This window comes from Lynx rufus, unplaced genomic scaffold (assembly GCF_022079265.1).
Source record: "Lynx rufus isolate CCGP_SWC_20201006 ecotype Redwood Valley unplaced genomic scaffold, mLynRuf1.p SCAF_9, whole genome shotgun sequence".
In the NCBI taxonomy this organism is placed as follows: Eukaryota; Metazoa; Chordata; class Mammalia; order Carnivora; family Felidae; genus Lynx; species Lynx rufus.
The window spans coordinates 25,545,049-25,612,878 of NW_025814897.1; the positions used below are offsets into that span (position 1 = coordinate 25,545,049).

A 67,830-nucleotide genomic window follows, 5' to 3' on the forward strand; every position below is an offset into this window, starting at 1 on the left:
TACCACCAAGCTATTGCTGCTCTTACTGTGGAGAAATATTTCTCCTTCTTCCAGCCTAACAAACTACATTGCAAGTTAGTATTTCCTAAGAGGAAAAATGGAGAAGACGCATTCCCAGAATCCTAGCCTTGCAAGGGTGCTCAACCCTTCCACCACCAACCTCCCTTCCTCCCACCCAACCTCCAATAACGCAGGAATCCCCTTGAGGGCAATCCATATTCTAAACCACCCTTCTTAGACAAGACTTGTTGGACCTCCACAGTGGCATTGAATTAATGACAAACCAAGTACAATCGTCCTTTATCGCATTGCAAGTGCTATCTCCTTTTTCCTTCCATCTCACTTAAAAACAAACAACAACAATTGCTGATGCGTCGGAAGACTCGGCGTAGGCAGGAAAGTGGCATCTAAACCAATTATCAAGACCGAGTGGAGGTAAAACCCAGATCCCGTGGTCACCAAATATCGAAGAGGCCCCAAAAGACGAGATGAAAGGGAAGCAAGGAACAGAGAACCTTTGTCTATTCGCCCTCCAGCTCTGGAACTTCTTTCCCTGTATTCTGTGATGAATCTATCTCCTTTCCATGATCAAAAGCTGAGAGCCTGTGTCTCGGGCCGCAGATGAATCAGCAGTGGCACACGTATGTATGCATGGACATCTGGCACCCAGATGCTCGTCCTCCTCTGTGCCAGCGAGCCTCTGGAGAAGCTAGAGTTCTTGGCATGGTGCTCCCAGGACCCCACAGTTGCCGGAACCAGCTTTCTGTTGCTTCCTCCCTGTCTACAATGTGAAATGGCCTGGGGAGAGCGCCCCGGAGGGGCACCCTGCAAAGAAGCATTGATTGAGCTGGTCCACCCGGGCTCTCTTGAGTTCACTGACCATCCTCAGAATTCCGTAAAGTTCAAAAAGTTCCAACAGAGCAAAGCCCACGGTTGTGAGGTGTATGATGGCCCACTGAAACCCGTCTCTAACCACCTCCTTTTTGACCCTCTTCCTTTTTTTCTGTACTTGTGTCCCTGAGTTCCCTGTCCCCTCCTCCCCTGAAATCTCTTGACTTTTTCTGTCAATCTACGCCTACACGGTTTTAAACCTCTATTTTTTATTACTAAATTAATATGTGGTGGTAGTATATTCAAACAATACCGCAGAGTATGGATAAAAACTAGAAGCACTACCCCTGCTCCCTTTTACCCAATGTCACACCAAAAAGGTTTGATATGCAGTCCCCCGACCTGTTCCTACACCTTTCTCGTGGGATTACGTTATACGCACCGTTCTGCGATTTGCGGCACGTTTACTGGTGTCTTTCCATGTCTCTCCAGCTAAACTACCTCACTGACTTCAGCAAGCAAGCCTAATTCTGTCACAGGGCACATGAATATGGGCCACGTGAGTCTAACAGGCTATGGTGTGACAGGTCAAAATATAACACGGACAGCATGGCACCACTTGAAATCTGAAAGCACATATCGCCCAAGTCCTCTCTGGTGGTATGGGGCATTTTTGTGTGTTTGTTTTATTCTTGTTATATGTGCTTTCTGCTTTGCTCCATTTTGTTTACTCCATTTTGTGCGGGAGAATTTTCTTTTCTTTCTTTCTTCCTTTTTTTTTTTAAGTTTATTTGTTTACTATGAGAGAGTGTGCAGGAGGGGCAGAGACGGGGGGGGGAGGAGAGAGAGAGAATTTGTTTACTATGAGAGAGTGTGCAGGAGGGGCAGAGACGGGGGGGGGGGGGGAGGAGAGAGAGAGAATCCCAAGCAGGCTCTGCATTTTCAGGGCTCGAATTCATGATCCGTGATATCATGACCTGAGCTGAAATGAAGAGTCAGACGCTTAACGCACTGAGCCACCCTGGCGCCCCAGCAAAATTTTATTTTCGAGTGTGTGATCAAGATTACCGTAGAGCACAGTGTTCTAGCACAGTGTTATAGACTCAAGGTTAAACTGCCCCAGCTCAAACCCCAGCCCCGCTTCTTGCTGTGTTACCTTGGGTATTGTAAGTTTCCTTACCTTTAGTTTCCTTGTATGTCAAATGAAGATAAAGATACACACAACTCAGGGATTACTGTGAGACTCAAAGAGGCATTGAGGGCTGAGTATTTCATTCATTGAGTTCGCACTTGAGGAATATTAACCATCGTTACCAATGGCAGGGCAGGGCTAGACCCAAGGCTTCCCATTTTCTGACCACCACGCTCCATGAATCTTGAGAAGGCAGGGGCGACTCCTCCCTCCTGGCTGCAGTGCTGGTCTGCTGATCAGGACAGAAAAGGCCGATACAACATTCAATGATGTAATTGGGACATGCTTGCTGATAGAGGGGGACCTGCTGAGTTTAGAGATGGACAGCCACAGGTGTGGCTTGGGGGTGGCTCCCACCAAGTGATATTGCCTGTGTGAATTTTCCCTGTTGAAACAGTCTACTGATTACAGATTGGGCCCAGTCTTGGGGTCAGGCCCTCCTCCCAAGATGACAACAGGGCTGACCCTTTGAATTTCCCCCAAGCAGGTTTTCTAGTCCCAGTTTAGAAGACAAACTGTTTTTTTGTTTTCAATTTGTTTTTAATGTTTATTTATTTATGAGAGAGAGAGAGACATAGCACAGGTGGGGAGGGGCAGAGAGAGGAGGAGACACAGAATCCGAAGCAGGCTCCAGGCCCTGAGCCATCAGCAGAGAGCCGATGCGGGGCTCGAACTCACAGACCGCGAGATCATGACCTGAGCCGAAGAGGGACGCTCAATCGACTGAGCCACCCAGGTGCCCCGAAGACAAACCGCTTTCAATGGAGGGACATCGAGACCATTAATATATTTTTTGATTTATACTAGATTTATACTCCTTTATGGGAAGTTGCTGGGGCTTCTGGGAGGCCGTCTCAGCTCTACTTTCTCAAGGTGCCGAGGAAGTAGCTCCCTCTGCTCCAATTGCGACCTCTCTCTGTGCCTTGGCCATCTTCCCATCTGTGCCCCATGCCTGGGCCAAATCAGGAGCATCTGCTCAGACAAGATATGCTCCCAGAACAGGACCATCATGACAACAATCCCATAAGCCATGAGTTTGTGAGCTGGGAGGAAACTCTGGGGATTCTGCAACCTCATCACCTCTCAGATAAGTAAACGCAATCGGAGAGATCAATCTCTTGGTTAAGAAAATCAGTAAATACATTTGTGACACCTCTTCAAATCTAAGTGGTTAACGATTTTGCAAAAAACTATTGTCAGCTGCATATTGAGCACCTTGGGTGAGTCCACGGGTCTAGTTTCGAAGCTAGGGTAACTGGTACTATAGGAGCAAAATTCAGATTAATTGAACTGTTGAAGGAGCGATTCTCCCATTTTTACATCAGATGCCTGGGGTCTCAGTAGATAGTTCAGTCCCCAGTGAACCAGGGAGAGGAAAGAGCAACCCAATGTACCACCAAAACATGCTTAGGCCCGGGAGTCCAGTAACCGCAGTCAGCTGCGGCCATAAATGTGTTAAGGGATTTATAGAAAGCCACATTCATCAGTTATTAATGTCCTCTTTTATTTTGGTCTGGTGCTGATGAATGATTAGAAGTAGATTGGTTTGTTTTTGAGCTTTTTCAATCAACTGCCAGGTTTGCTGTTGACATCTTTATCCTCAATACTTCCCTTTCTTCCTCTCCATCACCAAGATGATTCCTGAACTCAGGGACTAGGGAGACATGCTAAGGTGATCCCTATGTCTCAACCATTCACATACACCTGGTTTCAACCTGAATTCTACCTCTTCCAGGAGACTTTCTCTGACCACCCGCATCTGCCTTCTCTCACTAGATCGTTACATGTTTGAGTAGCATAACACTCTCTCTTTTGGAGCATCGATGATGTTGTAATTGTTTGTGTGATGTCCGTCTCCTTTCTTCATTGTAAAAGCACGGGAAGATCAGTCTTGTTTACCGTTGTTCCCACAACTCTTATCATTATACCTAAGACCTAAAGTAAAGGCTGTAGAAATATTTGATATTGAAGGTCGCATGGATGGATATTTGAATGTTGGCTATCCACTGTCTAATTTACTTCTAATTGCTTAACTTTGGTTCTTTGATCTTTAATTCTCCTTCCACTGCTCCTTATATTGTCACACGTTTTCCCAAATTCTGGCACCCAAACCTGCCCCTAGAAAACGCATCACACAACCGTTTCAGCATGAACTTTTCCCCAATCAACATAAAAATAAACCTGTCAGGAGCATAATTTATCTTTTGCATAGCACGAAGTGAAGAACTGACAATTAACCAGAAAATTCAGGCTGTGTAAACAGGCAGAGTGAGTCACGACTTCACACCAGATTTCTTTTTGTCTGTTATCTGGGTAATTCAGTTCACATCTGGAGTGTTTTTCCTTTACTATTTGATTAGTTGCCTCAGTACAATCCCTCATCTTATTTTTCCTTAAGGGTAAGAAAAATAGAAGCAATTGACCAGCGATTGCCGGACTGAATCTAGACTTTTGAGTTTTATTTCCCTCCTAGTTTGTTTTCCAAGAGTTTTAGGTCTGAAAAAACAAACAAAGAAACAAACAAACAAACCTTGAAATATGTTACTCATTCTTATCAATGGCTACGGGCCACAGAAAACTCTTCATAGTGTATAAATGTATAGAAATGGGATCCCAGGACTGGTTCAGAATGGGACGAGCAGAGAGCCTGGAAAGAAACACTGTGGTTGTACAATCCAGTCTTTAACTTCCCAAGAAGCATACAGATCTGTTACCTACAACACTGATTTCTTCCTTCCTTCTTTCCTTCCTTCCTTCCTTCCTTCCTTCCTTCCTTCCTTCCCTTTCTCCCTTCCTTTCCTTCCTTTCCTTCCTTCCTTCCTTCCTTCCTTCCTTCCTTCCTTCCTTTTCTCCCTTCCTTTCCTTCCTCCCTCCCTTCCTCCCTCCCTTCCTTCCTTCCTTCCTTCTTCCTTCCTTCCTTCCCTTCTTCCTTCCTTTCTTCCTTCCTTTCTTTCAAGAGGCAGCTGAAGAAGTCACATAAGCTTGAACTCAAACTTTGCACCAACCAGAAAACATCTGGAATAGCCAAAGATGCTGACCTAGCTCCCAGGGAGAAGCTTGTGACCCGAGAGAATCTGGCTCATTATTCAATAAATTGAACTCCTAATTAGGGTTGCCTCTTGCATCATAGCCCATCCCTGGCCAAAGCACAACATGATAAAGTCCAGCACTTTTTATCTTCTCCTGGTGGCACTTTGAACATGGGTTTTTAGAAATTGTGGGTGTTTGGGTAATAGATACCTCTAAAGAAGGCTGAAAAGCCCCCAAAAGAGTAAAAGTGAAAAGAACATTATTGTTCCTTGCTTAGAGTAAGGCAAAATCCTCTGATGGGTCAGAGAGGGAGGGCTGGAACTTGTCTAGAATGTAGAGGTCAGCTCTAAAGGTGACCCAAATTCAAGGAAGCCTGGAGTGAAGAATGTATATTGAAATTATGTTCTTCCTCTTAAATCACTGCCCAAGATAGAAATTCAAGGACTTTAATCTTAAATCCAAGAACGGTTCTGCCTTCTATCTCTTTTTCCAAGCCATTATCGTTTGAAATCCAAAACTAATACGTCTCTACTATTTAGAATTCGGGAAGTATGGAAAAAAATAAAAACAGAAGACTGAATTCCTTTATAATTCTCCCCCCCGGAGATAGCCAATGATAACATTTCGTAAGGACAATTTCTTTCTAGGTTTTCTACGTGGGCAAGTATTTTTAATTTATACAAAATAAAATAGGTCATGTTACACACGATATTTTCACCTATTTTTTCTTAGTTATTAATCTTAACCTCTTTCGAATGCCATTAAATCATTGCCTTCTACAGCATTTGTAGTGCTTCCTGATGTGCTCATATGTGTTCCTGCAAAGTCTAGACATTTAGCATAAGACTGAGCCTTCATTTTAAACTCTGCCAGTAATGAAAGAATCCTGAGACCTGGAGTCAATGCCTAGTTTCTACTAACCGGCTGCATGTTTGGGGGCACTGGTTTCCTCATTGATGAAGTAAAAACTTACATAGTTAACTTCTAGAAAGTCCAGGAGGTGGACTTCTGGTACCTGAATCACGTAACGCACAATTTCTTAACTGTTCCGCTTTGCCTGCTATGTCTCCTCCATATGAGAGGGATTTCCCCTTTTCCTTCATCCTTTGGTTTTCCTTTTATTTTTCCATTTCCTTTCTCCCGAAACAATGAAATGTGATGCCTTTGATCTGCTCAGCAGAAGATGGGCGCCTGGATTCTTCTTCCATGCTTCCGTAAACTTGGCACCACTCTCCTGGTGTGAAGTGCAAAGTCCGTTTGAAGCCCCAGGCATCCGAAAGGTACTTGTCCAGAGTGCTCTTGCACCAGGCTCGCTTCCCTGGTGTAGAAAGAGAAGTCCGAGAGCTTCAAGTAAGTCTCTGCCTTCTCGCGGTCTCCAGCCAGAGAGAGACCATAAGGAAATATAAAAGGCGCAGTCATTTTCTTTGGACCGGGAGCAGAAATTGTAATCTCTTCTGCTTTTAGAAGGGCCAGTAAGGATTTCGTGTTCCACATCAAAGAGAAGGTAGGAAGAGACAATGTTTTTCCACCGTAACTTATGAAAATGGATGGGGAAAGCAATCTGCCCGGGATGGGGAATCTAAAGGAATTCCTGAGGTCTGATACAGTAGTTCAGAGAAGGAGTTGTCACGTTTCCTGAAACTTCTGCATGCAAGCCTGCACAACTGAGTCCTCGAGGTATTTTTCATGCCGATTGCCTGAAAGGAAGAACTGTCTTCCTCCCCCATCCAGCCCCTTCAGGTCTCACCAAACTGTTCACGTTACTGGCCTCCGACGAACAAAGGTCAAGAGTACCGATTTGAATTTTATCTCTGCCTATTTCTGGAGTCTGTCAATTCGGGTATCTCAAGAAGAGCCAGCATCTCGTCGGAGAGTTTTCTGTAGCAGATCCATAGAGAAGATGTGAAGAAGCCTCTGATGTTTTGCTTTTATCATGAATTCCGTTGACCCCAGAGACTTGTGATTCTGGTGTGAAATAGGAGGGAAGTGAGGAATAGTCCTGGCACATTTCGTTATCTCAGGAGGTGCTGCTATTGCCACATATCAGGAGGCTGGGTTCCAAAGAATGATGGCATCAGACCATTGAACAACTCTGGAGACATTTCCTTCTTGATGATTTCTCTCCTGTCCTTGCCAGTGTAACTAAACCCAGCAATAATATTCATTGAACTAGGCACCACTCCCTACCCCTGCCTATCCTCCTAGCAGGTCTTTTCCCATTGAGATGTTGAAAAATAAAATGAGATAATAGAGGCAGAAAACGCTTTGAAAGTCAAATGCTTTGCATATGAAAGGGGTTGGAGATTTTGTTTATGATAGCTCAGATGAATCCTGCCTTGTCTCATTGCAGCAGTCAGTTATAATATTTCATTGTTAGAACTGAAATTGCCTCATAATAGACAAGTGTCATAGAACTGGAATCAGTAGATAAACATTAAGGGAAGCATATTTCAGATCAAAATGATGAAGTGCTTTTGAACCTTTAGAGAGCTTTTGAACATTTGGAGCCATTCAAAAAAGAAACGAGCGCCTGGAAAAGCAGGGGATAAGTTGAAATAGAGCTGTAGAACCAACCAGCAGGGATGCTGCAGGGAAGTTTCTCACACTGCACCAGACAGCTAAGGTTCCATCCAGTTCAAAGAATCTGTGAATCCACTGTTATGATGATCTCTACTGCTATTTTCATTTATTTTTATTTTTTTAATGTTTATTTATTTTTGAGAGAGAGAGACCGAGGGTGAGTGGGGGCGGGGCAGAGAGGGAGGGAGACACAGAATCCGAAGCAGGCTCCAGGCTCCGAGCTGTCAGCACAGAACCCGAGGCGGGGCTCAGACTCGTGAACTGTGAGCTCATGACCTGAGCCCGAGTCGGAGGCTTAACCGACTGAGCCACCCAGGTGCCCCTCTACTGCTACTTTTAAATAGGTACAGGGCTGTAATGGAAAAGATGAAGGGCTTTATTTCAAAATCGTCAAGCTAGGCCTAGTTAATAGAAGTTGTAAGATGAGCTTTGGCACAACGGAGAAACTATATTCAAACATTTGTAGGTAATTAATTGATTAAAACTGGAGTAGATGTAACTATGGATAAGTAATTGGACCAAAGCTAACCCACCAGTTTTAGACTACAAACTCCTGGTGTTTAGTTTAGTTCCAGGTCCCTGTCTCATGCCTCCTCCAGTCCAAGGCCACACATACTTGGAAAAACCTGTATTTTAAAAATCAGAGGAAAGCCGGGTGTTGGTGACTGTTCACTAAGGGTCCTATGATGGTCCTACCGCCTTATAACCCCCTCCTTTCTTAGACTCTCTCTCTCTCTCTCTCTCTCTCTCTCTCGGGAAAAATTAAGTTAATATGCTTGTGCTACTCTCAGACCTCCAGAAACTAGATTTCATTGAATAAAAACTCCTGATGGGAACTTTCTATTTGTTGTTGGGTGTTCACGTGGTCACTACCATTTGGAATGCCCCATAACAAAAATCCTGCTCAATTACCATCTCCTCTCTGAATCTTCCCTGGCTGACTTTACCTTCTCACCAGCAACAGCACTGTGGGATCAGGTATTCACATTCCCAAGTCCCATTTTCGATTACTTTGTACATACATCCAATGTGTTTGCTGCCTTACACATTACTCATTTGCTTACATTCAGGGTAAGGACTGTGGAACGATTCATCTTTGTATCTCCAGCCTCTCACGTGGTACTTGGTCCTTAGGAGCCTCTCCGTGTAAGTTTATTTGATGGAAAATATACATAAGTGTTCATTTATCTTGGAGCCCAGAAGGTTAGTTGCCAATGGATTCCGTGGCAGCATCCAATGCAACAAAATATGAGTATCTTAAAATTTTGGATATCATTAGGAATCTCCCAAAAGACTTTTTTGATCTACCATGGACAAAGGTCAAAGAGCAAGAAAGACCCTACCTCAGGACCTTTGCCCGTCCTCTTCCTGCCATAGTTCCACATAGCTCTCCCTGTCACTTCATACGTGTCACATGGCAATATTAACCTATCAGTGAAGTCTTGCCTGACTGTCCTGTATAAAATAACACCAACCACCCCCATCCTCGGTGTCCCCTCTCCACTTTACTCTGCTTTCTTTTTCTTCCTAGCACTTACTTATTCTTTTTTCAATTTTTTTAAGGTTTATTTATCTTTGAGACAGAGAGAGACAGAGCATGAATGGGGGAGGGTCAGAGAGAGAAGGAGACACAGAATCTGAAACAGGCTCCAGGCTCTGAGCTGTCAGCACAGAGCCCGATGCGGGGCTGGAACTCACGGACCGTGAGATCATGACCTGAGCCGAAGTCGGACGCCCAACCGACTGAGACACCCAGGCGCCCCAACACTTAATTATTCTATATCTACTTGTTCACTGATTGTTCACCAAAACAAACAATCATCAAAAGGAAAGATACTTTGTAACTTTTGTTCACTGCGCTGTCCCAAAAGAGAATGCTTGGCACATAACAAGGGCTCAATAAGCTTTAGCTAAACAAGTGAATGATGAACAAATTAATTGTTGAAGTTAAACATATGAGTTCCCCATAGAAATTTAACAACATACCTGGGATAAAAGCTTAAAAGTTCTCTTAGAACAAAGAGCAAAATGTAAAGAGATGCAAAATATTGGATAATATACTTTTACAGACATAAAAGATCAGTGTAGGATGTACAACACTCACCTCATGAGGCTTCTCGAAAGAGAAAATAAAAGGTAGAAACATGAGAAGAAAATTTATGAGAGATTGTGGCTTTAAAGAAAGCCACCAATGTTTTAATTTTAATTTTTAATTAAGTAATGGATTGATTGATTAGCTTATTTACGTCTTTATTTTGAGAGAGAGAGAGAGAGTGCACGTGCACATACAGGGAGGGGCAGAGAGAAACGAGAGAATCCGAAGCAAACTCTGCTGTCAGCACTGAGCCCAATGTAGAGCTCGATCTCACAAACCATGAGATCATGACCCGAGCTCAAATCAAGAATCAGAAGCTTAATCGACTGAGCCACCCAGGCATCTCTTATTTGTATTTATTTACTTATTTATTTTAAAAAATTTTTGATGTTTATTTTTTGAGACAGGGAGACAGAATACGAATAGGGGAGGCACAGAGAGAGAGGGAGGGAGACACAGAATCCAAAGCAGGCCCCAGATTCTGAGCTATCAGCACAGAGCCCCGCGTGGGGCTAGAACTCATGAATTGTGAGATAATGACCTGCGCCCAAGTCAGACACTTAACTGACTGAGCCACGCAGGCGCCCCCATTTTTATTTTTAAGTAATCTCTACACCTAACACGGGGCTTAAACTCGACCCCAAGATCAAGAGTCGCATGCTCAACCAACTGGTCCCGCCAGGCACCTGAAAGTCACCAAGCTTACAACTGAAGTTTCATTCAAGGATAAGATTAGATTCAAAAAGCTTTTAGAAAGAAGGTACCCAGTCATTTACAAAAGAATGAAAGTAAGATTGGCAAGAGTCTGCAAATTAGCAGCACTGGATTCTAAAGGATAATAAAGTCATCTCTTAAAGATTTTGAAGAAAAAATATTTTGAAACTAAAGTCTATACCTAAACTCTCAAGCAAGTCTTATAACAGAATAAAAACAGTTTCAAGCATACAAAGAATGTGGAAAGTTACCTTCCACGAAGTCTTTCTGAAATGAAAAGTAACATTCACTTTAGGAAAATAGAAATAGAAACAAAGAAAAAGGTGAAAATAAGATCTAGGAAACAACGGACCTCACCCAAGAGACAGGTTTACAGTAGGTTTTAAAAGCAATCATAGAACAGGAAAATGTCTTTAAAAGAAGATAGATCCCCTTGTAACATATAATTAATAACAAGTTGGATGAAAGGTGAAAACATAAACTGCTTTGATTGATAAGGAAAAAAAGCAATCAGAAACACCAGGAGAAACAAAAAGTTATTTGAGAAAGCCATATGATGAAAAAGAGAATGTAATCTGATTTTAACCAATTTATGAAATATAAGAAAAAGAATTCATTTGCTCTTAAAATTTGGCATGTTTTTCATTGTCACACGTGTAGCGACATAAAATTGTATCTCATTATATAAAGTCTAATTACACAATTGGGTTCCGTGGTGAACCATCTCTCTTTTTTTTGAAGTTTATTTTATTTTGAGACAGAGAGAGAGCAAGCTAGCGAGCATGAGTGGGAGAGGGGCAGAGAGAGAGAATCCCAAGCAGGCTCTGCACTGTCAGCATGGGAGTCCCATGCGGGGCTCAAACTCTCAGACTCCGGAACTATGAATGAGATCGTGACCTGAGCTGAAATCAAGAGTCAGCTGCCTTACCTACTTAGCCACCCGGCTGCCCCTATGGTTGAACCATCTTTCATATGAATATATAATCTTAATACAAATGGGATTTCAATTTTTAGAATCAATTTACCGACAAAGCATGAATGACTTACTTATGGTTACAAAATTGAATGCAAATATAACTTTGATAATATGAGGAGGGAGAGAGTATGTAGAAAGGTAGAGAGAAACATAGGAGTGCTAATTTCCTCATTTCACATGACATGAGATCAGAGATATTGCCTAAAGGTAATGAATCAAGATATGAAAATTTGAAGTGTATTATTCAAAGGTATAATGATAAGAAAAAAAAACCTTAAAAATCGAAAAATCACTTAAAGATTAGGAAGCTGATGGGGTTGGGTGTATTGTGAGGTACATTATCTTATGTTTGGTATCGATGCTTAATGGGCATGGCCTAAAGTGATGAAGTCAAGAAATCACAGAAGTCCATTGCATTAATTATGGAATTTGCTACCCAAATACCACAAATAGAAATAGTTTAAGTGGTTACCTTTTGGGAGTGTGACTCACTGCAAAATGGGAATGTCAACTTTCTCTGCTCATTTCATAACATCTGTTCTGTTTGGCTTTTCATTATCGCACAAATAAATTATATGTATACAATCTCTCGGCTTTTTAAAGGAAGAGACCGTTTGGGTTGGGAGATACTGGGCTGTAATCATTTCCCTCGTGACATGTGATATGTCAGCAGGAGGTAAATCTGAGCAAGAAAATCCTAAAAATGAATAATATGCTCTTATTTCTCTGATTTGGTCTACAAATGCTTTGAGGACCTTTGGAAAGACTACAAAATTTGGTCTGAAAAAACCCCCAGGAATCTTAGACACATCTCTTGATAAATTTCTGTCTCCACCTTCTCCTCCTCCGATGGGTTCCTTGCCCATGTCTTACTCCTTTAATCAGTGTCCCAAGGAGATGAGAAGTTCAAATCCTAAACTCTAGGAAACACTGCCGGTGGCTGTTTTCGGACTGTGTGAACCAGAAATTGTGGAAAACAGCAGGGCAGTCTTTGTGAATTTTCGGCATGCAAATGAATGTGCCAAATGTTGTTAAAATTGCTTGGTATGATTTCTAAGTCAACAGCTTCAATGATGGCAATGGCATAATCAGATTTCTGCATGAAGAGCTGACTTACTGAACACCCTGCACCCAGCCACCCACACAGCTCACAGCACACCTCAAAAACACTCGGGGGTGGGGGTGGGGGTGGGGGGCGGTGAATGGAGAACTTTCTTCACAGAGACCTGTAGCCAGCCTCATCCTCCTGGAGTTTCTCAAAGACCTGGAGTTTTTACATTTTCCAACAGTCTCTGGATTACCATCCATTCTACTGTGTCGGGCTCTGAGAAGACACTGGAAGGTGCCCTGAAAATTCCTCTCGCCCCTGCTCACACGCATGGCTTTCCTCTCTTCGAAACAAAGGGCTTTCCAGTTACTTTCCAGAGTGGTGGTGTTTCCAAGGGGTACATTGGGCTGGGGTGGGGGTGGGACAGGAAATAGACAGAAAATAGAAAACAAAAATGATTTGTGCAAATTCTCATCTGGGAAGCCTGCATTCCTGGTTGCCTGCATTTATAATATTAAGGGGGGAAATTACAAATAAGGCAGTCAATGAGTTAGCATGAATCAGATCTTTGTTCTTTGGCAAACCCTGCCTGGAAAGCTGAGTTCAGACTTCTCATTGACTTGCAGCATCAATATTATAAAAATGGCTTTAAAATGTGCCCAACGCCCATTCTCCTCCCACCGGGCCAGAAAGAGTAGGAAGGGGTGGCCACACAGCTGGATCCCCTGTGGTCTGGCTTATGAAAGGGCCAAACTCTACGCAGTGCCTCTGTGCTCCCCCCAAATCTGGAAGGGAGATGAGAAAATGGTCCCATGGAGGGACCTGAGAACAGAGAGAAGGAGCCAGTAAGAGTAATAATTCTCCTGGCTCTGTTATATGCCACCCACATCCATGGGCTAGATGCTTTTTCTGAATGCCAAAACTGCCCTTCCCGGTCACCCTGCAGCCAAAGTGTAGCTTGAGAAGGCAGCCAGAAAATGCTACAGGCCAGGCAAGCAAAAAGAGTTTGTATACAAGACCATGGAGTCGAAAGTGAGAAAGGTAAATCATCTCATACATGTGTAGATTCCTTCGTAAGGTCCAAATGCTTGCACTTTTGACTCATTTGCCCTTCGGATAAATGTGTGGGGCAAGTTGATTTTCTCCATTTCAGAATTATTGGGCTTGACGCTCAGATTTGATTCAGATCATAGCCATTTTGCACAGATAGAACTACTCTATTCAGTGGCCTTCTTGTTTAATGGTCTTTTCCTTGGAGCATATTACCAGTAGATGTCATTATCTGCCCAGCTGATAAATGCTTGACAATAGAGAAATTCTAGTCATTTGGCGGGACGTTAAGGTTCAGGGGGATCTTCACTAGAACTGGAGAGGCTTGAGACGGGTCTTCCCTACCCAGAGCTGGAGGACTAGACCTCATATGATCTCCCAACACCTTCTTATTTCTTCTTTTACAGACACTCAGTGACACTTCATTGCCACTCAGATTTTTTTTTTTTTAATTTGAGAGAGAGAGAGAGCAGGGGAAAGGGGCAGAAGAAGAAAAGAGGGAGAATCTTAAGCAGGCTCCATGCTCAGAGCAGAGCACAGCACCAGGCTCAATCCCACAACTCTGGGATCATGACCTGAGCTTTAATCAAGAGTCGGACGCTCAACCAATTGCTGGGGTGCCTGGGTGGCTCAGTCGGTTAAGCGTCCGACTTCAGCTCAGGTCATGATCTCACAACTTGTGAGTTCGAGCCCCGCGTTGGGCTCTGTGCTGACGGCTCAGAGCCTGGAGACTGTTTCCGATTCTGTGTCTCCCTCTCTCTCTGCCCCCTGCCCTGCTCACACTCTGTCTCTGTCTCTCAAAAAGTGAATAAACATTAACGGCAACAAAAAAAATTTTTAAAAATGGAGGTGTTGGACCACGTGATTTCCCTCCAGATATAAAATAAAAACCTTCCAAGAGGTTTATTTTTATAGTGTCATTATGTTTTATTTTTTGCTGTTGTTACTTCTCCTCTCTGATCATGAGTCTGTTATACATCCTAGAACAGGTGGGTTCGACTATCTCCCGTTCTAATTTTAATTTCTACATAAACGGAACAAACATGGCTGCCTTGATATCTCAGTTTCCTGTGCTGATGGAAATTAAAATTCAACCTTTCTCTCACTGGACAGCTTGCTGTTTTGATGCTCCCGCCATTATTAGCATGGCAGCTGTCGTAACAGTTAACCATGGAAAGACCCGTTAGCTCATCTGATCCCGTCTCCCTGCCAGGACAGGATATAGGCCCTAAAAATGCTTCCTGGTCTAATGACTGCTTCAGGGTTTATTTATCCTAGGTTACAGCAAACACGGCCTCAGAAAACAGGAAATAAAGTCTCATCTTAGTTAATTATGATACCAGTTATAACAACATAGTGGAGTTTCTGGAAGAAAACTTGTACTTCCATACAAGGCTGTGTTGGAATCGCATCCACTCTCAGGGAGCTGGAGTGTGCAGTTATCGTAAGTCTAATAGGACCTGGGGAGTATTGCATATTCCTATTGTCACGTTTCATAGTCCCATCAGAAATAAAGAACATTACATCGGTTTGTGAAGTTCTTAAACTCGTCCTAATTTACTGAGCTCCCTATGGGCAAATGAGTTGTCTCATTTGCCTTTGATTGTGGCCAACCCTTAAGAAATGCTCCAAAAATTTTTAGTTAATTAAAACTGATCGAAAAGGAGCCCAGGTTTATCAGAGAAAAGGGGAAGGAGAAAGTGCACAAGGATTCTGGTTTCCTTTGTATGGAAGGAGCCGAGTGAATAAGATCTCAGCTCAGATTCAAGAATCATCTCCCCTACCAATTACCACATTGCTAACAACAGTAAGCGCTAACTACATACTTACCACTTGTCCGGCACTGAACTAAACACTTCACACGCGTTATCTCAGCTAACAACCCCTAAGGGAGGTGGTATTATTATTCTCATTTTGCTGGAAGGAAAAAATGAGGCCAGGAGAAGTTAAATAATTCGCCTAAGGTCACATACAAGTGAGTCTGAATTCAAATTCAAGTCAGTCTGACTGCCAAAGCCCATATTAGTGACCACAGCGTTAGGCCACCTTTCTGCCCTTGGTTTATTTTTGGAGAACGCTTGCTTTTGGAGAAGAGAAGCGAGGACAGTCCCATCGCTGTTATTCATGAGATGATGTTACCTCTTCCCCCACTTCGGAGAGCTGGTTGTTTTCCTTTTCCACCTTCCTTGGTCCTCAGCTGGCCCTCACCATGTCTCCCATTGCTCTACTCTTCCCCTTTCTCTTCTTAGCCTCTTTCCTAGTCCATCTCCACATGATGGGTGAACTAGGAAGCACAGTCCTGGTCAATAACCTGGGACAACTCCACTTTCTTTCCATTCCTGCCTCAAGCTTAGGAGAGGAAATAATCTCCTACCTTCCATGAATCAGGGTCTAGCAACAGCTACTATTCACATACAGCTCATTGAGCACCTTCACTCTCGTTGTCTTATTTGATATACAGGACAACATTAGGCCAGGCAAGATTCTGAACCTATTTTACAGACGACACAAATGAAGCTCAGACATCAAATCGTGTCAAATCTGATTTCCAATCTCATCTGCTTCCCTCCCCGCACCCCCCCACCGCCCCCACCCCAACTATGACAACCTCTAATGAGAATCAGGGTCTGCCCGTTGACGCCATCCTGAAGAGGCGATCTGCTTTTTCTGGGATTTCCAGGTCCACCCCAGGCAGCAACGATGACGTTCATGTAGGTGAAGTTTTCTTGGTAAGCAGAGGTTTTCTATGAGATCTCATGTTTATGTTGGGCATGGGATTGCTCTTCTCCTTGTACGTAAACCACATTATTTTGATTTCCTTTAGTTGTTTCTGCATTACTTTCAACATTATTTGATATGAAGGGAGAAATATAAGGTGTTAGGTATCAGTACAAAGTTTATCAACAAGTCTAAACAGAAATGTGTTCATAATTACAGAATATAAAAATGTGGTGAAATGTTAGTTCAAAGGCCTGGATTCTAGCTCACATGTCTCGGTGAATTCTAGGACCCCTCGGGAGGGTCTCCCAAGCTCTTCAAGACTCCATTTCTGCAAAGGAAAAAAACAATGGTAGGATAGATGATTCGTATAGAGCCTCAGCATTAAAAATTCCGTGTTTTTAAGATTCTTAGCCATGCTGACCCTGACCTAACCAGGGGAAGTATATTAGTTCTAAACAATTGTTATTGTAGAAGACTCCGGTGTTTTCTTCATGGAGTGGCCAGGCAGAAAGGTAGAGGTGAGAAGGTGTCCAAGAAACAAGGACACGTGCTGAGCCAGAGTGGGCTGGTCTGTGGAGAAAGAGCAGAAGTACTGGGAACCTTCGCTGAGGAGAGTGCTTTGAGCCCAGTTGACCATGCCGGTAACTCTCTGTGGGTGGTCTCCAAACTCTTCTTTCTTCTAAGAAACCTGTTACAAAATGGGCTTCGCGGGATTAACTCGTCCAAACAACATGTAATAATAAGCCCTTCTGTGTTCCCGATATTTGATAAGAACCGAAAATAACAGATAAAGCAGGGTCTGTTCTCAGAGCTTATGGTTGCTCAGGGAACAAGTAACCAGATGATCCAAATTTTCAGTGGAGGCTTCTAAAGTAGCAGAGGAGGGGAAGTTAGGGAAATGAAATCTGATGATCTCTGAGGATCCTTTCATCTCCAAAATTTGTGTAATTACTCTTTCTATTTGAACACCATACTATCTAGGGCATTTTTTTTTTTTTTCAGATCAGATTCTCCTCATTTGCCTCCTCACAGCTTGAAACACTGTATTTGAAATCCTACTATCCCTTCCTTCGTGGTTCAACGGGATACGTTATTCTACGCCAACTCATCGTGTTCATCAACCAACCGATGTAGGGCAAGCCCTGGCCCCCCAACCAGACAAACAGCTCCTTGAGGGCAGGAATCAGGAGCCCTGTTTGCTCTGTTTGTCCAATGATACCTGACCCAACAGTAAACCCATCAAATCTGTTCACCGAGTATTTCAGCCCTTCCCCAATCTGGGCACGTGGTGAAATTTCACTTCCCCGTGCCCTTGAAATTGGGAGCAGCCTTAGGACTTACTCTCACTGATGAAATCAGAGCGTTTCTGGCAGAAGCTTGGAGAGCCCATGCACAGTTTCAACCATTCTGTTTTTCTCTCTGGCACGTGTCAGGTGACAGCTGCTTATCATCCCGGGGCCCAGAGTGACTCAGATGTTGTTGAACACAGCCCCCCTGCCGCCACAGCCCCCACCAACCTGTGATGTTCATGTAAGCGATGTTGATGAGTAAGAAGTGTTGCTGCAGGCCCCTGAGGTTTGGCGTTTTGTCTCCACAGCATAACCGAGTCCGACTGACTGGTACAGAAGTGCTCAGAAAATATTTGCTGAGCTCTGTACCAGTGGCTCAATCGTAGCAGATAAGTAGGGGGCAAATAAATTAGGTTGCCAATGCCCTGGGAAAAAGCCATCTCCACTGGAAACTACTTTGCTAGCTCTCTCTAATAATCTGTTGTTCCCGTTTCTAGAAAAGCATTGACATTTCATATCTGTAGCCATTTCTTCCATGTTGAGACTACTTTCTCTTAGCAGGAAATGTCTGTCTTTGCTTACAGAATGTATTAATCAGACCAAGAAATGCCAGGAGTCGTCCTAGAAAAATGGAGAGAACTTTGGAAATAGTTACAAACACAGAGATTGTCTGAACGAGTGTGTAAAGTTTGGAAAGGAAAAAGGCTCCGCTAAGAGAGAGCTTCACGTGGAACTCAGTCCAAAGGGAAATTGAAATCAATGGTGAAGACTTTTGGAGCTTGGCGTCTGGTGTTGGCCAAGCCTGAGTTTGAATTCCAGCATTTCGCTCACCGGTCGGCTGACTCTGAGAGGTTCAGGTAACCTATCAGACCGCTATGGTGTCCTCACCTGGAAACAAAGGGTAAGACGAGAACTCAGTTCTTCGGGTTACTGCGGACATAAAAAGACAGTGTTCCCGAATAAGAAGGAAGCATCTTTATATTGTGTGCTTTATACTACGTGAGAGCGTCTTCTAGTGCGCTTAGCACGGTAACTGCAACGTAATAGTCTTCAAAAAGAAAGATAACTCTAAGAAAATGCAAGGATATGGAAGCATTCACTAAGGGCCATGGAATATATGAGGGAGCACTGCCCGGGTTCAGCTCCAGGAAACTCTAGAGTGCTTGCCCAGAGCACAGTAAGGCGGCCACTGGCCCTCACCCACCCCATGATGATTTATTTTCCAGATACCAGAGCTTGCCTAAACCTCTGCCAGTTCAAAGTGTTTTCTGGGGGCGCCTGGGTGATTCAGTTGGATAAGCGTCTGACTCCGGCTCAGGTCATGATCTCACGGCTCATGAGTTCAAGCCCCGCGTCGGGCTCCGTGCAGACAGCTTAGAGCCTGGAGCCTGCTTCGGATTCTGTGTCTCCCTCTCTCTCTCTGTCCCTCCCCTGCTCATGCTCTCTTTCCTTCAAGAGTAAACAAACATTAAAAACAATTTCAACAGTGCTTTCTGAAAACGGCTCAATTAGGTTCTTGAGAAACCTAGGGGACCATGAAGAGTGAGGGGTCGAATGAAATGGGAACTTCTTTCTTCCCGGGCTGAGTTGCAGGGATATCCAGAAAGACAGAGGTGACTGACTTTTGTGCTACTCCTCTCACTTTTAGACACTGGCCTTAGGACGAGAGAGAACATGGAAGGTCATCTGTCCATCTTCATCCGGGGGTAGCCACCCTTGTCCCCTTGTTCCAGGTGGAAATGGCCCCAGAAAAAGTGGTGAAGGAGGAAAGACTTGCTTTGAGTTTTCCCCACTCCCCTCCTTCTGTGCCCTCTTCCTTCCCAGGGATTTTACCTGGGCCCCTGCACCCGATGCCTCCTTAACCCTCTGCCCCTGCGAAAACTGTTCTCCCCGGTAGACTGGAGGAAACGAAAGTTTTGGAATAAAATATCTGAGGCCGGATACTCTCACATCAGCTTTTAAGGCATGATCCCAAATAATAATTATTTTATTATCTTACAGCAGTAACAGATTTGGGCTTGATTTGGATTAGCAAAGACAAATTCGGATGGATTTCTGCTCTTGTGGGCGAAGACAAAATTCCCTAACCTGGCTGACCCATTTATTTTGCATCAGTCTTTTCACTTAATACACATTTATTCTGTGGCTATGATTGCACTAAACAGTGCTAGTGGGGAGCGTGAAAGGGTAATGAAGGCAGAATCCCCGACCTCATCACGCTTACAACCTAAGGAAGGAGCCCGATGCAGAAATGGATCGTAAGGCAAAGCAGCAAATACAGTGTTTGACATATGGCCAGCTAATTACGAAGGAGGAATCACCAATTCACTCTAAAGCGGTTAGGGAAGGCTTCGCGGGGGAGGTTGTGGCGACCTGAGTGTGAACAGTGAGAGCGCCACAGGGAAAAGAGGCAGAAGGGAAGGAAAGCAGGGATGCGGTGAGAGGGGCCAAGGTTAATTCAGGCAAAGGGAGGCAAGAAAGTGAAGTGGGCAAGAGAAAAAAAAGCATTTCCGTGTGGCTGCAACATTTAGTAGGAGGTGGAGAATCATGGAAACTGTAGATTTCCCTTGCACCCAGCAAACTTTCATTTTAGAAAGGAAACTCTAAAGTGCACCGTTCCTCCCTAGAATCACCTCTACATCCTGTCGTCCGCAGATTCCCAGGTACATTTAATCTATGCTGAAAATGGAAGGAAGAATAAAATGCGATCATCAAAATGTTCAAAGCTTCCTCCAAGTCTGCCTCTCACTCTCTCTCTCTCTCTCTCTCTCTTTCCCTCTCCTGTTTTCTGTCCCTTTTGTGAGCACCAAACCTCCAATGGTAGGAAGCATTCGTCTAAAAATAGCCCTTCTAAAAGACCCAATCTTTTCTGAGTTTCATAAAACATCTGCTGAACAGTTTCCTATAACTGTTTTTGGCCATTAAATCAAAGCCGGGAGAAACAATGTTCTGTTTCTGCCTTTAAAGCAAAGAAATGCCATCAGACCTTCCTCTCAGACCCCGACGACAATGGGGCCAGAAATAGCCACGGGAGGCTTTGAAACACCTTAAGGCCCGGGTCCAAGAAGAGAGTTACTAGTGTCTTGTTTTTCTTCCTTTTTAAAGAGGCTGCTCATCTCCCAAGAGCAGAAAAGAAACTTGGAGAGGCAAAACCTCATGGGAGAGGCCAGGCCCACCCCATGCAAATCAGCACCTGCAGCAGCGGGCTGGGGCCGTGGGTTGTTGGCCACAGCCGCGCATGGAGGGGAGCGTGGGGTTCCTGCTCTCTGGCCGTGTGTTTGTACTGCATTGGCTGACCCGCTTCTGTGTTCTGTCTGAGTATCCGCGGGGCTCCCACTCGTTCATGTGGCTTGGAGTGTGGGCGTTTGCACCACCCAGAAAGCATCTGGAAGAGCCAACGATGCTGACCTTGTTCCCGGGGAGAGCTTGGGGCCAGAGAGAATGCGACTCATTATCTAATGAAATTGAACTCCTAATTAGAGCTGCCTCTCGCAACGTGCTCCCCAGTCCAGCCTCGGCCAAAGCACCGCGTGATCCGGTTGTGTTTGCTGCTCCAAGGGGAGAATTCACAGACACTAGTCTCAAGGCCTAGCAGGTGCTGTCCAGACCCTGCTTCCCACTAGCTGAGGGTCCTCGGCAAGGCATTTCACCTCTACGACCCCTCTGACCCCTGTGAGCAGCAGGCTGCCCTCATGTGAACGAGCGTTGGGAGACAAACTGTCCGGCCTTGCAGCTAAGGCAGATGGGAGGAGGCGGGGGAAGCCGGGTGTGATGCAGTCTGGGAAACAGCCAGCAGCAGAGAGGTCAGCTCAGTGCAAAGGGTTGGCCGGGGGGCCGATCTGGGAAGAGCCAGCGTCACCAGCAGTGCTGGGAGCTGAGACGTCATGCACAAGACCCGGTCAGCGGCTGGGCGCACATAAGGCTGGATCCAGTCCCCCAGGGGGACGTGCCTTCAGTCTGCGCAGCCGACTAGAGGATTAGGGGGGAGAAAACAAGGCGCCCTTTCGGCGCCAAAGAGCAGCAGGTACGACAGGTGAGGGACACGTGACGCTACGTTTATAGAGCACCCAGGATTCATCTGCGGTGTGTGTCCAAGGCCCTCCATGGTGCAGGAGACCATACCGTCTTTGAAGACAATGCTGTCTTAAAACGGGTGACGAGGCCACACTCTTGGCCTACTCTGGGCCATCGTCAGGACCAGCTCAGAACAGAGATGGGCCCCGGGACCCACCCGTCAGCACAGGTGTGAGCAGGTAGGGGTGCGGGGAGCCAATAGTCCAAGGCTGACGAAGGGCTCCACCCTCCTGCCACATTCGGCTCTCTCTGACGCCGTGAGGTTTGCTGTCTCTCCATTTACACAGGACGCCCCTGGCAGGTGTTGCTGGAGACTGGCTTCCTCGATTTGTGATTGGATCAGAGGGCAATGGAGGCTAGCCTGTTTCATCTGTGGGCACAGTTAGGTGGATGCCATGTCTTGATTGTGAGGTCAGAACCAGGAGCGGGAACTTGTGTGTCCTTCTCTTGGTTTATAGGCTTGCCCTGAAATAGCCACAGGATGGTCATGCCAGGAGAGAGGTGGGCTCATTTTCTTTCTCCTTCCTTCCTTCCTTCCTTCCTTCCTCCCTTCCTTCTTCTTTCCTTCCTTCCTCCCTCCCTCCCTCCTTCCTTCCTTCCTCCCTCCCTCCTTCCTTCCTTCCTTCCTTCCTTCCCTCCTTCCTTCTTCCTTCCTTCCTTCCTTCCTCCCTCCCTCCCTTCTTTCCTTCCTTCCATTTCTCCCTTCCTTTTCTCCCTTCCTTTCCTCTCTTCCTTCCTTCCTCCCTTCCTCCCTTCCTTCTTTCCTTCCTCCCTTCCTTCCTTCCTTCTTTCCTTCCTTTTCTCCCTTCCTTTCCTCTCTCTCTTCCTTCTTTCCTTCCTTCCTCCCTTCCTTCTTTCTTTCCTTCCTCCCTTCTTCCTTCCTCTCTTCCTTCCTTCTTTCCTTCTTTCTTCCCTTCCTTCCTTCCTTCCTTCCTTCCTTCCTTCCTTCCTTCCCCCTTCCTTCTTCTTTCCTTCCTTCCTCCCTCCCTCCTTCCTTCCTTCTTTCTTTCCTTCCTATCTCCTTCTTCCTTCCGTCCTTCCCTCCTTCCTGCCTTCCTTCCTTCTTCCTTCCTTCCTTTATATCTCCTTCCTCCCTCCTTCCCTGTTTCCCTCCCTCCCTCTTTTCCTTCCCCTCTCTTGTCTAGATGTCAGGTGGTATTAGCAGTGCTCTAAGAATAGTTTAGTAAAAAAGATATAGATTCAGATTTTCTCCAAAACAATGAAGCCAAAAGCCATTTAAGGTGAAGAAACCATCCTAACACAGTTGTAAAACTCTCTCCAAATCTGCCTGAAAGCCCGCAATCCAGGAGATACCTATAACATCCGAGCAAACAATGCAAAGCGAGTCAACATTTCGGCTTGTTTATAAAACCATTTCTGCACACCTGTCACTTTTTGAAGCGGAATGCAAAGTTTATTTACAGATCTATATTTCTTTGATAGAATAGCGACAGCATTGAATGCGCAGCTTTAGGGATTGCCTGTTGCAAATTAAGTGTGTGTATGTTTGCATATGTGTATGTGGAGTGTGTGTGTGTGTGTGTGTGCGCCAAGCTGGGAAGCAATAATGAATAACTCAGGCTCTACTCACAGCTCCTGAGTCCCCAACCTAACCTCGCTGTTTCCCAGCTGCCGCACACAGAAGCCCAGACCTGGACCCGGCCCTCTGTAATGTTGTTGATGAACCAAGTGTGACTCCTGCTAGTGAAACACAGCCATACACAACTGGGAAGGGGAAAGTAGCCGAACCGCCAATGGGGTCACAATGGTCGTGTCCAATGCTATAACTGTGGGGGAAAAAAGCTTCATAGATACTTTAAAAAAAAAATGATTCCATTTCATTTGCCATTTTATTCTCAACCTTCCTGCCCAGGGAGGCGAAAGATAAGCCCTCAGATTCTGTGCATCAGGTCAGGCATTACCAAGTTTGCACAAGGGCCAACCGATCCCTGCACTCGCCACGACTTCTAAATCCAGGTGTCTATCCCAGTCCTGCCCCACTGGGCACCCCCGGGGAGGCCTATGCTGCCCCACCACAGGCGGCCAGGCTCATGAGGCGTGCTTGGAGCCAGCACTGAACTCCTGTCGGGCGGGCCTGAGCCTCTCTGGAAAAGCGTGGGCTCCTAGAGGCTACAAAGTTAGAACGGGGTCTGACTGTGGGCACGGGGCGAGGTGCTCAGCTGCTCCTGTCCGTCCCCATCAGTGAGTTCAAGGCCCTTTCCAGCTGGCTTGGAAGCGCGGCCCCTAGTTTGTCCCCCCCTGTTTTTAAAGAGTCCCTTGTTTTGCTTCCTCTTTGCCCTTTCCCTTCCTGTAGAAAAGACCAGCATGTTCCTCGTGGGATGCAGATGTGAGTGCGCCACCTGCCCTGGGGGGAGAGGAGAAACAATGGGCGGGACGGTTGGGCCCCCTCAGCTGTGCCCAGGGTGGGCTGGCGTTACAGGGCCAGGCCAGTGCGGCCGGCTCCTGCTGGGGGGCAGCATCCGGACAGGCGTGATCCTGCCCTTGGACGTAGCTCACGTGGCTGCCACGCAATGTTCAGAATCTCCCAAGGCCGTGTACTCTGTGTGCGCAGGGACAGGACCTTGGGCCTTTTGTTCGCTGGGAAGCCATGGATTTGGTTGGGCTCAGAGGGCATGAGGGAGTCGTGGGACCTCACAGTGCTGGGCAGCGGGGTGTCAGATGAGTTTCTTGAGAATAAAGCAGCCGAAAGAGCAGAGGCGTCTCTTGTGGCAGCAGGTAACGGGGACTAGGTAACCAGAGATGGCAGCTGTGGACAGCCCTCCGTGCAGGGGGCAGGGGCTGGCGGCACAGTGCAAGAGTGGAGAGAGAACACAGATCCTGGCACGCTCCCGCACACACACAGGCGCACGCCCAGCCAGACAAGGTCTAGGTTCAAGGTGGGCTCCCCCTCCTAGCCCCGTGTCTGTGGGCTGATCACTCAACCTCCCTGAGCCTCAAATCCTTCATCGTAAATAAATAAATGAGTAAATACATAAATATTGCAATCACCAAGCATGCACTCCCTGTAGGCCTATCTGCCACGTACTAGGGACACCATAGAAAATAAAGCAAACACACGATGAGGTGGTGACGGTCAAGGGAGAGACAGCTAACGAACAAGCGAGGACCCGAGTACATATGCATTCACAAATTGTGACAACAATCTCTGGAAGAGGGTCCTGACAGAGCACCAGGGGAGGGGTGGGGGCCCCTATCCTGTCTGGGATGATCCCTAAGGACCTTCGGGCCGCAGCCAGAGTGCGAAGAAACCGACCTTCAAAAACACAGCAACGCTCTGCCCGTGACGGAGGACCTGTGATGTGTCACCAGGTCCTTGGGACACAGAGACAAAGGTTCCCGCCCTGGCGGGGCTTACAACCTAGGGAGGGAAGAAAGACAGGAAATGGAGGGCATAAGAAGTAATAATGTGAGCCCTGTGGTGCAAAACAAAGCAGGGCAAGAGGGATGGGGGTGCTGGGAAGGGGGCATAGCAGAAGGGGCTACCGTTCTTTCATACAGAGTGCTCAGAGCGGGACATATTGCGGAAGTGACGGCTGGCAAGACTTAAGGAAGATGAGGGAAGAAGAGAACCGCGGTCTGTTCACGGAGGCAAGCTTCCAATAGGACAGCACGGACAGGGTGGAGAACACAGGAGAGGAAGCCATTTGCAGAGCTCCAGCGAGACATGACGTGGCTTAGACTGGGCCGGTGGCAATACAGGGACAGGAAGCAGCTGGATGCTGGATATAGTTTAAAAGTGGAGCCAACAGGATTTGTTGACGGGCTGGATGGGGTTGCAAGAAACAGAGGCGTCAAGCACAGCTCCAAGGAGCACGGCCTCAAAAACTGGAAGCCGGGAAGCGATGCGGCAGAGAGAAGGAAGACTGAGGCGGGCATGACCAGGAGACCAGGCGTCTGGTTGTGGCCACGTGAATTCAAGGCGTCTACTTTGTGGGTGTCCCGTGTGCGTCTGGAGTCCAGGAGGGAGTTTGGGCTGGAGACACAGACACGGAGTGGCCCTCCTAGACCACCGCCTCCTAAAGCCATGAGACCGGCCAAGTTCGCCAGGGAGGAAAGAAGAGCGTGGAACCGAGAGCCAAGGGCCCTCCAATGCTGAGGCGGCAAGAGGGCGAGGAACCCACAGAAGGGGCCAAGTGGAGACCGCAAAGCAGGAGCAGAACCAGAAAGAGGGCCCTCCTGAAGGCCAGCGAGGAAAGCATCGCCAAGAGACGGGGGTGACTGTGTCTCCTGCTGCTTGAGAGAAAGTAAACCGAGGACAGACCATTAACAATCTTACCTCACAGTCCAATAGCCTCATCCCCTGCCCCAGATGGTTTCCCTTCCTGCCCCCAGCCTGGAATCCCGGCCTGGAATGTGTCCCCTGGGGGGGGGGGGGACACAGCAACAAAGGCCAAGGCATGCTCTAAGTCCCGGGGTGGGGGGGGGACACCACAGTGGCACGGTCTATTCCCCAAGCTGCAACCAGCCTTCCCCACGGCTTCCTAAGTACCCTAGTGTGAGAAATAGGTCCTTCTAGGTGCAGACAGTCAACCGACAGGGGACTATTTTGGAGGGAACGGTGTGGTGAATGGAGACTTACCGACAGCTCTCAACATTCGCACGTTCCGCACAATTCTGAAATTTCCACCCGGTCCCTAAACCCCTCTCAGCTGCAAGTGTGGGGGACTAAGGGCCACCGGACAGGAGAGGAGGCCTTGCTGTAGCATCTGTGGTGGTGGGGGCAGGAGGGGGGTGGGTGGCCAGGAGGGACAGCGCACAGGGCAGCCTCCTCTGCGGGCCCTGGGGCCACCTTCCTGTCCCCTGCTCCACCGTGTTTATGGATAGGAAGACAGCGGGGCTGGGCCACAGAGAGGAAAGCCAAAGCCCTGGTCTGCTTGCTGCTGATAAGTGATTCTACAAGACAAGCAGAAGGAATCCAGACAGAGATCTAAGAACATCCAGATGCTCGGCACAGCGGCCGGTTCCTGAGGTATGACAGGCTTTCATGTGCGCCCCAGCTCCTGGGGAGAAGGGCCTGGCTGCCGGCCTTCCAATCTCCAGCTCAGACCCAGGCCCCCCAGGCAGGGGAGGGGACCAGGTCTGTAACCAGATCCCCCCAGTCCTGGCTGCTGCTTCTCCGTGGCCCCTGAATGCACGGTCCGGGCTCTGCCCAAATGAGGTGTTCAGCCTGTGTTTAATAATTAAAGAGGATGCGTTCGGCACAATGCCAGGTTACTTTAGATCCTTTAATAGATTCAGTCCTCACACACACAGTCTAGGAAGTAATTATTATTCTGTCTCCATTTGACAAATGAGAACATGAAACTCAGAAAGATGAAGTAACTTCCCCAAGGTCCCACAGCTGATAAATGGCCACACTGTGGTTCAAATCCACCCCGTGCAATTTCCAGAGTATCCCAGCGCTTGCTGACTTAGCCGGCCACGGAGCCTAGCTTCCTTGATAATCAGGGAAGAGCGAGCACCCATAGTTGACTTGCAATGTTTCCGTGCCGAAAGTATTTTACAACAAGAAAGAAACGGGAGGAGGGGGGATTTAGTGAAAGCTAGGTACCACGTACCAAAAAGCACAGTCCAGACGTTTCTGGGTCCCCCCATCCCTGCATTCCCTATTCTCCAGAAGAGGAAAAGTAAATTGCCTAGTTCCTTCTCCCCTGAGTTTGACAGAACAAAGAGGCATAGGACAAAAGCAGGGAAGGATGAGATGACAGGCATGCAACTGTGGCCAATCAAGTTGGCCCATATCAAAGACGGTAATTAAAACAAGATCTTCCCTCGTTCCTGGGGGGAAAGATGAGCTAGCCTCAGAGAGTGAGAGAGGATTTCCTTCCTACCTTGTGACCACTGTCCATCCTGCGGGACCGGTGGTATAAAAACACCAACAAGTGAGGAAAGAAGTGGAGAAAAGAATGGGGCAATGGTGAAAAAAGAGAGACACAGACAAAATCAGAGACAGAGACAGATCTAGAGAGAGCCAGAAGACCAAAGGACTGGGCACACTTACTTTCAAAGTCTTTTCCACCCCCTCCGAGTCTGTGAGATCTGGTGATTTGGAGGGATGACCCAGAACCTGGGATTCCAGAGTTTTCACTGGGAAAAGATAAGTGCAAAAGAAAAGGAAAGCTGCCAGGCTATCAAACCTCTTGGTAAATAGAAACCAAAGATTGACAAGGACCAGCAGGGAGAGAACATGGAAAGCAGAAAACGGGGGTGTGAACAAATGAGAGTAAACCCAAACTGAATAAAGAAAGAAAAGTCATGGACAGAATAATCAGTGGGACGGAGGAGGAGGAAAATCAAGGCGACTCGCATCACCTAACGTTATTCCTGTCCTTGACCTTCAGGTCCGAAGCAGCAGTCACTACCACCCCAGGGCCCTGTTGGCTCCTTCCTGGTCCTGAGATCCATCTGGTTTGTTGACCTCACTGGGGGTCTGAGGCCTCAGGGAGACATGAGCTCTGTGAGGCCCGGAAGGCCGGGGGGTAGTCAGTGAACACTGGGTTGGATGGGTGAATGGCACCCACTCTGTTCCCCCTGGGCTCCAGCTGCCTTTCCCAGAGCCTTGTCCCGCTGAGGGGGCTGCTGCTCTCCCCGCACTGATTGTCAGCTCTGTCTCCACATCTGTCCCTGCCTCTCCCCACACTGACTGTGAGAAGCCTCCTGTGGAGCCAGAAGACAGAGGACAAACTGGCCCAGGGGTGCCTGGTGGCTCAGTCGGTTAAGTGTCCGACTTGGGCTCAGGTCACAATCTCGCGTGCGGTTCGTGAGTTGGAGCCCCGCGTCGGGCTCTGTGCTGACAGCTCAGGGCCTGGAGCCTGCTTTGGATTCTGCGTCTCCCTCTCTCTCTGCCCGTCCCCTGCTTGCACTCTGACTGTCTTTCTCTTTCAAAAAACAAATAAGCATTAAAAAAATTGTTTTAAATTGGCGCAGCACTGAGACAGGCGGGATCGGCAGAGCCTTGTCCTTTGTGTTTGCTTGTCTGCCGGCCTCCCATCTGGGCCAGGGCTGGGGGAGGTGGGGCGAGGGCAGGAGGGTCCGGCTGGGGCTGGATACAGAGCTCTGCTGTCGATACTCCTCCCATGGGGGCCTGGAGAATTTCAGCCAGAGACTAGTTTTCTGTTGCAAGGAACGGAAGAAAACGCGGTAGGGCAGGGATGTCCTCTCTAGGCTGACCCTGGGCTCGACGCAAAATGAAAAGACGGACAACTTCTGCCGTGTGTTTGGGAGGTAGACTCCTTGGGTCCTGTACCCTGGTTTCTACCTCCAAGTCGATTTGGGAGTCTTAGAGAACAAGGTGGAGAAGGTTGCCTTGAGGAAAGTCAAAAGGGAGGCAACACTGGGAGAGTCGACAAAGAGTGGGGAGGGTTCCAGGGGTGGGAGGGGGGGAGAGCAGAGATGAAGGAGGTGGGCACCTCGCATCAGAAAGGAGAGTCTGAGCGATGACTCCAACTGGCCAAGCTCCAGGCCAAGAGATCCTGCTGAATTCCGGGTGGAGGATTTTTTCATGAGAGGCCCTGGGAGCACTGAGGGGTTCTGAAGAGCGAGCAGCAAACGAACGAAGATGGAAAGAGAAGTTTCGTCAGAAAGGGGTGGGCAGCACAGAAGGGGAGGGGAGAATAGCGGGTTCGGTGCCACAGCGATCTGGGCCCTTGGGTGCTGGGACCAAGGGTTCCACAGCAGACGGGACGAGAAAGTGCCAGATCTCAGAGGCATTTCCAAGGCAGCAGACGGGATCTTGCGTGGCGGTGGGAATTACGCTCCTCAGCGTACCCCAAGATCTGGAGTCTGACTACCTGGGATGACGGTTGTCGTAGGCAAAGGTGAGGAGAGAAGGGGAAGACACAGAACAGATGGTGGGGGGACGGGCGCGTTTCATCAGGGACATTTCGAATTGTAGCAAAGGTGGTTTCAACCTAAAAGTCAGTGGTTGCCAAATTTATTTTAAGCAGCCGGCCAAACCTTAGGAGGAACCTAATACAGTAGATTGAAAGGGAGATGAGATGGGCTAGTTTCAAACGAGGCGTGCATGCTGGGCAAGGCCTGGCTGGCTCCGTTGGTTACGTGTCTGCCTCTCGGTGTCAGCTCAGGTCACGATCTCATGGTTCTGAGTTCAAGCCCCACGGTTCTGAGTTCTGGCTCTGCACTGACAGCGTGCAGCCTGCTTGGGATTTCTTTCTCCCTCTCCCTCTCTGCCCCTCCCTGGCTTGCTCTCTCTCTCTCTCTCTTTCTCGCTCACTCTCTCAAAAAACAAATAAATAAACAAAATTTTTTAAAGTAGGCATTCTGGGGGCTCTGGCTCCTCCACGCCCCACCTCCCGCCCCTCAGATTGTCAGGGCTCCTCAGAATTACATTGGAAACCCAGTGCCATGGGCAGTTGAAGATACTGACCCACCTCGGGTGAGAGATTAGAGTCAGAGATGAAGATTCGGGGTCCCAGCATAGAACTGATAACTGAAGACGTTTATGACATTTCTCAGAAAGAGAGAGCCTGGGGACGCTCTCAGTTAGGGACAAGGAGAGCAGCTGGTGACCTTGAGCCCAGCCTCCAGATTGTTTTGCCATGCCAAATGTTAAGTTCATGTTTGCAGCCCGTGTATGCAATGACACGTCTTCTCTCTGGGACCCTCCTTCCTCTGTCTCCTCCGTCCTGCACCAAGGCTCGTCTCTCGTCCAACAGACATTCCCCTCCCCTCTTTCTGCTCTTCCCCCCCTTGCTCTCCGTCCTCCCGTTCCACTGGCACCTTTCTCCTATCTCCTGTCTCCCTGCCCTCGGCTCTCTCAAGTTCTCACCACCCCCCTCCCCACCGCTTCTCACTGGGGTCTTTTCCATCATGGCTTATTTTTAGCCCCGTGCCATCCTGAGGATGTGAGCAATATTCCTGAGTCATGGTTTTGCAAGGAAGCATCTCTGAAGATCACTTATCAGCTTCCAGCCAGGCCTGTCGTGGAGAGAGCATAACCTGCCAGTTCCTCTTCTGGACAGAACTCCCAGCTCAGCCTCTTAGTCTCTGGTCCCAGAGAAGCAGCTTGAGCTAGACTCACCGCGCCCACATCGCGTCCTCAGCAGAACCCATTCCGTTAAGAAGGACCATGCGGAAGCCTCTGCTGTCTGTGTGGTTGAAAGCAGAGAAGAAGCCCATTCAAAAAAAGGAATGGGGTGAAATCGATTCTAAAGAGCCCTGAATCTGAATCCACAGACTTGGGTTTTAAGGCCCCGTGTAGCCTGTCGATTCTACTCAGCAAGTATTTACAGAATCCCTCCCCTGTGCCAAGTGCCAGTCCGGGTCCTAGTCTCACCGGACAAAACTAGACAATTTCACCAGATGACAAAAAGGGCGGCTCTCTGTTGAACAATAACCGTATGAGCTCCTCGGAGGCACTCTGACATTGCCCGCAGGGAGAGGCTGAATCTCAGAGGGCTTTAATAGAGCCATACGGCCAACAAGTCAGGATTTCAAATCATTTAAGTGTTATCCAAATCTCAGGAATCTCCATATCCCCAACTCTGCCTCCTTGGACCTCTTCCAGCTCCAAGCTTTAGCTGTCATTTCCACAAAAGAAGAACGATGAAATCTTGTAAATGTAACCACTTGCCAGGGACTCGGGCTGGTGGTGTGAAATTAAGTGGGGTTTCAGCAGCTCACGGTGATTAAGGATTTGGGGATCCTTCTCCCCCTGGATAACATGACCAAACAGATGCCATGTTTGGCTATATAATGAGGAACGAGGCCCGGGTCAGGGACACATTACACGTCTGAACATACGACATCCCCTGCTGGACGATGTCCCCCAAATGAGGGAGAAAGAAATTTTTGTTCCTTTGACACTGTTTCACCCAGCTCTATAATCCAGACATCCCTAATGTTGTCATATCGTGTCAAATATGACAGAACTATTAATTATAATGGCACAGTATTAGGCCTTGGAGACACTGCTTCTTCCTGGCCATTTCCCTTCTACATTCTTCTGTGTGTGTGTGTGTGTGTGTGTGTGTTTCTTTCATTCTCTCTCTCTCCTTTTCTTGCAGCCCTCCCGTCCCCCCAACCCAACACACATATACCTTTGGCCACAGCTCGAGTATCACTGCTTGCCTTTTAGATGCTTTGGGATTTCCCAACAGAAAATGTGAGAGGAGGTGTCAATCACGTGGCCGGGTGAGAGGTGGGAAAGAACCAAGTCCTCAATCGGACTCAGAGATGAGCTTCTTCCAGATGGACATGAATGGTCCCAGGGGTGTTGCTCAAAGGGGGGCTGGGCTGCTGACCCCGATACAAGTCCTGGGACCCAAACGATCCCTGTAGGATATTAGTCACTCGATAAAACCTCCAGGCCATTTTCCCAGGCTGTGGGGCCCTATAGGGCAATTTCCCATAGGGTCGCAGAGCCTGAGAACCTATGCATCTCACTGCTCGGCGGTGGGTTCCTGTTGCATCGGACGTGATTTCTCTTACAACATGGCTTAGCAAATGTCCCGAGACAAAGCTGTAAACTTTCTCAACTTCTCTCACAAAGAGACCTGGGACGCACCGGGTCATTCTCCTCCCGGCCACCAAGCATTTCCGAGCCTGGAGGGGTCCAGAGACCTTGCCACCTGTGTTTCCAAGAAGGCACACACCTGGAGTCCCAGAGACGGTCTTGGGGCAGACGAGGTGGCAGCAAAGAGCTGGGAGAAGAGAGTCTGCTCGCCGGGACACTTTGCAGAGGAGCCTGAGGCACAGGAAGCAAGACGCTGGTGGCATCCATCGAAGATGACCCAGCACGAATCCCTCCCACAACATCCTGTTCTTGGATTTGTTGGGTCTTGGCTGAAATTCCTCTCTACCCAGCCCCCCTCCAACAACCCACTTCGTCGTTGGATTCTTTTCAGTGTTATTACATTTTTCTGTCGCTGATAATCAAATAAAGCAGTGGCAGGGATATGTCACTGGTGACAGAGCAAGGGAACACATTCATTCATTACTCACCCCATCTCTCAGGACTATGGGCCTCTTATTTTCACAGAAAGGAATTCAGATATAGAAAGGGGAGCAAGGGGGCGCCTGGGTGACTGTCGGTTAAGCATCTAACTTCCGCGAAGGTCACAATCTCACAGTTCGTGAGTTCGAGCCCCGCATGGGACCCTGTGCTGACAGCTCAGAGCCTGGAGCCTGCTTCGGATTCTGTGTGTGTCTCTCTCTCTGCCTCTCTCCCTCCCACTTGTGCATGCGCACGCGCACACGCCCTGCACCCACCACTGTCCTTCCTCCAGGGAAGAAACAAGGGTCTGAATCCCCAGGTGAAGCTGAGGGCAGTGAGAGAAATCTAGAAGACAGCAGGAGGACGGAGGGGAAAATGGCTGGGCCCTGGAGAGGCACAACTTGCCAAGTCTTAAACCGACTTTCTGAGCACGAATGAAATCCAAACCCCTGGGTGTGGGGGCTGCTTTACACTGGCCTGAGGTGATTTCCTGTTTTTGAAGAAAAGAGGTGGGTAGGAAGCTCAGAGACATGTTCTGGGCACCAGGCAGCTTTGACAAAACAGCCCTCTCCTGACTTCAGCATAACTGGGGCAGATATGGCAAGATAGAATTACTCCGTGGGCAAGAAGTTTTCAAAACCAGGCAGGCTCTGTGCTTAGTAGAGGGGACGATGCCAGCTCCGGGGGGTTGGGCTCTGGGGGCCTGAACAGGGCGGGCACGGGCACTTAGCGAGCTCACAGGCCGGCCAGCGTCGGCCGCCTTTGCTCAGTGCGGAACAAAGCAAGCGGCACAGAGAGAAACTGAGAGCGAGAGACCAGTGTCAGTCAGCCGCCGCTGCTGGGGGCTGGCTTTCTTGCTGTGTATTCCTTGCTTACTCCCCGGAAAAAGCCTCACGGTGCACAGGCTGTTGAGCAGGTGCCGTGGGACCGAAGTGCACACTACCGGTTCCGTAGGGCAGCAGCCCACTCTGGATTTTCCCGGCAGGACCCGGTTTCAGGTTGCTCCTCCAAAGCCGCCCGTAAGTAGAACCTAGCTGGGAGAGCGCGTGCCCTGTGGCAGCAATGGCGTGAAGTCACCATGACCATGGACAGCCCTGGGTGGGTGGGCCTGGATCTCTCCGTGGATCAGGTAAGCGCCCTGACCAGTGAGACTTTCTCTGTCCGCTCCTTCCGAGTCAGCACACGGGCCCCGTCACACCTGCCTCCACCCTGAGTAACAGCAACTATCCCCACCGGACACGTTGTTTGTTCGCTTGTCTTCCGTCCATCTCACCCTTGAAACATAGTAAAGCGTTTGATAAATGGTGTTTAAACGAGTGAGTACTGGAAGGAATCTATGGGCTGTGCCGAGGAGCACCGAGAATGCACACATCATCAGAGCCTGCACCTTGGGTATTCACTCAGCAGCCCCCTGCCTGGGTCTCTTCCTGCTCCAGCCCAAAGCACGCCCCATGCCCCCCGCCTCCCCACTCCCCTGCAGCCTCCCATTTTTGCCCTACACTCAACATTACCTGGTCATTCAGAGTCTCTAAGCATTTTTATGCCGAAATCAACCAGACCCACCTCTGACCTCAGTTTAAAGATACAACACCCCTGGTTTTCTCCAGCAGCCCAGAATCATGGCAGCTGACTCTTCCCAGGGAAAAATTTCTCCGGCCAGGAAAACACAGTAAATTCAGGAAGGGATAGGAAATAAGAGTGGAGAAGTGTGTCAAAGTCCTCATTTACCTTTTTGGAATGCCTGCTAAGTGTGGACGATTTATTATGAACCTGTTGCCCTTAGCAACTTTCCGGAGGATTGCATTCAGCATATCTGTTTCCACCTCACACACGGACGAGGGGGTGCAGAAAAGCCAGGAGCTCACAGGAAGCATCCGGGAGAACTAAACTCGGGGCCCCGGCCCTCTGGTCCCGCGTGCACATACCCAGTCACTGTGCAGTTGCTAAGGGGCAGTACAGAAAGGGCCAGCTTCCGGGTCAGAGAGGCCTGAGTATGAATAATACCATTTGCTGGCAGTGTGACCTTGAAAAAGCAATTTAAACTCCCTGAGCCTCAGTCTATCTTGTGTGAAAATGAGCAGATCACGTTGAACTGCCAGGGTAGTGTGCTATCTAAGTGAGACGGCAAACATAAGGTGCCTGGTCAGAATCCACGCAGTGTGAATATTTGATAAGACAAAAATTAGCATGGGAACCTTTTGTTTTTGGTGGAATGCCAGCTATCATACAAGTAGAGATTTCAAAAATAATATTATTAGCTATTTAAAAAATAAAAGAAGAGAGGGTGCCTAGGTGACTCAGTCGGTAGAGCGTCCGACTTCAGCTCAGGTCATGATCTCATGGTTTGTGAGTTCGAGCCCCATGTCGGGCTCACTGTGGTCAGCACTGAGCCCGCTTCAGATCCTCTGTCCCCCTCTCTCTCTGCCCCTCCCCAGGCACCCTGTCTCTCCCCAAAATAAACATTTTTAAAAAAAAATAAAAAAAGAGGAGGAAGAGATGAAGAGGAAAAGGAAGGCAAGAAGGATGAAAAGAAAAGGAAGAACTAAGTGGCTAGTGGTATATTGGATTGGAAGTGATAATGACAAGAGTCAGATGGCAGCTATTTGGATGGACGAAGGGCAGGGGAGACCTTCTACGTAGGACAGCTTCACATAGCAAAAATGGAAATGGGTCTCTATGGACACAGAAGAATCCAACAAGGAAGGGAAAAGGCATTTGAGGCAGAAGGAATCACACGTGCCAAAACGCCCTCACCTCCTACCAGCCATGGTGCACATGGAACTCAGTTTGCCTGACTGAGTAGTGGGATTTTATCTGAGTCCTCCTCTGGGGTTTCCACAAGGGGAATGGGGGAGACATGACCAGATTTGCTTCATATGACTCCAGTGGTTGCATATGGCGGCTGGGGGTGGGGGTGCAGGGTGGGGGAAGCCGAACCAGGAAGAGAGCAGCCACCCCAAATAGGAAAGCAACAGGTAGATGGCCCCATAGGGCAAAGGAGTATAATCTTCAAAGCCAAAGGTGAATTCCAGGGTCACCAAAATCTAAAACGTGAGTTGGGTTGCTTGGCACGGCCTATTTTTCTGCTCTGTGTGAAAGTCACTATAAACCCTATCTCTGCTTCCCAGCTGCTTTGTAATCCCAGAGATAAAGGTGAGTAATCCAAAGGAAAGGGCCCCCAAAACCAAAGGGAATATTTATTTTAAGTAGATTGACGTCTGTAGGAAGGGGGAAAACAACAACAACAAAAAAAAAACAACAGAAAAAAACCTTCCAAGGCCTGAATGGAGAAGCATGGCATGACATTCACCTAGCCTGGCCATTGTGCGAAGAGAAAAATTCCTCAAGATTGTGTTTGTCCAAGAAATCAGACGGTTTACGGTCCCTGAGTCAAAACACTCAAGGATTGGAAGCCAGAGTTTCCTGGGCTGAACCCAGTTACTAAATAAAATGAAAAGGAAAGGGCAATTAGATGCCGTGAATTGTTGTTAAGCGGGTAGGGTTGGTTGCCAAGGCTCTAATCCAGCAGATGCGACAGAAAAAAATCCAGGAATGAAGCACGTGGGTTTGCCAACCACCCCCCCCCGCCCCCGCCCCCACGTCCGCAGTCTGCCTCCCCCACCCAACCGGTGCTCCTGGTGCCACAGTGAGACCGACTGGGATCTGGGTTAGGGTTAGGGTTAGCGGAGGCTCAGCACCAGGCCCCTCCCAGAAATCAAAAGCAATTTCCACTCTTCTTGCTAATTGAGTGACAGTCTTTGCTGGTGCCCTGCAAAGAATGACCACCAGAAGGAGTGTGCCTGTACTCCTTCATCCTGATTGAAAATGCTGGAAGTGGGGGTGGGGGGCTTTATCACCTATGGAGGAAGGGGATTAACAAGGAAAGTCACCCGCCTGGGAAACAGTGGAAAGGAAAGGCAGGGGAGAGAAAGAGAAGAATGAAGGGGAGGCTGACCCCCAGAACATTCTGGGGCCGATTCACTCCCTCCTGTGCCCCCTCACCCCCAGTGAGCTCAGGAGCCCCCACTGCACGCAGGCTGTTAAGTTAAAGAACTCTCTGTTGGTGACGGAGCTCTTATCGGGACCACCCTGGCTGAACACTCAGGGAAGAAATGGGGACAGTGGTGAAGAAAGAGCACCGCTGGACACTGTAACGCGTCATCTGCACTCCGAGTCACGGGGAGTGACCTGTGTGCAGTAAGTTACAACCCAGCTGCCTCCCCCCTGGGGAGCAAAATGCACCAGGCCACTTCTGGCCGAGCTGTGTGTGTTTGGGGTTGCCCAGTGACCCCGGACATTGCTCAGATGTGTCGCACATGATCACAGCCCCGTGGCCCTCAGAGGGCTGTGCTTTCCGACCTGGGGTTACTAGCGGATGGGTATTTGCTGCTTAAAGATTCTCCAGGATTCAAGTCCTAATGATTGCATTTGAGGAGCGACCCTTCAGCTGAGCGTTCAAAGGAATGACAGGTTCCCAGCGAGGTGTGTGATCTCTTAAAGGTGCAGAGCAGGAACATTTCATCAACCCAGGAAAGAGGACAAACCCAAGTCAAAGCCTGTAAACTATTAACTATAGCTCTGTTTGTTAAAAAAAAAAAATAGATGAACTTGACTTGCTTTTTATAAAGGGTTATGTGTATATATATAAACATATATATATATATATATATAAATATAAACACACACACACATATATATATATATATATATATATATATATGTTTTCTTTAAAGTCCTGTTTAAGAAAACATTTCTGTGACTGGCCCTTCTGAGACCAGAACGGGGTGTTTGTGGAGCGAAGGCTGGTCCCGGCAGCACTACTGGGGTGCGTCAGTGATCACCCACACTGCGGGGCAGAAAACAGCACACGCTATTAGACTTTGCAGATGCCATCAAAGTGTGTGGGGGGCGTACAATTAATATTCATCTCTGGTCACCGCCTTAGGTTGTGAAGATCTGCCTACTTGGGTAGGTGTGGAGGGTGGGACTGGTGGTTTTTTTTTATATTAAATATAATTTATTGTCAAATTGGTTTCCATACAACACCCAGTGCTCATCCCAACAGGTGCCCTCCTCAATGCCCATCAGGTGGGACCAGCGTTTTGAAACAAGCAGTGACATCGTCTATCTCAACCCACTTCCGTTTACGGAGGGTGGTGTCTTTTCAGGGGCGGCCCTGAAAGGCAGCACCTCCTCCCTTCTTTTTTTGCTGACCGTCCTGTTTCTGCTCCCACTCCTAGTTCTTTTTCAGCCAAAAAAAGGAGCTGTAAACTAGATCACAGTAAGACACTGGGGACTAAATTAGCCATCCCTTATGGGGGTGTTTGCATTTTACACAGCAGAAGATTCAGACCAGGAGATGATGGTGCCCATGCAGCCAGGAAGGCCAGGACCAGAATGGGGGACACCCGGGGGGATCTGAGTATATCTCAGATGCCACCAGATTGGCCCTGATGGTCAGGCCAGAAGTGAGGACGTTTTTGATAAAGACGACCTTCGGAGAGTGAGGGGCAGGGGGAGACAGAGCAAAAGGTGATCTTATCACACTCCCCAGGGAAGTCCTGCAGACGGGGAGGGGAGACAGCCGATGAAGCTGAATGGACTTGATCTTCAGCCTGGCCGCAACTCAGCAGAAGTGAGGATGTGGTTATTGAAAGACCCAGGACTCAATCAAAAGAGCCAGAACCTCCACAAAGCCCCATTAGTAGCTGTGTGACGTTGAAGCTATGTTCCTCCTCTGTACCCCCCTGTAAAACATAGACCATCACAAGAGATTGTTGGTAATGAAATGGGCTAATGCCTTTGAAGGTGCCTCCATTTAGAGATGGTCAGAAGATGGCCTCCAGAAGCGATGGGATTGGGAGGGTTTTCATTGAGCTCTCTTCCACACTTGGCTTACGCTTGAGAGAAACAGAAATCACACCAGTGCACACTGTTTATGGGAGAAAAGGGTAATCACGGGGCCTTTGACAATTGTCCAAGAGCCCAGGCCGTGACCACAAGGAGGCCGGCAGCAGAGGCGGGCACCGGGGTCAGGCCAGGGAGCAGGGAAGTGGATGTAGCAATGCCCCAGGTGGGCACAGCCCGTGTTCCAAACAGCGGGCACTCAGGCCTTCCTGTTGGAAGCTTTCAGAGAAACCACCCAGCTTGGAACCTCACATTTGGCAAATAAGCAAAGGAAAAATTGGTCCCAATTATTTTCCAGGGTTTCCATTCTCTTCAGACGTGTTGGATTCCTGTTAGCATTAACCAGAGGCAAACATTCGTTTTATTCTGTGGATGGACGGTCGGGCTAGAAAACACCTTTCCTGACAAGGTTAAGGCTGCGGAGTCTGACATTGATACTGTCTCCAGAGTTGTGTGAGTGTGTGTGCGTGCGGGGTGCGCGTGTGTGCGCGTATGTGTGTGAGTGTGTGCCTCTGTGTGTGTGTGTGTGTGTGTGTGTGTTTTGACGTAGCTATATAGTTGTTTTTTTGTTTTTTTTTTTAAGTACATGGAGGAAAGAAAAGACATGACACACATTACAAGAGACTTGACTTCTGAGAAATCCTCTCATTCCTGCAGGGGAGAAATTTTGTTTTTCAAGAGCTGTTTTCTCATAAAGACCAAAGTCTTCGCAGTTTGGATCTCAGCGTTTGAGTCTTTTCTTTTTCTTTTCATGGTATGTGATTTCAAATTGTGCGGTTTCTGCGGCCTGGAACGTGGCGAATACAGCTCAATGGCGCCCCCTGCAGGCCAACGGGGAGGGGTGCAGTAAAAGAGGATAAGGTGAAAAAAAAAAAAAAAACCCATGACTTAGGTGCTGATGTCCATGTTATACAGATGAGAAAACCGAGACCCAGAGGGAGTTACCAACCTTCACTGCTGGTGATCGGCGGAACCAGATTTGAAACTTCATGGTGTAACGTGGGGCCTAGGCTCATCACACCCTGCGCTGCCTCCCACACTCTCCGGGCTGGGCCCCCGGAGCACTGAGAAGAAAATGGCAACTGTTTAACTCTGAGCCCAGCACAAAATAAATGCTCAAGAAACAGTAGCCATAATCAGGTTCCCGTCCTTGGTCAACCACTTGCATATGCATGACCGTAGGCAAAACACTGTGGCTTCTCTGTGCCTCGATTTCCTCACATGGAGAATAGGTCTGTGGAAATGTTTTCCAGGCATTTTTGAGTGCATATTTTATGTTAACCTAAGAGTCCGGTAGAATCTACCAGATAAACCGGTCACTTCACCCGTCGGGACATTTCCTCATCCATGAATAGAAGTGGTTGGTGATCTTTAAGAACACCAGTCGTGTCAGTGAGCGCCATTCTGGCTCAAAGACAATTCAACCATTTCTGTTAGCTATTGAGAGAAATGTAGAATATCATGGACTGTAGGCCTCCCAATAAAAATAACCATACATGCAGGGAGTTGATTAAAAGAGATAATGAAGAGGGGGGGCACCTGGGTGGCTCAGTCCGTTAAGCGCCTGGCTCTTGACTTCAGCTCGGGTCATGATCTCGAGGTGCACGGGTTCGAGCCTCACCTCGGTCTCTGTGCTGACAGCGTGGAGCCTGCTTAGGATTCTCTCTCTGCCTCGCTCTCTACCCCTCCCCTGCTCATGTGCTCTGTCTCTCTCTCAAAATAAATAAATGACCTTACAAAGAGAGGGAGAGAGAGATAACGAAGAGGATGCTTTTATCAACTTTTATCAACTTTTGTGTGACTGCCTTGTTTCACTTCGCGTAACGTCCTCCAGGTTCACCCGTGTGGTCACGTGTGGTAGAATTGGCTTCTTTTTAGAGGCTGAGTAATATCCCGTCGTCTCTACGTATAAGCCACGTCTTTGTCCACTCATCCGTCAGTGGACATTTAGGTTGTTTCCAGATCTTGGCTACTGTGAACTGCGCTGAAGTGAACCCAGGAGTGCAGATACCTCTTCAAGATCCTGATACCAAGTCTTGCGGATACATGCCCAGAAGCGGGATTGAGGGATCATAGGGTAGCTCTATTTTTATTTTTGTGACTTCTTTTGATTTTTGAGAAAGAGACAGAGCATGAGAAGGGGAGGGGCAGAGAGAGAGAGAAGGAGACATAGAATCCGAAGCAGGCTCCGGGCTCCGAGCTGTCAGCACAGAGCCCGATGTGGGGCTCAGACTCACAAACTGTGAGATCATGACCTGAGCTGAAGTCAGACGCTTAACTGACCGAGCCACCCAGGAGCCCCTCTATTTCTAATTTTTTGAGGCGCCTCCATATTGCTTTCCACAGTTTGCACCAGTTTTCATTCCTACTGACAATGCGCAAGGGTTCCAGTTTCTCCACATCCTCACCAGTGCTTGTTGCCTTCTGTTGTTTTTAGAACAGCATCCTGACAGATGCGAGGCCATATCTCATTGTGGGCGAGTAGGAAGATGAGGCGTCAAATTAATGGGTAGAGAAACCAGTACCTAGTATTGGGGCAACGGGCACACCACATCAGAAAATAAATTACGTATATATCAAATCATTCAGTTAACTCTTACTTTAAATTCTTAGTCTCCCTATCGTTATTAACTTGTGACAATAGCAAAATTCAGTTCAGGGAGGACTTCCCAATTATATGTTGTTACACACACACACACACACACATTATTATGAAAAGAAACTCCTTGTCTGCATTTCTAAGGAAAAGGACAGGTGAATTTAGGGGGTAAGAGGGAAGAAGAGAGAAGCTGTCTTCTATGGGGAGGAGGTCTTGAAAGCTGCCTTCCAGAAGGAGGCCAAATTTAGGGGCGGTTCTTTGGAGAAAGGAGAGGTGCTGACTCCCTCCCAAAGTAGCAACTAACAAGCACAAGCCAGAGTTTCAAGGAAGTCTGGCTTCTGTCCCTCACTGGAAGATGCCCCTCTGGGCAGCTTCCTTTGGCTGCGGCCTCGGGAACCTGTGTCCTGCGATTAGAGAGACCCCTTCTGCTCAAAAGCTACTGGTGCAAGGCTCGAGCCACCGAGACCTTCTAGGAGCCGCAGGCAAACAGATGTCCAAACCCACCTGGGGAGTCAGAGCACCACACGTCCCCTCACTGTCACACGCTGGGCCCCTCATGCCATCCAGGCAGCTCTTCCTGGCTCCCGTGCTGGGAGCCAGGCGCCGTGCTGAGGGCTGGGGGGACAGAGATGGGCACAATGCTGTCCCTTTCCAGGAGACACTCAGAGCCCACTGCTGAAGGAGGGACATGGCATGTATGACTCTAATGAGGCCGGAGGGTCCCTACCAGAGGGCATAGCAGGGCAGCGACGCCCCTTTCAGAGGAACACACAGAACTTTCTCAGAGACCCCGGTGGGTCCTGGGGGTTTTCCGGGGCTGGGGCATGCCGGGGGAAGCAGGGAATGGGATAAAGCCAAAGCTGGAGAGGCAGGCTGAGGGGGTGGGGAAGGATCCTGTGTGCCCCACTGAGGGTTTGCAGTTTGTCCTAGAAGCAATGCCTGGCTTTTTCGGATTTTAGTGGATGCCACAGATTTAGAAGGGAAACCTGGGATTCCTCCAGGATGCGCACCTGGCCCGAATTTGGAACGATACCGGGACAAAGTGACGGGACAGTGGCCTCCCAGGGAGCCAAAGATATCTTCCCTGAGTTAGCCTCAGTTTTTCTGTTTAAATGTCTTTTATCACCTCTTTCCTGAGGACAGCATGACGCATTTATCACCAGTAGGGCTGGCAGTGGAGGCCCGTATGCCAATTCCTAACTTCAAGCACAGAACCACTGCACCAAAAAAGCCTCCGTGAAACTCTTGAGGCAACTAGAATCCAACTTAGAGGGAGTTTGCAATGAAGCAGAGGTAAAGAGATGAACAAAAACAAATAGAAAAAAGAGAGGCATTCCCAAATTCACCTTTAGAGTACCTGAGTGTTTTAAGAACGATAAATCACATCAACTTAGCCACTGGGTGCCCCTCGTGATGGAAGAGGTCAGGAAAGAAATGACTCGTGTCCCAGATGGCCCAGACCTTTAGCATCTCTGTAATTTTTTTAAATGCCCGTAAAAACAAGGATTCCTGCAAGACCCAAACGGAATAACTGATCGGAAATCAGAAGCCTGAATGCCTGCTCGAGCAGAGGCTGGTTGTCGGTGGCTCTTCGAGGCAGACAGCTGGGGCTGCCCTGGGCTCTGGGCTTCGCCTCCTGCCGCCTGGGGGTCCTGGGTACAGAGAAGAAGTCAAAAGTCCATTTGGCAACAGGGAGTAAATGAAAGGACTGCTCTGTTGATCTAGAAAGCAGCACCACACCCTCAAGCCCCTGGAGCTTCTGGATTGAACCCAAGGGCAGGGACTATCCCAAAGCCTGGGGCTTCGTCCGAGGGCCCCTCGACCGTCTGCCCTCCCCCCAAGGTCGGCAGTGGAAAGTGATGGCTTCTCAAGCTCCCGTTACCAAGCAGGGGCTCCAAGTCAGGTAATGTGATCCTTCCCCGGGGCCCCACCCCGTGGCTTTCTCATAACCCTGGCTGCCCCGGGAAGACAGAGTCAAAAGCTGCTGACAGTTCTCTTTCTGGAAAAGAGCAGGAAATGGGGCTCCCTGAGAGACCCCTGAGATCCTGGAGGGGTCTCTCCTCAAAGGCTCTTGCAAGGCCAGGAGTGTCCGCCCGTTAAGAAGGGCCATCCTCCTAAAGCCACAGAGTCTGGGAGCTTTAGGGTGACCCCCAGGTTTAAAGAAGTCCGGGCTCCTCCCTCTCAAGGGCAGGGGGCTGCCTTGTTTATCCCTGTGCTCCCCTGCCGGGACACTTCATCGTATGCAGTAGGTGCTCAATCGTTGTTTACTGAGTGCACTGTGTTGACAGCAGAATTACAACTTCGTCATCACCCTCATCCCCACCGTCACCATTGTCACCCAAACAGCAGCATCAGCAGCCACATTAAGGCATGTGGCTTATACCCTATAGTCTCCAGCAACCCCCTGAGGTGGACGCCGTGATTGTCCCATTTTCCAGATCAGGGTCAGGGGCTAGCAGAGCTGGGCTGCACCCCAGGCCTGGGCACAGGTCACTGCCTCTCTCTCTTGCCCAGTCACCGGCCCCAGGAGTCCCCGACACAGTGCCCAAGAATGGTCTTCTTCCAAAGGGCTGACAGTCAGGAGGGCACTTTCTCCCCACTTGCAGACCCGGGAGATACTGTTGGCATTGCCCTCTTTTTCCACCTCGTCTTCCACTCACTCAGCAAAGAATTTGGGGGTGCACACAATGTGTTCTGCTAAGCACGCGAGATAAATAGTGAACGTGACGCGTGTGGGTCTCTAGGGTGAGTGCGTGCTTTAGTGAGGGTGGTGGGGAGTGAGTACTGAAGAGAGGGGTGAGCATGAGTTCCAATAACCAGAACACCACTTTCCCTAACTTCTATGGCGCTCACAGCCACCAGCCACCCACCCCCAAGCCTGCCTTTTAGATGAAACCCTGCAAGGGATCTAAGGCACCTGCTGCCAGCCCCTCCCCGTCAGCATCGACTTGTGGGAAAAGCATAGATATTTAACAAATAAAACCCAAGTCCGAATCTGAACTTCACCATTTCCTAACGGATGCCCTTGCTGAACCCCAGCTCACAGCTTAGGAAATAATTTTCCCGTCGCTGCTCTTGGCTAGGCTGGCATCAGTTGGGACCAGACACATTTTGGATGGGGTCAGGGAGTGAATGTCAGGTGAGGGAATGGAGACAGCCAGTGAAAATTGCTCTGGAAAGGGTGCACGGAAGGAGAAAGAGAAATTTGGTGGGAGTTGGGCGCGAGAGTGTGGTCGAGAGAGGGGGAGTTCAGGGATGGGAAGGAATTTCGATCGTTTCTAAGCTTGGGAGGAGAGTGAGCAGTGGGAAGAGGTCAAGACACCGGAAGAGGAAGTCTGACCTGGGAGACTCAGAAGCAGGCAGGTGGGCAAGGGGCGAGGGCAGAGCTGAATGACTTGGCCCCGCTGCTCGGAGCCCAGGGGAAGGAAGGAAGTACAGGTGCAGAAAGGTATAGAGAAGTAGCCAGTGGCCATAGAGGAATGGTCACTCCTGAGAGGCTTCCCTTTCATTCCCCTGCGAAATGGGAGTAAGGGCCGCTGTGAGCACTGGGGAGTGAAATATTTACAGGTAGCTTGAGACGATGAGGGAGAAGATGTGAGGTTTGAACCCGGAGTGGGGGTCATGGAAGAAGGAGGTGATTAAAACCAAGTAAAAGAGCTGATGGGAATCTCTGACTTCTAGCTGAGTGAGGAGACCACGAGGTTGAGTCGTAAAATTAGACTTAAAAACAAAATGTAGCTAAAAAATGGTAAAGGATGATGGGAAGCCAGATGGAGGGCTCCAGTGGCTACAGTGGCAAGGGGCGGGGAGGAGAGTGGAGGGACAGGGGAGCTCGGGGAGCAGGGAACTGATGGGACAAGAGAGAGAAAATGGGCAACGGGGCACGGGGCAGGAAGGGGTGCCCTTGGGGTGACCCAGTGCCCTAGGAGGAATCAGTGTGACCGGGTGTAGCTGACCTCAAATACCTGAGCTTTGGTCCAAATTTGTTTGGAGCCAAAGCTGACCTGAGATCCAAGACAGAATTAAACCTGACCTTGGGGAAGCAAAACGGCGTTTCAGGCTGCCTCTGTCAGTCTTGCAGGTCATGCCCTCCCATTTTGCGCACGCTCTACCTTCTAGAATCTGTTCCTGACCAGCTATCTCCTCGTTGGGAGCCGTGCTGAGGGACCAGGGCCGGGGGCTAGGCAGGCCAGGTGCCCAGGGCACAAAGCACAAGGAACACTTACTCTCGGTGGTCATGTGCAAGTTCAGGTCGCCGCTGCCCACTGCCCTCAAAAACGACCCGCCTCAGCCCGGCCGTGCCCCCACGGTGCAAAAGGAATATGCGTGCTGCCCAGTCTTGAACCCGCAGACTACCACCGGCTGGCTCTATTTTAGAAACAGGCACAAAGACAACAGAACAAACTCGAAACATAAGTAAACAAGTAAACCGAATCAGCGTGGTACAAACATGTCCTGCTTCTGCCAGGAGGTGACTTCTGAACATGCATGATACAGTCACGCCGTTTTCACCGTCTGTAAATGAGGGGGCTCTAAAAGCCTGAGCCACCGTCAGCTTGGGCCCTAGGATTTACAGAGCACCTCTCAAGAGCCAGACATTGTAATACGTCCAGAGCCCTTGGTTTCTCGAAGTTTCGGTTTAGCGAGGCAAACCTGGGGCAGCCCCGCAGCCATCCTGTGTGGGACGCCGACCACAGAGAGCGGCAGCTCGCCTGTGGCCCTGACAGCCCGCCCCCTGGTGGCCGCTCGCTGTGCCTGCAACGCGCGAGCCCTCCGTGCCACCACGTGAGAAAGCTGTCACTCGGGAGAGACTCCCAGGCCCCACGGAAGCTGCTGTCCCTTCCTTTCCCTTTCTCCCCACCTGCTGCCATGAATCAGAAGCCACTGAAATGCAAAAGTAAATAAACAACAGATCGTAGCAGGAACAACCGGAGAACCCGAGAGAACCTTGGCCTTCCTGCCCATCTGAGACCGCCACAGGCAGCTTGGGAATCTCACTCTGGAAGTGCCAAAAGTCATACGTGTGCTTCTTCCCCTCCCTTCCCCACCGGATTATTTTCCCATTACCTCCAGCTTTCAGGAGGCCTTGCGGAGGACCCACGGGAGGCCGAGCCTGCTGGCAGGCTAACTCTGGAGAATGACATCCTTGGGCCACATTTCCACATGCTTCCAGTGGCCCCACAGAAGACCCTCCGGGATCTCTGATGAAACCTCTATGGTGCCTTAAGGAAAATGGAACAGATAAGGACAGCCCCCCACAGATGAATTTCTGTGCCCTCTGCAGCGTCCCTTCCCCAGCTCTGGCCACTGGCAGAATATTTAGACTTCCTTTTCTTCCCTCTCCTACAAAAGGATGGATCTCAAGGAAACTAAGATTGGTACCAGCGGCCGATGGCAAAGCAGGCTCTGGCGAATTAGACTTCATTCAGACATTGTCAAAGCCAAGCAGGAAAACCCAAGAAAAATGAAACCTGAGTTACTGGATTGGGGTCTTAATTATCGTGTTGACTACGTGTTCCCCATTTGTCATAGCTTCACTTTGTTTGATTGCCATGTTCGCAGGGGGGAATGACAGGTCCTCAGCAGGCTTTCCGTCCTCTCGAAATACCCAGCTTGGAGGGAAATTCACAGCACCCTCGGAGTGCTTCTTCACCTCAACATTCTTGGTTTAACATCCTCCTTTCCATTTCCTCATCCTTAAACTTTAAAACACGTATTTTATAAGAAAACCATGAGTGCCGTCGATCAGACTGTCCCAGCGTACAGATGCTTACTGGGAGCTCCATCCCGTGCTTTCTGCCTTAAGCCCTCAATAGCTCCACCATCCCAGACAGTGACTGGGCTCCTCACGGTCCCAGCACGGTCCGTTCTCACGCCTCGCCCTCCACCAGTCTCTCATGCTACCCCCCCTGCACATAGGGAGCTGCCCCCTCCTGGACAAGTTCGGGCTCTCATGCCAGCATTGGCTAGAGTCCCTCCCTAACCAAGCCCCCCTGGAAAATCTATATTCACCTTCCGGTTCCTGCTCACACATCCTGCGAAAATGTCTCTGACCTCAGCAGAAAGGGCGTGAGGTGTCCCCAGCTCTAATAGTGCTTCTTAGTGTTACAGTTTGATTATTGCTTGCTCTGGCCTTCCATCTGCACTGAGCTCCTCGTGGGCAATATTCATCCCGGAATCCCCAGAATGTGGAAGTAACATAGCCTGGCTGTGAGAAGCCCTCAGAATTCTTGTTAAAGGGATAGATGAATGAATGGAAGGATCAAGAGATTGGGAGGAGAAAGAAAGAAGGAAAGAAGACAGAAAGAGAGAGAAAGAAAGAAAGGAAGAAAGGAAGAAAGAGAAAGGGAGGGAGGGAAAGAGAAATGGAGAGAGGGGAGAGTGAGGAAAGGAAGGAAGGAAAGAAGGAAGGAGGGAAGGAAGGAAGGAAGGAGGGAAGGAAGCAAGGGAGGGAGGGAGGGAGGAAGGAAGCAGGGAGAGAGGAAGGAAGGAAGCAGGGAGAGAGGAAACCGGTTTGCCTCCATTTTCAGATGCTCTAAGCCCATGTCAACAGAGACTCTCTACCGTGGCATACACTTCTGTCCTTCAGGTAATATTCCCCACTCTCCAGTTTCCTTAGCTCCTATAAAAGTCACATGTTTGGGGTCTCCTACCTGTAGAACCCCTGGGAGGCAGGGGTAGCTGAGAGGTTAACGCATACTGCGGTATCAGTGAGTAATGTTTATCTCCTCTCATTTAGCATTTGGAACTCCAGCAGTCTTCATTGCTCTGATCTCAGGGAGTGAGGGTTATGAAATGGAGATCCCTCTCCCCCATGGGAAGTATTCATAGGACAGAAGGGAGATTTGGGAGCTCTTTAATTACCTACAGATTTACCCTGCCTGTATGACTGGGTCAGAATACCTGCTTTATCCAGAGCAGAAGGAGACCCATAAGGGTCCTGCCCAAATAGAGGCCCTTGGACTCACAGTCTCTGAAATCATCACTTGGCATCTACAGAGGAAGTCTGAGGATTTGGGGCAAGTGGGGAAGGGTGCAGAGATAAGGGACAAGAAGGAAGCCAGCAAGGGAAGAAAAAGGGAGGAAGAAAGAACTCCTCTGGGAAGCATTCAATGCAACTTGACTCCCCTGTTGCACACGCTTGATCCATGAGCCGGAAGCCTCTGCAGGATGTGTTGGTTCTGATGGCAACAGGAAGCTTGTGAAGAAGTGTCTAGAAGAGGAAGAAATGTTTCAAAAGATAAAGCAACACTCTGGAACCCCAGAGATGGTGCTCGTTTGGATGCAAAAGCTAAAACGCACAGGACACCCAAGTGAGCCTTAAAACAGAGACCACGGATGGGGACTGCAAGGCTGTGGTCTGTGCAACCACTGCCCCCGGTCATGAGTGCTCATCCCCAAACCTGCAACTGTTTTTCCTTAAATACCTGACATTTCAAGCAAACAAAATCAAATGCCATTACTACCTGAATGGATCTTGATTCCTCACGTTCCCCAAGAAGCGTAAAGAGTTTCTATCAGTTTCGACCCCACTTTTTTAGGAAATAATTTCCACCTGCCCGAGACCTCCGGCGTGGAGTTTCCAGGACCACGTTATAAAAGATTATCTGAATCTCTTACTATATGAACCCCCAAAAAGGCAGAGACTGGGTCCCGTTTAGGCTGATATTCACAACCAAGCACAATGCCTGGCCCATGACAGACCTGTGTGTGCCCTCCGTCACCCTGGTGGAAGACAGATATTCGACTGATATGTGTTGAATTGAACCATTTATTAACCCTGCTTAATAACAGCGAATGTTTCTCTAGTTCCCGCTGATCTGTTTCCTTTGAATGTATACATTCATTTCATCTTTACCATCACCCTCTGAGGTATGTGCTAGTATTCTCCAGACAACAGAACTGAGACCCAAAGAAATGGAGTTTCTACCCAGGGACCACCAGGAACTTTATGCCACAAGGAGGCTCTGGACCCAAGGCAGTCTGGCTTCCAGAACCCCTGGAAACTTCCAATTCAACAAACACTTACTTGGTCTCAACTATTCCAGATCTGGAAGTAGAAAGATGAGCAGACCATGGTGTCCTTAAGGAACTTCACAGGAACATCTCATGTTAAGCAGGGTCAGGGCTACTCCAGAACATTCATCAGCGAGCCCCTCGAACACTAGAAAGAGCACGTTGTGCAATGTACTAACTAGCACAAAGGCTCTGTGGCCGGAAAGTGCCACGGAGATCCCTCATTAATTCAGATTCCCGCCCCCCTCCACTGTTTAAAGGTTTCTCTTCTTTCCAACCTAGTGCTGAACTCTGTCTTCAGGAATGTAAGTATACATTATAACCCCTTCGTACGGGAATTACTAATAGCTTTTCAATTATATAATGCTCACTGAAGCAGGTTGTCTCTGACAGGATACTAAAGGCACAGTGGTAGCTACGCTCTGAGCAATGGGTCCATCCCTGAACATTTGCAGGGTCCAGGTCAAGTGTACAAATGGAGGCCAAACATAATACATGTTTAAATATTTAAAAGTTTAACTCAAGCTAACATACTGGTAAATATATATATTCTATCCTCCTGGCCTGGTAGATAAACCTTTACAATGACCACAGTTTTTTTTTTGTTTGTTTGTTTTTTTGTTTTTGTTTTTTGTTTTTTTTTTAATGTGCAAAGCTATGGTCTTTGCAATACTGAAAGTTAGAAAAATATCAAAGATGTCTGAATTTAGTAATTATTTTGAAGGCCTGATTGATATAACGGAACAACAATGTTTGAGTGAGATGAAAATAAAGGCAAGTGTAAATAATAAATTGTTCCATACTTCCTCCATAAACTGTATCGCTCGTGTCTACATTTTGCTCCAATCATTAATTATACTCTTATAATCAGAATTTTCAAATAATTTATGTCCTATTGACAGTACTAACTCAAAAAGCAATTGTACTCAAAGTGCAAACATTGTGAATGTAGCTTATCAAAACCCTAAATTAAAGTGAATGTTAAAAGGGGAAAATCAATGGTTATCTTTCTTTTCCAAGTGCCCTTAATCTGGTACATAATTCTTCTTTTTTTAAAAAAAAATTAACATTTATTTAATTTTGAGAGAGAGAGAGAGAGAGAGAAAGAGAGAGAGAGAGAAGGAGACACAGAATCTGAAGAGGTTCCAGGCTCTGAGCTGTCAGCACAGAGCCTGACATGGGGCTTGAACTCACAAACTGTGAGCTGAAGTTGGACGCTTAACCAACTGAGCCACCCAGGTGCCCCATGGTGCATGATTCTTTGTTTTTGCATCTGTCAAAATACCAACTCTTTCTATTGCCAGGACTGTCTTCCTCCCTCTCTCCAAGTCTCAATATGAGATATTGCAAACATTTTACTTCTCCTTAGTCCTCTTTCCCCCAAAATGATCTTTACGAGGTTTTTCCTTCCCCATTTTACCAGCTCATTTTCTTAAAGATATTTAGCTCTAGGACATTATTAGAATGTCCTTTACAGTCTGTATGATCCATACTGTTATTTTCAGAATCATTATTCAGCATTTATTGTACATGGCCACTATCAATCCCTTTTGTTTCGGTGTAGATTTGCTAGTTATTGGGGTTTTGACCATCTCCTAAGGTCCATGGGTGCAGATAAGAAGTCAGATATTACTCTTAACATATCGTGTTCTTTTCATCTGGAAGTCCAAAAGATCTTCCCTTTTACTCTGAGGCCCTGTAATTAAAAAAACCTTTTTTTAACATTTATTTATTTTTGAGAGAGAGAGAGAGCGAGCAGGGGAGGGGCAGAGAGACAGAGACACAGAATCCGAAGCAGGCTCCAGGCTCTGAGCTGTCAGCACACAGCCCGACGCGGGGCTCGAACCCACAGACCGCAAGATCATGACCTGAGCCAAAGTTGGACGCTTCACCAAACTTAGCCACCCAGGCGCCCCCGAGGCTCCATAAGTTGATAAGAATGTGCCTACCAGCACCTAATGTTCAATGCTGGGCACTGATCTCAACAACTTTCGTGTGTTAACTCGTTTAATGCCCACAACCACATTTTGAGGTAAGTATTCCTGTTATTTCCATTTTACAGATGAGAAAGCTGAGGCCCAGCGATTAAGCAGATGGCCTAAATTCAAACAGCTCCTACGTGATGGAGCCAGACTTCAACCACAAATGGTCTGGCTCCGGAACGTGTGCTGTTCGCTGCTCACCACATGTGTACCTTCCATAAACATGAACGTGAGTGGATCTTGGTGTCTGCTTTGATCTTGCAGACTTAGGTCTTTTTAAACCCAGGAATGTATCCTTCTATACGAGAGCTTTTTAAAATATGGACTCTTTTCTTTATGTCCTTTTTCTTTCTAGAGTTTGTGCATTGCTTCCTTTAGGAATTCGTCCTTGATCTGCTGAGATTAAATTGTTCCCTCCTTTGCTCTCTCATAGTACCACAGAGTTACCTCGATTTCAGGTCTTAACACATAGGGTTTCCTGGCCACTTGTCTCTCCTCCCCCCCCCCCAATAAACTGTAAGCTGCTTAAGGGTAGAGCATACGTCATGTTCACTAGTGTATTCCCAATACCCTACTCTGAAGTATGGTTGGCTCCTACTAAATGAATGGAATGGACTCTGACTTCCAAATACACTATGTGCTTCTGGCAACTACTCCAGAGAGCCCTCCGGGCAGCTCCCTTCTGTTGATCCATAGGTGTTTCTATCAGGCGACCAGCTGAGTCTATGCAGTGTCTGGTGGGCACCCATCTGTCTTGTTGAGGCACCCCCAAGGGTCTCGGTCTGCCAGCATCCTCCCCTCTAACTTCTTCCCGTGCAGTTAGCTTCAGCAGCACTCATGTCTAAGCACACTTTAAACACCCTATTACAAGGGATGGAACCGTTTAAGGAGATGTACGAGATCTCAGAATCCCCAAGAGAGGAGAGATCTACACAGTCTGAGAGGTGCGAGAGAGCCTGGAATGGTTAAGTCCTTCAGAGGGCAGCAAAAGAAAAGCTGATTCGTGCGGAGGGGCACCCGTCCACAAGCCACCTGCTGCACATGATCGGGCTGGCTCCCACCATTTCCTCACCTTTGCCCAAAGCTTTCATCTTACTCGGTTGAGATTTATTTCTGTGGAGCCAGCACTCAAATTTTAAAAGAAAAGCACAAAATGGCATCTGGCCTCAATTTAAGTGCTTCATTGAAAACTCTGCTGGCCTCCCATTTAATGTTCTGACCAAGATAGAAAAGGAGAACAACTCACGATGCCAACATTTCAGACATTGGTAGAATCTGAGAAGACCCATGGGCTACAGATCGTGTAGAACTTGGAGGAAAGCGGCCGGTGGGGTGGGAAGCAAGGCTCATCTGCTCATCTCTCTGCTTTGCTTCAGGGCTACAAGATCAGCATCAGTAGGGAAGCCAGTCAGCTGCCCTTCTGTGGTTCAGGCACTTCCGTCCGCAAGTGTGCCCCTTCCCCAGATCAGGACTTGCTTCCACCACCAGAGGCTGCAAATCCGGGGATAAAACTGGCCAGAACCTGGGTGCAGGGACTAGAAGCAGGGACTGCAGACGCAGTTCTGCAGCAGAACCATTGCCTCCTGAAAGGCCCGAGCGTGAGAAGAAAAGGACAGCGAGGGAACGAACGTAGAGTGACAGAAGCAGGGTGAGTTCCCATTGCCACGAATGCTGGAGCTTACGGGGGTTCATGCAGCCCTATGCTCAGTGTGACAGAGAAGGTTAAACTGCAGGCAGGAGAAGATGCTCTCTCGGGCCAGTTAAGCCAGTGGGGTGGGGAACGAGCAGACACTGGGAATTCAGCCACAGCCTGAGTCTATATCAGCCTGACAAACAGACCGGTTGAAAGAAACAGGGAATTGACCACAAGCCTAAGGGTACAGAGGGCATACACAGGCAATCTGCATACGGAATATTTGCAAACATGTTGGTTAGCGAGGTGTTTTACTGGGAAAAACAAATCACAGAACAAGAGACACATTGCATCATCTTAAAGACTCTGGAAAATAGCAGACCTCTAAAATGACAGCTCCGAAAGAATGCCAGAAGATACGGTCTCGTTGACATAGTAACAGAACGCCTAAGGTGAGATGGGCTATGATTTTTAAAAGAATGCAAAACGGTAAAGAGGAGAGGAGTACAATTATGGAAGATTACAAGCTAATGCAAAATAGAATCCCAGTACATTGAAGGCAGCAAAAAAGAGAATGGAAATTGCAGAAGGACACAGTTGGTAACTGGAGAATACACTCGAAAACTTCTTCCCGAATGCAAAGGAAAACGGTCAAATGAAAACAGAAAAAATAAGAGACATGAAGGACAAAGAACGAAGATTGTGTCTAAGGCTGACAGTGTTCCCGAGGAATAAACCAAAACTGCTCAAACCAGAGTAATAATCAGAATCAGAACTAAAGAACACTTTTTTGAGGAAAAAAAATGTCCTCAAAACCTTAAGTGTTCACCATGTCCCAAGCTAGACCAACAACAAAGAGCCACCTTCTGGAAATTTGTTGTAAACATAAGATATCAGGAACACACCTTGCAAGTATACAGGTAGGAAACCAAGTTAGCTATCGTGGAACAGAAAATAATATTGGCCGAGTATTTATGGAGAATATTGAAATATAAGAATTCTATGCTTATGGTTGTTTTTTACTTGTGAAGGTAAGAAGAAAATATTTTCAGTTACTCAAGAGTTCAGAAAATATCATGCTCTATACCTTTTTGAACACACATACCAAATGAGGGAGGAATTTCAGACCAAGAGTGGGGATGTCATAGGGACATCATAGCAGTAGGCAGCATTTAAATAAATTACATCCAGAGTTAAATCTAAACAGTTGGCTTAAACCATCTTGACAAAATTAAATGCAAATGTCAGAAGTGAATTTTAAAAGGAAAATACAGTGTGTAAAAAATAATTATTTTGCAACCATCACCTGGATGAAAAACTCAGGAAAAGGAAAAAAGGTATGTGGAAAATGCTTAGCTGCATTCTTTTCTATAGGAAATGCTTTAAGGGCGCCTGGGTGACTCAGTCAGCTGAGCGTCTGACTTCGGCTCAGGTCACGATCTTGCAGCTTGTGGGTTCGAGCCCCATGTCGGGCTCTGTGCTGACAGCTCAGAGCCTGGAGCCTGCTTTGGATTCTGTGTCCCTCTCTTGCTCTGCTCCTTCTCCACTCATGCTCTCTCTCTCTCTCTGTCTCTCAACAATAAATAAAACATTAGAAAAAATTTTTTAAAAAGGAAATGCTTTAAAAAGCAACTTTACTCTTGACTTTGGATAATTATAGAAATGCAGATTAAAATATGTTTCTAAACATCAAGGTAACCCATGGTGCAGTTAAAAGCATAATGCATTCCACTGCTTCTATGGGTTTCTTTCTCCTGCAGCTCAGGATTACACAAACAACTGTGTCTACTCTTCCCTCCCACCTAGACCCCTCCTATCAACAATTAAGCACATTCAAGGCTCTGCAGTCCTTAAAATGTATTTGTATATAATTTCAACCTCATATCTCCTTCTAACCTGGTAATTGTCTGTTTGGGTTGTGCATTGGAGTCATCTGGGAGTTTTATAAACTGCCCCGGTGCTTGGGTCCAACTCCTAGTGACTCTAGGTCTAGTGGGTCGCCTTGGCACTGGGATTTTCTAAAGCACTTCACATAATTCTTGTGGACAGACAAGTTGAGAACCACATTAGCCCTAACTCTCTGCTCCCCTTCCCAGCAAAATTCCTGGAAGTTTTTCATAAGATCTGTTTCCATTCCTTTTTCTCCCAACCTCTCCTCATACCACAACTGGGCTTCTGCCCCCATCATATCCCCAAAATAGGACTTGCTAGAGTCACTAAAAGCCAAAATGCTACAAAATCCAAGAGCATGTATCAGTGCTCATCCATGCAGACCTCTCTGCAGACCTAGATGTTTGTTATGACTCTGTGTTTCTCGACGCACTCTCTTACTATAGACGACAAGATGCTGCACTCTTCACTTTATTCTTGGACTTCTCTGCTGCTTCTTGGGGATTTATCCTTCCCACCCAGTCATCTGCCCTTGAGCAACCCAAATGTCTGTTGATAGATGAGTGGACAAAGTACACACACGTGCGTGCACACACACACACACACACACACACACACACACAGGAATATTATTCACCCATAAAAAAGCATGAGATCTTGCCTTTTGTGACAATATGGATGGACCGAGAGGGCATTATGCTAAGTAAACTAAGTCAGGCAGAGAAAAACAAATACCATATGAGTTTACTTACATGTGTAATCTAAAAACAGATCTTTTTTTAACATTTATTCATTTTTGAGAGAAAGAGAGCAGGAGTGGGAGAGGGGCAGAGAGAGAGGGAGACACAGAATTGGAAGCAAGTTCCAGGTTCTGAGCTGTCAGCACAGAGCCCGACGCGGGGCTCAAACTCACGAGCAGTGAGATCATGACCTGAGCTGAAGTCAGACGCTTAGCCGACTGAGCCACCCAGGGGCCCCATGTAGCATCTAAAAACAAAAACAACCAACCAAACAAACAAACAAAAACCAAAACAGAAACAGACTCATAAATACAGAGAACAAACTGGTGTTTGCTGGAGGGGGAGGGATGGGGGTGGGTAAAATAGAAGGAGAATAAGAGTTGTAAACTCCCAGTTAGAAAATCAGTAAGTCACTGGGATGAAAAGTAATATAGTAGCATAGTCGATGACATTGTAATAACTTCAGATGGTGACAGATAGTAACTACACTTATCTTGGCTGTAACTTTGTGGTGTGTAGAAATGGTGAATCACTACATTGTTCTCCTGAAACTAATATAAACTAATCCGATAGTGTATATCAACTATACTTCAGAGAAAAGAAAAAAAAACCGTGGTGTTCCTGAAGACCATTTTGTGAATGGGAATCTCACTTGCATCCTCCTTTGTGAAGGACACTCTCTTCCACACCCAAGACTGCAATTTCCATCTTGTCTTTGATGATTTACAATGTGTCTCTCCAGCCTAGACCTCTCCTGTGAGCTATAGGCTGCCCAGCCCATGCCATGTGAGCTGCTTCGCCTCAGTCTCTCCTGGAGCATACTATCTATACTCATGACCCTCTCTCTCAATGCACCCCTCCATCTATTCCCATGAACCCACTAGCAAAGTGTGTCCTCCACTCACCACATCCACCTGTCACCAGGCCCCCTCCATAGGGATCAGCGTCTCCTACTCATAGTTTCTCCTCCACCTCTCCCACCGCCTGCCCAAACCAATGGCCATATCACTCTAGATGGTGGAACTTGTCACCTGGTATCCTCCCACCTACCCTGTCATAATACGCTTTGCAGGCCAAGGATCAATGCTATCAGCTCCCTGCCAAAACCCTTTGATGTCTCCCATTTATCTCAGTCAGGATAAAAGGGGGAAAAAATGAAGAGAAAAGAGAAGGTTCTTCCTGGTCTGGTCCTTGCCCTCCTATCAACTTCTCCTCCCCCCTTCAACCTCACCCCCACCATCTCTTCTCAGCCTCTCCCCTCCGCTCTGTCCTCCCAGGATTGCAACCATGGTGACCTTCCACATCCTCAAATGTGCATGGCTACTTCCTGATCTGTGGCCTTTACCCATTCTTGTTCTTCTGCAGAGAAGAGTCTCCCCTACCCATCCCCCTCCCTCAATCCAGCTCTCTTTGCCTAATCCACTCAAACACGATTTCTGCACGGAACACTTCACACCATTCTAACATCGAAGATTCCCTCCCCTTTAACAGAAGCCTCATTGTGTAATAATGAATTTATCTCTGTGGTTTGACACATAGTCAAACCTAAATGTCTGCCTTCCGCACCAGACTATGAGGCCCCTGAGGGCAGGGACTGGGGTTGGTTTTTATGCATTAGCCCCACAACCTACCACCAGCTTGTAGTAAGTGCTCAGTAAATGATCGTTTAATGAAGATATATCTATCTTATATAACACAAGTGATAGAAAGTGAAATTGCAAGATATTACAAAAGAATACACAAAAATAAGCCCAAACACTAAGTTTCATTTCAGCAGCTTTGAAAAAAATATCTATATACATAAGTGGTTGAAACATACTGCCATTTAAAAAAAAAATTTGTGGGGCGCCTGGGTGGCGCAGTCGGTTAAGCGTCCGACTTCAGCCAGGTCACGATCTCGCGGTCTGTGAGTTCGAGCCCCGCGTCGGGCTCTGGGCTGATGGCTCAGAGCCTGGAGCCTGTTTCTGATACTGTGTCTCCCTCTCTCTCTGCCCCTCCCCTGTTCATGCTCTGTCTCTCTCTGTCCCAAAAATAAATACACGTTGAAAAAAAAAATTAAAAAAAAAATTTGTGATGATTACATAGGGCAATGTAAATTTTCATATAATACAATGTTCAGGAAATAAAATCAAGAGATAAAGTTTTAGTATATAATATTTATGTTTAATTTCTCCGCAATAAAAACTGCAAAGGCATCCCCAAAATGTTAGCCATAATTTTTCTGGGTAGTAGAATTATTGATGAATTTTATTTTCTTCTTTATATTTTTCAGAATTTTCTGAGTTGTTTATAAGAAAAATATATTAATCAGACAAAAATGTATCAGTCAATTATGCTTTCTGTGACAGGTGGCAGAAAACTAAACTCAGAGTGGCTTAGAAATGACAGGATTTTATGGATAACGTAACAGAATGTTTGGTTATGGTTAAACAGGGCCCTGGTTTCATTTCCTGCAAATATTTTGTGTTTGGTCTATTTCTGTGTTTAGTGTTTAGTTTCACCCCCAAATTGACCTCCCTCATAGTGGCAAAATGGTTGCAACGGCTCCAGGCTTTCCATCTTTATACTGTACCATAAAGAAGGCAAATAAAACCATCTGTGTGCCACTCAGATTAGACCAGCTAGGACACAGGCCTATTTATAAACCAGTTACTGTGGCTTAGGGGATGCTGCTGGTCCATTTCTCAAAAGCTAGAGCTGGAACTGCGGTCAAATTCCTTAGAACCATATAGATCACCAAACACAAATTCAGGGCCATTGGAAATGAGCAAGGGCAGAATGGATGCTTGACAGACACATCTGTTATAAACATTTTAAAATAAAATGCTTGCTTACCTAATCTATTTATTTTAAAAAATTTTAGTATTTATTCTTTTTTGAGAAAGAGAGAGATAGGGAGTGGGTAGGGGAGGGGCAGAGAGAGAGGGAGACACAGAGTCCGAAGCACGCTCTAGGCTCTGAGCTGTCAACACAGAGCTCATTGCGGGGCTCGGACCCATGAACTATGAGATCATGACCTGAGCCAAAGTCGGATCTTTGACTGAGCCATCCAGGAGCCACCCCCCCCCAATTTAAAAGATTATGGGGCACCTTCATGGCTCAGTCAGTTAAGCATTCGAGATTGTGGGATCCAGCCTCAAGTCAGACTCCATGCTGTCAGAGCTTGGGATTCTCTCTCCCTCTCTGCTCCTCTCTCTCTCTCTCAAAATAAATAAACAAACTTTCAATTTATATATATATAAATATATATATATATATATTTATATATATATATATATATTTATATATATATATAAAGATTATATATATATTTATATATATATATAAAGATTATATATATATATTTATATATATAAAGATTATATATATATTTATATATATATAAAGATTATATATATATATATAGAGAGAGAGAGAGAGAGAGATTAAAAGGCACTACAATATGGTGAAAAGGGCATTAGTACAAGACAAGGATGTTCCCTCTCACCACTTCTTTGCAACATCATACTGGTTACAATACCAATACAATAAGAAAGGAAAAGGTATGCAGATTGAGAAGCAAGATATACAATTATTTTTCTTCCAAGATGATATGATTATCTATGAGGAACACCCAAAAAAATCAAGGAAAAACTCCTGGAACTATTAAAAGACTATAGCAAGATTGCAGAAGACAAGATCAGTATACAAAAGTCAATTGCTTTCCTATATACCAACAACAAACAAGTAGGACTTAAATTAGAAACACAATATCATTTACACTAGCACCCAACACATGAAAACACTTAGGTATAAATCTGACATATATACTTATGAGGAAAACTCCAAGCTCTGATGAATAAAGCCAAAGAACAAAATAAATGGAGAAAGATCCATGGATAGGAAGACTCAATATTGTCAAGGTGTCAACCCTTCCCAACTTGGTCTATGGATTCAACGTGATCTCAATCAAAAGCTCAGCAGGTTATTTTATGGATATCAACAACCTGATTCTAAGGTTTCTATGGAGAGTCAAAAGACCCAGAATGGCCAACACAATATGGAAGGAGAAGGACAAAGTTGGAGGACTGACACTACCCAATTTCCCAATTTCAAGACTTACTATAAAGCTGTGGTAATTGAAACAGTGTGGTATTGGGAAAAGAACAGATAAATTATCAGTGGGACAGAATAGAGAGCCCAGAAATAGACCCACGTAAGTATAGCGAACTCAACTTTGGCAAAGCCACAAAGGGAATACAATGGAACAGAAACAGCCTTTTCAATAGTGGTGCTAGAACAAGGGACATCCACATGCAAAAACAGGGGGTCTAGACACAGACTTTGCACCCCTCACCAAACTTAGCTCACAATGGATCATAGACTTAGATGCAAAACTATGAACTTCTAGAGGATAACACAGGAAAAAACCTAGATGATCTTGGGTATGGTGATGACTTTTTAGATACAACACAAGGGCACAATGCATGAAGGAAAGCATTGATAAGCTGGGCTTCACTAAAATTAAAATCTTCTGTTATGTGAAAGACGGCATCAAGAGAATGTGAAGACAAGCCTCATATTGGGAGAAAACATTTGCAAAAGACACGTCTGATAAAGGACTGTTATCTATCTATCTAACTATGTATCTACATATATATACACACACACAAGTGATTCTTAAAACTCAAAATGAGAAAACTTTTAAAAGTGGGTCATCTTAACAGACAACTCAGCAAGGAAGACGTACAGATGACAAATAAACGTGGGAAGAGATGCTCTACTTCTTAAGTCATCAGGGAAATGCAAATTGAAAAAAAGTGATACCACAGCAGACCTATTAGAATGGCCCAAATCCAAAACACCGACAAAACCAAATGCTGACAAGGATGTGAGGAAACAGGAACTCTCATTCATTGCTAAAGGGAATGCAAAATGGTACAGCCACTTTGGAAGACAGCTGGGCAGTTTCTTACAAAACCAAATATACACTTACCATGCAGTCCAGCGATTGTGCTCTTTGGTGTTTACCCAAAGGAGTTGAAAACAACCTGCCCAGATGTTTAGAGTAGCAACCAAGGGGATGTTTTGGGAAGCAACGAAGATACCCTTCAGTAGGTGAATGGATGAATTGCGCTACAGACAGACGATGGATTACCATTCCATGCTCCAAAGAAATGACTATAAGCCACAAAAAAGACATGGAGAAAACTTAAATGCATATTTCTAAGTGGAAGAATCCAATTTGAGAAGTCTACATACCATGATTGCAACTATATGATATTCTTTAAAAAAATTTTTTTTTAATGTTTACTTATTTTTTTTTTCAACGTTTATTTATTTTTGGGACAGAGAGAGACAGAGCATGAACAGGGGAGGGGCAGAGAGAGAGGGAGACACAGAACCGGAAACAGGCTCCAGGCTCCGAGCCATCAGCCCAGAGCCTGACGCGGGGCTGAACTCACGGACTGCGAGATCGTGACCTGGCTGAAGTCGGACGCTCAACCGACTGCGCCACCCAGGCGCCCCAGTGTTTACTTATTTTTGACAGAGAGAGAGACAGAGCATGAGCAGGGGTGAGGCAGAGAGAGAGGGAGACACAGAATCCGAAGCAGGCTCCAGGCTCCGAGCTGTCAGCACAGAGCCCGACATGGGGCTTGAACTCACAAACTGCGAGATCATGACCTGAGCCAAAGTCAGACGCTGAACCAACTGAGCCACCCAGGCGTCCCTCAAATATATGACAGTCTTAAAAAGACAAAACTGTGGAGACCATGAAAGTTCAGTGGTTGTCAGAAAGCAGAGGTGGGGGGGGGGGGCGCCTGGGTGGCGCCTGGGTGGCGCAGTCGGTTAAGCGTCCGACTTCAGCCAGGTCACGATCTCGCGGTCCGGGAGTTCGAGCCCCGCGTCGGGCTCATGGCTCAGAGCCTGGAGCCCGTTTCCGATTCTGTGTCTCCCTCTCTCTCTGCCCCTCCTCCGTTCATGCTCTGTCTCTCTCTGTCCCAAAAATAAATAAAAACTTTGAAAAAGGAAAAAAAAAATTAAAAAAAAAAAAAGAAAGCAGAGGTGGGGAGATGAATTAGACAGAACACAGAGGATCTTTAGGGCAATGAAAATACTCTATATAATGTTATAATGATACATTATACATTTGTCCCAACCCAATGAATATACAATATGAAGAATGTATCCTCAGGTAAATTATAGACTCTGAGTAATTATGATGTGTTAACAAAGGTTCATCTTTGGTAGAAAAAAAAAAGTATCATTCTGATAAGTGATGTCATTAATTGTGGGAGCATAGGGTATATGGGAATTTTTGTACTTTCCTCTCCATTGTAGTGTGAACCTAAAACTGCGCTTTAAAAAAAGGGGGGGCGGGGCACCAGGGTGGCTCAGTCGGTTAAGTGCCCAACTTCAGCTCAGGTCATGATCTCATGGTTCATGAGTTCGAGCCCCACATTGGGCTCTGTGCTGACAGTATGGAGCCTGCTTAGGATTCTCTCTCTCTCTCTCTCTCTCTCTCTCTCTCTCTGCCCCTCCTCCACTCACTCTCTCAAAATAAGTAATGAATAAACTAAATAAATAAATAAAGTCTATTTAAAAATGGAAGGAGGGGGGAAGGGCACAAGGACCAAAAGTCAGGGGACCTGAGTTCAAATTCTGCCACCACCTTTTACTTCCTGTAAGATAGTGGACAGTTCTCCAGGTCATTCTGTATGTTTCCTGCTCTGTAAAATAGTTACTGAATAGATCCTAAGAGACCCCTCGTAGGAAGGAAGAAGGGTAACACGGAGGCAGATAGAGGATGCAGGTTCAGCGACAGGCAGCTAAAGGCAATGCCAGCTGACGGCTTCCATTTTCTCAGTAAAGTAAGACCCAAGATTAGAGCAGGAGGGGACATGGAGGGACTAGAAGCACAGGGAGAGCAGGAAAGGTTTAAAATCACGGCTGCAAAAGTGGGAGAGGAGTACAGGGAGATCATCCTCACCAACGGGTAACTAGTAACTAAATAAAGAACTAACAGCTTTAAGAATGTTAAAGCTGTGTTGTACAGTTGTATGATTAGAACACAAATGAGCTGTAAGAATGAATATGCTCTTCAAATATAAAATAGGAATATATATATATATATAATAGGATTATGATTGAAATTAGCAGCTAATGAAAGAATTCGCTTACCAGACATTTGCTTTGGATTTTCTAAAATGCAGATGGTCTGTTTCAGTGAGACCACGTTTTAGGACTAACTGTAAGTATTTTCACATGGATCATCACCAGGTCTGTACAATCTGGACTCATGGCTGGGTAGCATGGTCATGTAGTTAACTTGAGCATCATCAGGACCAAGCAATGGTTACATTTAACTCAACCTGGAAAAGGTAAGAGAAGTTATTTAAAAAAAGGAAAAAAAAAGGCAAGGTGGCATTTTCCTGGCGTCAACGAAGGAGAGTTGACATAGCAAGGGAATATGCAATTAGGGATGACTTATGTGGGTGCCCTGAAAAGGGGGAAGTTCTCTGCCTAGGATGTAGGCAAGATTATTACTAACGTTCTCTTTCTTCCCCACCTGGCAAGGCAGGGCCATATGAAGTGCCATCAGGCTTCCCTTCAATGACTCCAAGAGCTCACCTCTTCAGCCTTCATTTCCATCCCAGTAAAAACTTTGCCTGGCCTCCCAGCATCGGAGGAATTAACCTTAGTGGAAAAAATAAATTCTTCCTTCTCGTCCCACCTCTCAACAAGAATACCATAGCTGTTTCTTGTGAGCGCTGCAGTCTTGTTTGACAATATAATGAGATCTGGTTAAACAGATGAAAAATGCCTTAACCTGAGTGTTTATCTCAGCCCCGCCAAAGCTTTCAGCCCCCCAGGCACTCCCTTCTCCGGAGGGAGGGTCAAGAACTCTTAGTTGCAGCCAGCCCGTGGCTCTGAGCTGGCGTCTTGCTACAGCAAGCCACTTTTGCAACAGCAGAAGGCAGGGGCTCCTGTCAGTTTGAATTTCCTGAAGTGCACTGGCCTGTGTCACGATCTCAGTGGTGTCTGAGGGCAGTTTGTTCCATCAGATCCCTGGAACAGAATGGGAAGAGGAAGGAGAAAGTGGGTGTTAAGAAAGTTGCAGAAGAGCAGGTTGGTAAGTGACACTCAACAGCGTTCATCTAGGGCTGGGCTGGATGTGTGGGGCTGGGACCTCCCCCCTCCCCACCTCACCCCCTCCCCCAGCGAATACACCCCAGCACCTTCTCAAGGTTCTGGAGAACTGGACGAGTGGCCTAGGCAGAGTCTGTAATTCCCCTGACTCACTGGTCATTCCTTTACAAGTCAAGTCGACAAAGACCATAGCAAAAGGGAACTGAGAAATTATCCAACTAATGTAAATAAATTATGTGGCCCAATCAGGATGGTTTTGAATGAAATTGCCATCCGTCATCTGAATACTCAGTGAGAGAATTACTCTGGCCCATCAGGTGATTTCCAACCCATCCGCTTGGGGTCTTGCGCTCTAACCTGATCTTTATCTCCCTCTACAGTCTGGCACAGATCCTTAACGCTTACACACTGTGCTGTAGCTGTGTATTTACATGGATTTCCTCTATGTGATAGGGCTCCTTGAAAGCTAGGAATTGTGTCCTCCTGCACATCTTCGTTCCTAGAAGGTGCTCTATAAACAGGCAGTGGTTGAATTCACCGGTTCGTGAATGAATGGAAGAATGCCATTTGAGAAAGAACACAAGAAGCTATGCCTTAAGGGTAGCACTTTGGGCGTCTCCGGAAACTACCGCAAGAACCAGGTTAGCATGCACCCTTACCCACCATACTCCACAAAAAGCGATTTCTTTCAACTCCGTACGATTGCCCCCACGTGTTTCAGAGAGAAAGCAGCTTCCTCTCCGCTTCCTGTTCTCGTGCTGGACAGCATTGCCATTTAGCTGCCTGTGCCTCCACCACTAGACTTGATTTTAGTGAAGGATCAGTGATTTCCAGAAAGTTCTCGAAAGGATAGAAAGATATCAATGTAACTAGATATTCACAAGTTTCATAGGAGATGTTTAAGCAAGTTGTCTTTACCTGCAGTTTATTTTCTTTCGGTGGTTCACTGTATTTTAGCACATATTGCACTGTGGTCCGATCTAGTCTACTGTTGCTATTTATTTCCACGTAGACTCTAAGCTCCTTGAAGACAAGGAAGGGCCTTGAGTTTGTACCTACCACAGTGCTTGGCACGTGGTCATTAGTCAATATTTGCAGAATAAATACATGCAAAATGTACTTGGGAATGAGCCTAAAGGGATCTAAGACGTGGACCTATAATTTATACCTGGCCTTGCCTCCCTCTGATGTGGATAACATTGTTCTTTCCTACTCTTGATGACGCTGAACCCTGCAATCTAGACGTCGAGGAAAACCATAACCCTTACGTGCCTTTGTGTGAAACTGTTGGTGTGTGTGGATCTGTCTGGGGGTTTTGCTTTCTCTTCTAAGTGCGTATAAGTGAAACGAACACCAAATAGTCTGGATTGCACAAACTGCCTTCCCCAAATGGTAGTCTGCCCAACATCCAACGAAGTCAGATCTTAAAAATAAAAGGAGAGCCTTTGGTGGAGAACGTGATGCAGTAAAGAGAGGAGGGAAACTGAACAGTGGAGCTGAACAGGGCACAAGGCAAAGCTGGCAGGAACAAAGGAGATGTTGTCACTATTTTCCCCTTCAGATTGTTTCCACAAGGTTAGAACTGAAATAGAGCTGCATGTTCCTCCGAAAATTAAGATGTCCCTTTTAAAAATGATCTCTCCAGTTATCTTCAGGGCAGCCTGTGTCCCGAGGATCGTTAACCTTCTGCCCTCCATCCCTAACCCAGGGGCTCTGGGGGTATCTGTCTAAGAGACCGGCTTCCAGAGGGGGTCAGTATTCCCTCTTAAGAGCCCCCAGAGCAAATGACTGAACAGATTAGGACGGATTAGACAGATAACAACTCAGACCCTTTTACAAGCACATTTTTCACTCGACACTCAAATTCCCTTCTGTGCCCCCACGGTGTCACACAACCCAACGACTGGATAGTATTACTGAAATATCTTTGCGCCAGCCGAGTGCGTGGAACTGTGCAAAGCCAGATGTTCCTGTAACCCTGTTTTACTGAGTTATTTATATCCATATAATATTTGACATTTCCTGTGTTGTTAAAGAGTTGGGGGCCTTGACGTATTTTTAAGAGAACAGTGCCGACTTTTTATTTTTTTCTTTGATGCCCAGCACCAGAAATAAGTAATAGAGGAGAAGGGCTGAATTAAACAGATGCTTAGATATCTAAAGTCTACCTTATTTTAATGCCTTTCATCTTAAATGATCTTCATGAACAGCAAAATGCTAGAGTCATCTAGACCCGAGCGTATGAATTTTTAAGCCTACCATGCAATAAAAGCACATGCCCATGGGCCTAAAATAAGTCAGCCAATAGACAAAAATTTTTAATAAATATTGAAACTATAATCCACATTTCTGGGACTAAACTTTATGGAGAATTGATACAAAAATTATACCATCCCTTTGAACTTGATAGATACGGAGAGGGCCAGTTAAAATATTTTCAGGCTTAGTAAAATATTAGCTGGCAGATTTCTCTGGTTAAATGAAATAATGGAAACTTTATAGAGCTGAAAGTATTTGGTTGGTTCCAAGTGGTAAGAATATTTAAACTGTATGTGAAATTTGATATCATAAAAGGGAATCATTCTGTTTTCTTTGTTTATTGCGAGGATCCATTCACAAACTATTCTCTTTATTTTTAAGATTTCCAAATTTGAAAAAAGCTTTCCCCTTTATAGGATGATGAAAGAAGAGGGCCCTGGTTTACAGTCAATGTTTGATATTTCTGGCTGTCCAACACTGAAAGCAAGGGTCTTAGAAAAGTAGGAGAATCAAGATGTGAATTACTCATGGCCTTTTTGGTCTTCAGAGTTGCTTTAGATACTTTTTCAAAACTACTTATGTTAGTTTTGTTTTTTTTCTTAAGATCTGTTTCCTAATCTTAAGAGATACACTCACGTCATTGAACAGAGAAACTTCCAGTCTTCCACCGTATGTCTTATTCCTCTTCATCCCACTCTCCTGACAAATCAAATCCTTCCCCCCAGTTTATGAAAACAAGACATCATGGTCCAGCGGTGCCCATCTGAGCATAGTAAGCCTGCCCACACCAATCCAGCCGTCAAATCCCTTGCAAATCCTCTAAGCTGTGATAAGTCTCTAGTCTTCAAATAACGGAGATATCCTCTTGGAGCACAGAGGTCAGGAGAGCCCTCAGGACACAGGCTTCCTCCTTGGTACCACCAATTCCCCAGCCTTTTATCACTGATCGTATCAGATTCTGCACTGAATCTTGTGCTAGGACTGCCCCGCTAGAGCAGTTGGGATAAGCGAGTGGTATGTAGAAGGCCAGCCCAAACGGAACCACTGACACGTGTTTTATTCTGGATCTGCATCTCCGAGATTTTCCTAGACCCTAGCTAAGCCACTGGTCTCTGGCCCCCAAGTCAAGATCTTTTCCTACCTCCAGGGCTTTGAAATTTTTCCTTCTGCTAATGTTCGACTCCCTATTCTTTTCTTTGAAAGACTCTAGATTTTGGGGGCGCCTGGGTGGCTCAGTCGGTTGAGCATCTGACTTCAGCTCAGGTCACAATCGCGGGGTCTGTGAGTTCGAGCCCCACGTCAGGCTCTGTGCTGACAGCTCAGAACCTGGAGCCTGCTTCGGATTCTGCGTCTCCCTCTCTCTCTGTCCCTCCCCCACTCACCCTCTGTCTGTCTCTCTCTCTCTCTCACAAATATACATTAACAAAAAAAGAAAGACTCTAGATTTTTGTTTCTCTCCACATTTGTCATCCAATTTTGCTTGCTTCCTATTTACCTCAGAACCTTCTCCCTACTGCCACTAACAATGTCTGTGTAATGCTACAGAATGTTCCATTAGGAGCCACCTACAGTTCCTTGGGACAGTTGTCCCATAGGGTTGGTCACAGGGTTTGGGAAGAGGTAGAATCCTGTTCACAATCTTCTTCCATCCAATACGCACACCCAGTATACTCTCATGGAAGCATTTTCTTTTTAAAGTATGAATTTACACACCAAATACATAGACTTGAGTCCAAGAGATATTTCCTCCAGAAAACCTGGTCCTTTTTCAAAATATCAATTGATTTACCTAGTTGGAGCCTGGAGCTTATGAAACAAAGGTCCCATGTTTTGACTTGGGATGGGAAAGTTCCTTTCACCTGAAGACTTTCACCATCACAAGTAATAATACCATTAACCCAGCAAGACCGGACTACAACAGATGTGGATAAATTGAGACAATCCACGAAAACCATGTGGAAAACAACCAACCAAACAAATATTATACTGGGTTTGGGAACACTACAATCTCTAAATGTGAGAACTGTATGTTTAAGTCTAAAGAATGATATCCACCCCCCAAATAGAGATTAAAAAATTGTAGATTCAAAAGAGTTAAG

At 46.9% G+C, this 67,830-nt stretch overlaps 2 long non-coding RNA genes across 2 annotated transcripts; one reads left to right on the top strand and one right to left on the bottom strand.

The window, feature by feature from the left end:
- The first annotated feature begins 33,102 nt into the window (after positions 1 to 33,102).
- On the top strand, positions 33,103 to 39,703 carry LOC124506308 (uncharacterized). The gene is made up of 3 exons (XR_006960739.1): positions 33,103 to 33,594; positions 39,066 to 39,236; positions 39,398 to 39,703. It is a non-coding gene; the product is annotated as an uncharacterized LOC124506308 (long non-coding RNA).
- A 2,705-nt stretch (positions 39,704 to 42,408) lies between these two features.
- Positions 42,409 to 46,444, bottom strand: LOC124504597 (uncharacterized). Its single transcript, XR_006960492.1, has 3 exons — positions 46,149 to 46,444; positions 45,308 to 45,449; positions 42,409 to 42,733 (listed from the first exon to the last, which is right to left on the bottom strand). It is a non-coding gene; the product is annotated as an uncharacterized LOC124504597 (long non-coding RNA).
- Positions 46,445 to 67,830: the final 21,386 nt, after the last annotated feature.